Genomic DNA, 69,477 nt, shown 5'->3' with positions numbered 1-69,477 from the left:
ACAGAGGGCAGGAAATGGTAAATAAAATCCGGCCTTTCTGTTTCTAAGTCAGCTGCAACTTCGGTTAAGATGGAGAATTAACCATTCATTCATTCATTCGCTCACTCACTCACTCATTGAAAACGCATGTATATTTCCATTCTCTCTTTCCATAAGCCTCCTGAAAATAACACCAAGGGATAAAAAAAAACATATTCACTTGTAAGGGCAGGAAGGACGGGGTTGCAGATGTCAACAGGATTGCAGGGGATGGAAAGTAGGGGTGGGGTGGGGCATATGTGATTAGTTTAGGAAAGCAGAAGAGTCCAAGTGAGGTGCCTGCCAAGAGGGGTTGGGGGTCTCTCTACAGAACCTCACCAGGCTTAGCGTCTGGGGGCAGAAGTAACTGTGGGAGGTGAGGGTGAGGGTTGAGGCTGAAACTAAGGAGACTTATAAATCTGAATCGAGAGGATGACCCGTAAGTGGCTTCCCTTAACCCCCGTAGCCAGGTGACTGTTCCTCCCACCTTGAGAAGCTTCTAAGGAGAAATTAAAACTGGAGAGACTTAGGATATGAAGACTGTAGGCAGGGTGTGGACATGGGGATTATGTGAGGCTACACATTCTGAATTTCGGGGCACTCAGCACACTTCCCAACCTGCTCACAGACAGCCCCCTCCGGAGGGAAGTCAGAGAGAGAACTTGGACTTGCTACCATCAAGGTCCTCCAATGAAGAACCACATGTCATGCCCCACGGGCATCACCACCAGGCACAAGTCTTGCCCCGCGCAAAAAGTCCCAGTCCTCTCTCTTTTTGGTGCCTTGCTTTCAACTATTCGATTGGGTGGGCAGTGATCATTTGGGGAGCGGGATGAGAGGGACAGTTACTCTCTTTTTAAATTTAATTGTAATTCGGATCAAAGTAATACATGTACAAAGTTAGAAAGTCTGACTAGTCTGCAAGGCTCTGTAATGAAAAATACAACTGTCTCCTAACCCAGGCAGCCCCACCCTTGATTTCCATTTCCCAAAGGCTATTGTTTCCCATTCTTTAAGCTGGTTTTTTCCCCTCCATACTTATTAATAATGTGCTTATTATTTATAATTGTTAATTTCCTGATTTCTCCCTTCTGGATATTATCTATTGACTTCTCACTTTGGACATTTTGGATTTAGCTCTCTTCCCGACCGTCTTCGTAATCCCTCCCTCAACTGCTCAAAATAATGCCAAATAATGCCAAATAATGCCAAAATAATGACAATTTCATTGTCTTCATATTTGGTCAAAAATCTTCTTTTCAAAAATACAGGTCACACAGGCACATGATTTTTTTTTTCTGTGACTATGTAGACATAGTTATATTCTGAAAAAGAAAATTATTGTCCCAACTGAAAGTCAACTAAAACACAGCATCACTTTGAGCATAAGAGAGAATCCATGTGACTGGCTTTACGAGGCATGTTCTCCTGTAAGTGGCAAGAGACGAGGTGACTTTGACCGGGCATAGGAAATACAGTCCTAGCATACTCCTGGGCATCACAGTAATTCAGATTTACATGGTCATAATAATACAGACCCTGTCTATTCGCTTTCCACTCTTGAAATCAAATCGCCCACAAAGCAAGGAAGACTGGACCACAGTGACAGAGCTGATTGTAGAAGTTTCATTCTTGATGCACAAATAAAGGTGCAAATAACAGATAATGGGAAGTAGAGGAGAGAGACAGATAGAAGGGAACTATGTTTACATCCTCATAGTGGGCGGTCGAAACGTGCTGCCCTGATAGAATAAGAAAAAGAGGATTAAGTATGTCATACACCTGTCCAGAAGGAACCTATAGAACTGAATTATAAACCAGAGAGCTGGGAGCAAGGAAGTAGGAAGTTAAATCCTCATATTTAATGGAGGTGAGTCAAGAGACAATGTCCTAAACTGACCAAGAAATTGTTTTAAAAAACAATCTGAATATTTTTTAAGTAGTTTTTTAAAGAGGTGGGTGGAAGCCGTGGTCTCTGGAAAGTGGCATGTGTATGGGGTGAGCACGGTGGGTTTTCTCCCAAACAACTGGATTTTTTAAAGTTTTATTTTATATTTTTTTATTTATATTTATATTTTATATTACTTCAATTTTTCAAATGGAAAAGAGGGAAATGCACATGTTTTGAAAAGTCGAATTCAATGTGAATACAAGAGCCATATAGTACATGAGTCCATTTTGGAGTGGCAATCTGTATTATCATTCCTTCAAAAATTGCACATTTTCCATGCACTTCTTTAAATGGTAACGTAAGCTTAATGGGTCTCTTGTTGAGAGACTTACGAAGTTAGCATTGGATACCAGCAACATGAGAGCAGTAGATAATGTATTTTTATAGCTCTTAATGTTGGCTACGAGAAGTGAGCCGACCACTCAGATAATGAGGACAGTCTGCCCAGAAATGGGAAATATCTCTTTGTGATGGAACTGGTTTCTTGTACCAAACCCGGTTTATCATCTGGAATCTTCTTTTATTACCTAAGCAGTTCTCTCTTATTTGCTCTAGTCTCACCCATTTCTGCAAAGCTGGAATTCAATTCCATAAATTCAATTCAATAAAGGAGAGTCCATTCAGATAACTTTGGACCCCAGAGCTAGGTGCTTCACATTGTGCGTAGATAATACTTTTCCCTTCATCATCTCTCTTCTTGGTCAAAGTTTTCAGTCAGGAGGGAAAAGGAAAGGGTTCATCTTTGCCAAGAACGTGCCCCTGAGGAGGCTCTCAATTTGTTGAAAGAATGAAATTCATAGCGAGACATAAAAGCATCCACGATTTGACCTCAGCTAGCTTCTCTAGCCTCTTCTTCCCTTCCATGTCCTTGCATCAAGAGACATTCCTTTGTGTTCCCTTGCCTTTGTGTTCCTTTGTCTTTGCATATCCTGATTCCTCCACCTGGAATGCTTTTTTTCCATGGTCCTAAGGCAATGTCTTCAGGACCCGCCAATTTTGAAGGAGCCTCTCCCCGCAGCCTCCTCAAGCTCCTTAGCAGACAGGACCCCCCTCCCCCCGCCCCAGCATTTCCAGCAGACTGGAACTCAGTAGAGATCCATCCCGTTTGCTCAACTGACATTCCTTTACTCAACCATTGTCTCTAGGACCTTTATTGAGAGGAAAATCTAAAGTGATAGCTTGGTTTATACCTGCAGAAAAAAATATAATCCAGAAGCTCATCCAGCTGGTTGAGAAAGACATGAGATGTTGCAGCAAGGGCAGAGGTCAGGAAAATGTTGTCACTGACTTCTGAAGAAGCAAGCAGTCTCTACACTCTGATGGTGTGTGGATCTGTCGGGGAATGAAGGAGGAGCTCTTCATAGCCCTGCACTGGGTCCTTTGCATGCGTCCTCTCAGTGGGCTGGGCTTGGGTCTATTTGCCAACAATTTCCCCTGAATTTGTTAACCCTTGAGAGTCAAACATTTTGCGGTCACTTAAAACCTTCTAATTGTGGAAATTTTCAAACATTATGTATCAATTCTCATATACTCATAATCCAGTTTCAACAATGATGGCTATTTTGCCAATCTTATTTTATCTATCTTTCCCCACCCCTTTTTATAGCAGAAGGAGGTAGGAGTATTTTAAAGCAAAGCTCAGACATGTCAGGATATATCTGTAACAGGTACTTTTTAAAAAAATTATGGCAAAGTATACATAACCTAAAATGTACCATTTTCCCATTTCAAGTGTATAATTCGGTGGCATGAAGTATGTTCACATTGTCAGGCCACCATCACCGCCGGCCATCTCCAGAGCATCACCATCATCCTAAACTGAAACTCTATATCCATTAAACACTACATCTCCATTCTCCCTTCACCATGGTCCCTGGTAACTTCTATTCTATTGTTTGTCCCTATGGATGTACCTATTCTAGATACCTCACACAAAGTAGAATCATATAACGCTTGTCCTTCTATGTCTGGCTTATTTCACTTAGCGTACTGTCTTCAAGGTTCATCCAAGCTGTAACATGTATCAGAATTCCATTCCTTTTTAAGATTCATAAGGACTTTGTAAGTAATAATCACACCAATAATCCTATTACACCACAGCAAGAGAGGTCTCTGGTGTCTGGGGGTCCCACATGTAGGGCTATTAAGATAGATCGACGGGTTCAAGGGCTGTCCACCAGATCCACCCGCTGGGAATGCAGCATTTAAAAAAAATTTTTTTTTTAGATTTTTTTTTATTTATTTATTTGACAGAGAGAGATCACAAGTAGACAGAGAGGCAGGCAGAGAGAGAGAGAGAGGGAAGCAGGCTCCCTGCTGAGCAGAGAGCCCGATGCGGGACTCGATCCCAGGACCCTGAGATCATGACCTGAGCCGAAGGCAGCGGTTTAACCCACTGAGCCACCCAGGCGCCCCTAATGCGGCATTTTAAAATAAGTGTTCTTAAGTCCTTGTAAGTGATCTTAAGCATACATATGTGTCTGCGTCTCTCTGTGTATTTCTATCAGCTGCCATGCTCAGCCCAACTGTCTTCTGTTCATTCTGTAGATCCTCAAAACTCCCCGCTGTCCCTGCTCAATCTCTGATACTGAATAGCCACTCCTAGGATTCTGGAGCTGGCAGGTTTCATTCGATACAGCTCCCTATTTCCAGTTAACCCTTGAGTTGCCTACAAATGGGAACCCACCCAGAGCCACACAGATCCACCTAAAAGGAGCCCTCTCCCACCTGACATGAATGTTTGTTTTAAAGGCTAAGCTTCACAGAGAGTCAGCCCGCCTTCTGCACAGTCTGGGATGTGAATTCTGTTTCCTCTAAGTTCGGGGCTTAGTGGGGCTGAGGACTCCCTTGCAGACGGGCTCTGGGGAGATGATGCATGAGGCTAACACACATCCTAGATAGCCTACATGCTTCATGAACTTAACAAAGGATTGGCAAGGACTAGAATATGTTTTATTGTAACTTCCCAGCTTGGGTTTGTTATTTTCCTTTTAAGATTAAATACAGATAAGTTGTTTTTCAAAAGTCAATATTCAGAGAATATGAATTACAAAGGTCCTGACCATTTTCCAAAGTTCGGAATGGACATTTGCTTGTTTTGTGTCCATATAAATTAGCAGAGACCAACAGGTGCCAGACTTAAAAAGTCAGTCTACCTCTTCCACATTCTGCCTTATTAGGAGGGAAGGGTGGAGCAACAAGGAGGGAGAAGACAGAGCAGAAACAGTGGGGCAGGAGAGCCTGAGATGAGGGCGGCAGGAGGGAAGAGGAGAGCATGAGTCTATAGATAGAAACAGAGCACGAGCCAGGATGCTGGATGCTAGATCAGCTATCCAATGGAAATAAAATACGAGCCACAAATGCGAGCCGCGCATACAATTTTCAATTTTCTAGAGGCCGTATTAAAGAAAGTAAAATTAAACAAGTGATATTCATTGTAATACTATTTTATGCAACCCACTGTGTTCAAAATAGCATTTTAACATGTAATTACTGTGGAAATTATTAACGTGCTATTTTATTTTCATTTTTTGTGTATTAAGTCTTAGATCCAGTTGGTGTGTTATACTCACAACACATCTTGACTTGGATTAGCCACATTCAAGGCTCAATGGCCACTTGCAGTGGATACCTGTCGTCTTGGACATTGCCCTAGATCTTGACCCAATGGCTCAAGACTTTTCTCTCACCTTCTAGTCTGTAAAATGGAGATGAGTCTCCCTGTCCTGCTTCCTTTTGAGGGTTGTGTGAGATGCACGGAGCTAAGAGGTGTGAATGTGCTTTGTAGGCTAAAGCTGCTGGGCCCCTTGCAGGCTCCTGCCTCAGGAGGAAGAAGAGAGAGCGTTGCCAAAAGTAACCTGTGAATCTCTTGCCTGGTCCCTGGGACTTAGCACGTGTGGTACCAAAGAGAAGTGGGGCAGGAGCTCACAGACATCTCCATCTTACAGACCAGTTACATTTCACAACAAAAATCAGGATCATGCGGTCGAGGTTGTCACGTGTTGTTTTACCACCCACTGTCACATCCATTTTGTTTGTTTAAACAATGAAAGGATATTTTCATACCATCCCAAGCACCAGGGATGGCAAGATGAGAAAAAGAAGCTGTTTGCTCCCGATGAGGTCACAGAATAGTGGGAGGAACACACAGGCAAAAATGTGTATAGAATGTATCCCCTAAAGACTCTTGTTTGCAGGTATCAAAAAAACCTAGTTCAAAACGGCATAAGCTACAAGGAGGAAATTACTGGCTCGGGTAACTGAAGACTGCATGGTAAATGTGGCTGCAAGGCCCACCTTGACGCCTGTCGCCTCCTGGCTCAGACCTCTTATCTCGGGCTCCATGTGGCAACCTCAACAGTCCCTGGCTCACAGCCCCTCATTCAAGTCCAGCAGGAAAACCAGGGGGCCTCCATCTCCAGCAGCCCCAATGGAAAGAGATCCCAACAGCTCATTGGCTCTGATTGAGTCCTCCCCCCATTCTTGGGCCAATCAGGGTGGCCCCTGGCAGAGTTTGCTCTGCCTGCTCACCCAATGCGAGTGGACCAGGAACGCGATGGGAAAGGCTTTGCAGAGGCACCCCGGGAAACTGTTACTCGAACTGGGGTGGGAGATGCTGAAGGGCTAAGAAGCGACAAAGTAGACAGAAAATTATGGGAATGCGGAAAAGGTGTGACCAGGGCTGGCTGCATGAGCCTTTGGTCTGCGCGGTCCTTCTTTTAGAAGGTACCACACTTGGTTTAATGCTCCGCTGCCACCAGCTTGGAATTTTTAAGAATTTGGGAACAAGGGGATCCACACTGTCATTTAAATGACAATTTACGTGCTCGTCCTGGGTGCGACTAACGTTACATTACATACACGAAGAAGTGACTTTGAAACTGGATTTTCAAAAATGAAATAGCTATTTTCCAAGTGGGAAGGGCTAAGAGGTAGAAAGGGGCGGGAGGAAGTTCCAGGTGAGGGATTAGCAGAGGCAACCCTGTAGCGATGGGAAAGGTTCCTTGGGGGACTGAAACCACTAGCGTCTCAAGGAGTTGGGGCTCAACGTTCCGGAGGGGAGGGACCCCAGATGAGATGGAAAGATGGGGTCGGGGGTTGGGGGGTTGCAGAGAAGGACCCGGTGTGTCAAGCCAGGAAGCTGGCACTCAGTCACTATTTCTCGTATGAATTAATAAATAGAAGTCAAGTGAGTTCCACTAGAAAAGCTATTTCCTTTTCAAACCTGCATTATTCCAAACGGCCATTATAAAGGAACCGACCCCATTCTCCTCCTTGCTTTTCCAGGGCAGAGGAAGGCTAACTTATCGCCGTGCAATATTGGCGCCTACTGATCCTTATCAGCCGCATGTTAACAAGGTTTGCATGCCACCTCCGTGACTTCACCGCCCAAATATTTATGAATCAGAGAGTTGTTTCTAAGAACGTGTTTTCCGACTGTTTATAACAATCATAGTGCGCTGGAATTACAAAGATGACGTTTTTAAAACCTAAATAGAACAAGCCTCAGTTGTGTGGGAGGGAGTTCATTGCTTTGGTGATAAAAGAGAAACACAGACGGTGACTCAGGTGGAACACTGTTTCATTTTCATTTTGTGTTTCCTTTGGTTCTACATGTCAGGACATGTTGCAGAACCCAGGCAGAATGCGAAAGTTAGAATCAAGGCTTTACATGCGACAGGGAACACACAGCGTCCCCTTTTCAAGGCTAACATGAAAGGGAGGGATAACATCCCTCCGGCACATGGCTGGTCATGGCCAATATTTTGCTCCCAGATTATTTGGGGGGGGGGGCTAAAGAGGCAACAGAGGTTCTTCTGAATTGAGTTTTCCTTTTAGTTTCCACCATAGCCTTAGTTCAATTTCAATTTCGATGAATAATTAATGAAATTAATGTTCGGGTATTTGCTCAGTGCTGAGTGCGGAGCTTTTTTCTGCCTTGTTCATTCTTGTACTCCTAACACCTGAACAACACCTGGCATGTGGCAGGTGCCCAGTAACTAGGTGACAAACAAGTGGATAAATTTGTTCCTCACAGCAGTCCTAGGTGGCTGTGACAGCTTTCCAGATCGGAACCCAGAGACTGAGACTATGCGCTGGAAGTTGAGGGAAGGGGATGGTGTGTCCAGGCAGGTGTGTGTGAGGCTTCCTCCGTGACTCGCTTCTTTGTGACCAACTGTGGTTCTCTTCTGTAGAAGCCTTGCTCAATAGAGAATGACAACAGGAGTGAAGGGGCTCTTCAGCTGTAACATCTCCATCATGATCATCATCTTCCTCATCATTGCTGACTGTAGGCACAGAGCTTAAAATTATAGGATTGAAGAATTGTAAGGAATTTCAGAGTTTACCATATTAGAAGATAGGTAGTTGGATGGAAAGATAGATAAATAGATGATAGATAGATAGATAGATAGATAGATGATAGATAGATAGATAGATAGATAGATGATAAATAGATATGACCACCACCATCTCCTTATCAGCCCTTCAAGGTAAATCTTCCTATCTCCATTTTCAATGTCCCAGGTCAACAAGTATACAGGCTGGGGCTCTTATTGTCTCCCAGAGCCATCCTGTTAGCACAGATTCCTTGATTAACACAGAAGGAATCTGACCATCAGAAGATGCTGCAAGGTTATTCGGTTAGTACAGAACCAGGACCTGAACCCCAAATCGATGCCATTTCCACTTACCCGATGTTCTCAATTCAACATGAATACCCTTTGGATTTCTTCCTGTTTTGTTGATGTCAGTCAATGCCAGGGTTAGCAGGACAAAAACAATTGGAGTTTATTGAGAAGTGATAAGTCATTCCATTTCCCTCCTTAGAACTACTTTATTTTTTCCCTTATCTTATCTCAGTCCCTAGCACAGGGTAGGCATTTAGGAAGTGCCTGATAATTAAGGCAGGATTTGATGTGGAGGAATCTCAGTCCTTGGTATCTTTCAGTGGCAGGACTAGAAACAGTAGGAAAATATATATACCTTTTGAAAAACACAGGATGATAATAGCTTTTATCTTCATTATAATCTAAAATTGATGCTTTTTAAGAATTAATATGCTCCACTGTAAGAAAGTTAAGTAATTCAGACACACATATATATATGTCTAAAGTATTTAACTTTCTTACATATATATAAGAAAGTGTATATATTTGTATATATATGTATATGTGTGTATATATACACATATATATACACACTTTCTTACATATATATGTAAGAAAGTTAAATTATATATATAGAAATAATAAATATATATATATATATATATATATATATATGGAGAGAGAGAGAGAGAAGGGAAAAAAATTACCCATATATATATATAGAGAGAGAGAGAGAGAAGGGAAAAAAATTACCCACCTGTATTTACACCAACTCAAACAAAGCACTTGCAATATTTTATGGCAATTTATTCTTTTTTCTCTATTCATGTATTTTATTCTTTATAGTTTTTATTGAGTTGTGACTGTTCTGTATTTATAATATATGTGTCTTGCCTTTTTAAACTTACATTATCCTTTTAGCCTTCCCTAAGTTATAAGCTCTTCATAAGCATCTTTTTTTTTTTAATTTATTTATTTGACAGACAGAGATCACAAGTAGGCAGAAAGGCAGGCAGAAGGAGAAAGAGAGAGGAGGAAGCAGGCTCCCCATTAGCAGAGAGCCCGATGTGGGGCTCCATCCCAGGACCCTGAGATCATGACCTGAGCCGAAGGCAGAGGCTTTAACCCACTGAGCCACCCAGGCGCCCTGTAAGCATCTTTTTAAACAGGGGCATAGCATTGAAAAAAGTAGACTCTAACTGAAATCGGCATCTACTTTATCAATTCTCAGCTATGCCTGGCTAGGAAGCACTGACTTCTCCTGGTTCCTTTGCTAATTAACCACTCCATTGCTAATTAACCACTTTATCTGAAAGCTAGCTGGGGTCAACATTCCTGTTTTTGTGTGAAGACTTAAATTTTTTTTAGAGCGATTTTAGGTTCATTACAAAGTTGAGAGAAAGGTACACAGATTCCCCATATGCCCCTTGGCCTCACACATGCACAGCCCCCCCCCCATAGTCAACATTCCCCATCAGAGTGATATATTTGTTATAATGAGGAATTCACACTGACACATCGTAATCACCCAATGTCCGTAGTTTACATTAGGGTTCGCTCTTGGTGTCACACATTCTGTGGATTCGGGCACATGTGTAATGACATGGGTACTTTACCACAGTATGAGACGCAGCATGTCACTGCCCTAAAAATCCTCTTCCGGTCCATTCCCCGACTTCCTACACACACACACACACACACACACACACACACAAGGCTCACCGCCTCTAGCCACTACTTACCTGTTCACTGCCTCTGTAGTTTTGCCTCTTCTGGAATGTCATGTAGTTAGAATCATACAGCGTGTAGTTTCTTCAGATTGGCTTCCTTCTCTTAGTAATGTGTACGTAAGGTCATCCCTGGCTTTCCATGGCTTGATAGCTCATTTCGTTTTACTGCTGAATAATATTCCATTGTTGGTCATATCCCAGTGTATCACATTTCTTATCCATTCACCTACTGAGGAACAGCTTGGTCAGTTCCAACTGACCAAGTCCAATAGTTTGGACAACTATGAATATGCTATAAACATCCATGGGAGGAAATAAAACTATCCACAGGCAGGTTTTTGTGTTGACAGGTTTTCAGCTTATTTGGGTAAATACCTAGGAGTGGAATTGCGGGTAAGAGCATGTTTGGTTTTTTTTAGAAACCACCAAACTATCTTCCGAAGTGGCTGTAACATTTTGCTTTCCCACCAGCATTGAATGAGAAAGCCTGTTGACCCACATCTGCACCAGCATTTGGTGTTGCCAGTGCTCTGGGTTTTGGCCATTCTAATAGCTGTGTAATTATACCTCATTAATGATTTGATTTGCATTTCCCTGGTGATATATGACACAGAATATCTTTTCTTTTTTTAAATATTTTATTTATTTGACAGAGAGAAATCACAACTAGGCAGAGAGGCAGGCAGAGAAAGAGGAGGAAGCAGGCTCCCCACGGAGCAGAGAGCCCGATGTGGGGCTCAATCCCAGGACCCTGGGATCATGACCTGAGCCAGAGGCAGAGGCTTTAACCCACTGAGCCACCCAGGCAACCCCGGAATATCTTTTCATATACTTACTTACCATCTGCATATCTTCTTTGGTGAGGAGGCTGCTAGGGTCTTTCTCCCATTTTTTTAAATTGGGTTGTTTTTTCACTGTTGAGTTGGTGTCTGTATCATTGGCAAAAGCCTGAGGGAAAATAGAGGGAAGCTGTGGAACTAGTGGGGAAAGATTTGTGTGGTACTTGGCAATTAATAGTAAGTTGCCAATAATCTAGAACATTCTACTTTACACTCTACGTTAACCCCTACATTGAGCCCTAGGGCCAAGCCTGATTACCCTTCTTCCTTCTCTCCCCTAAGTTTCTGTCATTTTTATGTCCCCAACATGCTGGTGCCGGGGCCCTCCCTTCTTAGACATCCTCCTGCTAAAAACTGTCCCCAAATGATCCCACTAGGCTCTTCTTGGCCCCTAGGACCTACAATACCAATAAGCCCCCTTCTCAGCCCCTCCCAACTCTCTGCCCTTCTCTGCCTATCCTGACACCAAGCCGCTGCCAAAATCCAAAGTCAGCTCCCTGGAAGTTTCCCCAGATCGTCCTCTCCTGTTTACCTCACTGACCCCACTTCAGTTCAGGCATCACCGTTTCACGCCCAAGGCCTCCCAGGCACCTGCTCAGGACACTAGTCAAGTGGGCAGGGGCAGTCTTGCATTTTGCAATGAAAAGATCTGTTTTACTTTCAGCATTATGTTTTGTGAGTATTTGTTACTGTGAATGAACAAAATGTCGAGAGGGAGGACACCATCAACTTTTCAGCTCACGTGGCCTTTGATGGTGGCATCTGACCAGTGTTGCAGCTTCCTGACACCTCTCCCCACACCTCCTCCATCCCCCAGTCCACCCTCGACCCTGCACTGGTGCTCTTCCTAAATGTGTCCCTGTGTCCATCTACTGCCGGGGGACCCTGTGACCCAACCCTGCCCTTTGTCCCTAGACCACCACCCAAACTGATGATTATGACTTTCAAGACCTACGATAGTGGGTGCTCCCCTGCCTCCTCCCCAACTCCCCCCTCCTCCCACACATTCCTCCTGAGAGCTGCCTTGCCCTTCTCCAAACATGCTGCAGGTGTTCACAATTCTATATTTTCATACACTGCCTGCCCATTTATGGTGGGGCCAGCATGTGTCGGGACTGGTACGGGAAGCTAGGGATGAGCGTAGAGATGAGCAGGGCACAGCTCCCATCTTCCTGGCACCCAGAGCCTCTGCATAGGCTTCTCTTTATGCCTGGAATGCCTTCCTTCCTCTTCGGCCCAGAATATGCTCAGCCTTCAAGATCCAGCTCAAAAGTTACTTCATCCATCAGCCTTTGTCAGCTCTCCTGGGCGGAGCTCTCCTGTCCCACTTTTACGCTTATTATATCAGCCTCTAACTACCTGTTGTCAAAGTCTGTCTCCCCCTGAGCTGTGAGCACCTGCAGGGCAGGAAAGCTTCACCGTCTATCTATAGCTCCCAATACAGTACCTAGCACACATTAGGTGCTCATTAAATGCTTGCTGAATAATATACATATTCGTATAACATATACATGACACCTGCTATTGCTGGAGACTGTTTCGTGCATGTTAATTAGCCACCTAAACAAGATTTAAGACTCCTCAAGGACAAGGAATGCTCTTACATTGCCCTTTGTAATCCCAAGGTGTCTACACACAGTGCTGAGAGCAGGATCTGGCAACAGGACACATTTGAAGAATTGACAGATAGGTATTAACTCACCGGAGTGACTCACTCTGCCCTCAGCCACTCCAGTTTCAAGTACAAGTTCATCATCAGATGATTTCAGTTCATCGTATTTTGGGAAACGGAATAAAAGTCCAAAAAGCCCTACTCAGTTTACGCAGTCAATGGCAGGACTTATGTTTGTGGTTAAAGCAAATTACGGAATAATTGCAAATTTGGCAGACAGGATAGTAACATCGAGGGCGCAAGGATGTGGAATTTGTCAAGTGAGAATCTTCTGGGACTTGGGGTAAGGTCAACTCTGGAAGGTTCCATGCGTCCAACGAGACTTTGGTAAAGGAATGGTGCCCATTTTCAACAAGGGAAGCAAGGCTAAAGAAAAACAAGCAGGTGTAAAGCTCTCTAAGATGTGGAGGAGGATATAGCTTAATAGAAGTTTTCAAAGAAGCCGGTGTTTGAATCAAGAGCCTATGAGCAGTTTTCTCAACGTTTCTGACCTTTGGTTTCCTCATCTGTAAAACTGAAATCGTGATACCTACCTCAGGTTATTATAAGGAGGAAATAAGATACTAGGTATTTTTAAAAGTGCTTACCGTTGTATCTGGCATGTAGTATGTGCTCAGTAAATAGTAATTACTAAATATGACCTGGCTTCACACTGATTTTTTTTTTTAAGATTTTATTTATTTATTTGACAGAGATCACAAGTAGGCAGAGAGGCAGGCTCCCTGCTGAGCAGAGAACCCGATGTGGGGCTCGATCCCAGGACCCTGAGATCATGACCTGAGCCAAAGGCAGAGGCTTTAACCCACTGAGCCACCCAGGCGCCCCTGGAGTCCAGACGTTTTTAATCCATCAGAATTCTTTGTGACTTGTTAGCCTCCAGGGTAAGGTGGGAGAAAGGAAAAAAGTAACATTTATTGACTCTCTCCCACATGGAAAGCTTGCGGGCGTGCTGTTCTTTAATCCTTGGGTATCACTTTGTACAACTGATATTGTCCCATTTTACAGGAGAAACTGAGGTCTCAGGACCCACCCAAAGTCAAATAGGAGGTGCCAGTGGAGAGACGTGAAGCCAGCTGAGTGCCTGTCCAACGTTCTTTTCTGCCACCGCTGCCTCCTACCCTCTGTTGCCCACCTCTTCAGCTCTGGGAATGCTGCGCACAGCCACTCACGAGCACAGGGTGTCCCTGAAATGTTGTCTCTGGCTGTTACAATCAGCTTTCTTCACCTTGGCCCCAGTCATGGCCAGGAGAGCACCTCCCCGGACAGCAGGCGGAAAGGGGGCTCAGAAGTCTGGCTACTAAGGTTCCTTCCAGTGTAGGAATTGGTGATCCTGAGGCCACAGAGAGCCCCTCATCCTCTCGTAGCGCCATGTCCCCCAGTGTCGAGTGAAGACCCTGAACCACATCAGAGCTTCCCAAGATTTCCCATGAACACTTGCTGAGAGGCAGGATGTGTCCTGGGGAAGCACTTAGTTGGGCGCAATTACTTACACTCTCTGAGGCTCAGTGCCCTCATCTGTAAAATGGAGATGTTCACAGTACTTCCTTCCACCATAGGGCTGTTCGGAGGATTACTAGCAGTAAGTGTACCTGAAGGGCTTAGCTCACAGTCTGGAACACAGTGAGTGCTACATTACAGCATTTGCTGATATTATATTACACTTAAAGGCAGAAGAGAGGGCACTAATCCCACTCCCTACTGCTGGGTCCTAGGAATGTCACTTTCCATGGCCCATCCCACACCCAAAATGTTTGGATATCTTCTCCCTTTCCTTAAAAATTCTTGTGTGATTTACATTTAAACTCAACGTATCCACATTTGTTTATTTTTATTTTTTTAAAGATTTATTTATTTGACAGAGAGAGATCACAAGTAGGCAGAGAGGCAGACGGGGGTGGGGGGAAGCAGGCTCCCCACCAAGCAGAGAGCCCGATGCAGGGCTCGATCCCAGGACCCTGAGACCATGACCTGAACCGAAGGCAGAGGCTTAACCCACAGAGCCACACAACATATCGCCCCCTCAATGTATCCACATTTGTTTAATATAATAAAGTGCTTATTTTTCTAAGATTTATTTATTTTTATTTTAGAGAGAGAGAGAAGGTGGAGGCAAGACAGAGAATCTCAAGCAGACCCCTCGCTGGGCGACACGGGGCTTGATCTCATGACTCTAAGATCATGACCTAAGCTGAAACCGCTGCTAAGCTGACTGAGCCACCCAGGTGCCCCAAAATAATAAAGCACTCATTAACATACGCCCTCCAGCAAGACCTCTTCTGTTACCTCCTGGCTCTGGTGCACAAGGGTGTACCCATGTGCCGGCTCATGCCCAATTTGATGGAAGTAGATGACTTCCGGGGTCCCTTTGTCTCTGGGGTCTTATACTTTGGAGAATCAGCACTGCCAGACTCCAGGAACCTGCTGCAGTGGCCACCTACCTGGTATCACCCAGGCCACCGTTGCCGCTAAAGCCGGCACAGAGATCCCAGAGCTGAGGTGCTCCGTAAGCCCCAGTGGACAAATGGCCCGGAAGGCACAGGCAGAAGCACCGCTCAGCTGCTCCCCTTCCGTACTCCTCACCCACCCCTGCTGCACCCCGGATTTTCTGTTCGAAGGTGGACAAACAGAACCTAAGTGGGAAGGGGTAGGTAGAGAGCAGAATCATTAAAGCAGATGCTCCACAGGGAAAAGCACCTGTAGGACTCATTCGTTTGTTTGTTTGGGTGTCAGGAAGCAAGGAAAATGAGCAGATGGCTGCAATTACTGGGGGCCCTTCCAGCTTTCCCTATGGCCTCTGTGGTCCTTGAAGACAGAAATCAAGACCCCTTTCTGATCTCCATTTAAACAATGGGAGCAATGATGGAATCTCAGACCCCTTTCCCCAAAATAAAGATTTAAATTTGTAATAGCATTCTAGCAAAATATTGGGAACACCCTAAATGCTAAAAATGAGGAAATGACTAAGTAAATCATACTACATCCATGGCCCTGAAAAATTATGATAATGAAAGTGAGGCTAGGGGTTACCTCTGGGAGGTAGAGAGAGGCACAGAGAAACCAGAGTGGTCACATGGGCGCTTCTCAGTACATGTGTGGTAGGTTCATGGTGTTTGCTTTATTATTAAAAGGGGTATACAAGTTCTATATAATCATCTATATGTATGCTACATTTTAAAAAAGATTTTATTTATTTATTTGACAGAGATTACAAGTAGGCAGAGAGGCAGGCAGAGAGAAACGGGGAAGCAGGCTCCCCGCTGAGCAGAGAACCCAATGTGGGTTCCCAGGACCCTGGGATCATAACCTGTGCCGAAGGCAGAGGCTTTAACCCACTGAGCCACCCGGGTGCCCCTGTACGCTACATTTCACAATAAAACGAACAATTTATTTCTGAGAAGAAAAAATTATGGTAATAAAGACCACATACAATTCACAGTAATCACCAAAAAGGCAAATTTTACAGTTGCATATAATCTCCATCCCAACTACGCTCTTAAAAATCACATGCGTGGAGAAAAACTGGAGGGAGACACACCAAAATGCTAATAGGGTTGAGCCTATGGGCACTCTTTTCTCTTGCCCATTTCCCAAATATTATAATGGTTATATACATACATATAATGGTTTATAATTTTGATAGATAGACAGACGGAAGGAAGAAAGGAAGGGAGGGAGGGAGGAAGGAAGGAAAGCTTCCCCATTTAATTATTTTCAGGTCCATCTCACGTCTGTTATCTCATTGGTTCTTGCACACCCCTTTGGGGAAGTCAGTGTTGAATAGTTCTAGTTCATAGACTGGAACACAGGAGGTGTTTCTCACCTGCACTAAGTCACTCAGTTGGCTAGAAGGGAATCTCTGAGTAGGTCCCGGGTCTCCGAAGTCCTGCTATCACCCAGCGGCTGGGACTTCATCTTGGACACCCAAGGCTCTAGGGTCCCCACTCTTAAATGGGAATCGCTGTTACCTGGGCTTTGGCCACATGGTCCAAATGGAGGGTGCCTGTGGCAGCAGAAGACGGACTACATACAAGGATGTCCCCAAAGATGCCATCCCCACCGGAAGTCCTCTCCCACCTGCTCCTTTCTAGCAAGGCACCAAGTCCCCTGGTAAAACTCCTTGGAAATGTGGAGAAAGAGAGAGAGAAAGATCAGTTGTCAGGACCACAGGCTGTTTGAGAATCAGGTTGGACAACATTTCTCAACTCTAGTTTTTGGAGAGGAGAAGTGTGTACTGAAATAGGTCTGTCCTTGTGCTAACAATGTCTTCCTCTTGCCACTTCTTTCTCTCTCCAGCCCTCTGAGGAGCGGTTGCCAGGGGCTTGCTGGATGACTTCAGCAGGTGTCCATTCAAGACTCTCAAAGCTCAGCCCAGGATGGGGGGCTCACTTCAGAGAAGGTAGGGGCCTTAGAGAGAGGGAGTAGTTTTCCCAAGAATACCAAAGGCAGAAACAGACCAGAACCCAAAGCCCCTGCTCCCAGCCCACTGCACTTTGCACTGGATCAGTGGTACCTTGACGCACCACTGTGCGCTGAGGAGAAACGGGTGCGTACTAGAGTTGTGTGGGTTTTGTTTTCTGTATAGAGTCTTTTTTTTTTTTCTTCTTTTTTTTTTAATTTTTTTTTTCTTTTTTACAGATTGAGAGAGAGAGAGAGAGAGAGAGAGAGAGATTACAAGTAGGCAGAGCAGCAGCCAGAGAGGGGAGGAAGCAGGCTCCCTGCCAAGCAGAGAGCCCGATACGGGGCTCGATCCCAGAGATCATGACCTGAGCTGAAGGCAGAGGCTTAACCCACTGAGCCACCCAGGCGCCCCTCTGTATAGAGTCTTATCCCTGCTCCCGTGAAGGCGATCATTTCTGGCAACCACCACTGTCGCTACTGACTAAGGGGACAGAATGGAACATCTCTCTGGGAGAGATGCAGGGGTTTCTCCTAGAAAGCCTCTCTTGATTCATAATTAACGACACTGAGGAGTGGCTGTGTGCCCCTTCCTCAGGGAATCCTCCCAACAAGTTTCTGCGTTAGGTGCTGTTACTGGAGCCATTTTCCAGCTCAGCTGAGAGACAGAGAAATGACTCCTCCAGGGTAACACGGCTGCTGAGCGCTGAATGCTGCATCCGTGGTTCACCTCCCATGCTTCAGAATCCAGTATGGGACGCTTCCCTTGTTCCCAGGGATGCGCGTTTTGGAGACTCTTTGATGAGTGACCCCCACGTTCTAACTGACTTTACAGTAAGCGTGAGCTTCGGAAAGCAGAGTAGAGAAGAAAAGTTTCCTCTCCATTCCCTTTCTGTGGTGAAGAAGTGGGTGAAGCCACGACAAGGCTCGTGGCTCCTGGCTGTTTCCCTGATTCTGTTCTGAACTTACCTGTCCAGAGCTCTGTAAGCAAATACAATCTTGGGGTTTGGAAGAAGAATAATGTCATGGGGGACAGAGTGGGAAGGGACTGTTCCCTGGACTAAGAAACTGCCACAATCTTTAAATATCCCTTGCACTTTTTTTTTTTTTTTTTTGGCTCTCTGCAGTGTTTTGGTGTTTAGATTCCGTTGCCACCAGTGGGCTGTTTTTAGCTGCCTAGTTCCGTCCCCACTCCTTTTAACTTTTTTCCCTTCCTTTTGCACATGCCTCGGCATGAAGTTTCCAATTCTTATCTCAGCAAAACATACTAAGGCTGGTCTGAATGTGGATTCCCTCGGCGGCTCTCCAGCGTGGCACCTCAGCAATATTCAAATTTCTGCTTAACCCTCTTCTCCCGAGCAATACGCACCCTCCTCCCCGGATAATCCCAGCCCCTCGCCTCCGTCTCAGAGGAGGCGTGTTTTGCCTTTGCTTAGAGGAGCGTTTTGGTCTGGGGAACTTCTCTTGCCCCTCTTCTAGATGATACAGAGTGCGCACGCTAGACATCGGTGGCTTTAACTGAAGTCAGGGTGAAAGGAGGACACTCAGGACTGAGATATTGATCACTCCTCCCGCGGCGCAAACCTCGGGGCTCTTCCCCAGCGTGAATCCCTTCCAGTCTCGCTCCAGCTGGGCGGGCATTTCGCAGTCCTCCCGGGGGGCTGGGGGCAGGGAGGCAGGCAGCCCTAGTTTTTGTTTTCCTTGGATAAGAGTTTCATTCACAAGGGGTGGACTTACTTCTCTGTCAAGATTCTTACCACTTTTAGAGTTTCAGCGGGACTGGGAAGCAGAGAATGCGAGGCTCACACTTCTGTGAACAGCAGACAGCATTTTCTATCCGGGGGTGACTTGGAGATTCAAAACCAAGACTTAATTTGAATGAAACAAGACCAGTAAAAGGAAGAGGAGGCAAGATGATAATAAAAACAAACAACTAGGGGTTGTGGATTTCTCTATCGGAAATTACCCTTCTCTTGCATTGTTTTGTGGAGGCCGGTCTGGCTGTTTGTTTACCCTACGCCCTAAATTGAATTTCCCCACAATCACAGGACGCAACCACAAATCTGGCTTGGATGTATTAAAATGTAAACTGGTTAAAGATTTCTGTAGGCATTTCAGGGAGAGAAAAAAAAGAGGGGGGGGGGTATTTCACATGTTCTCCTCCATCTCCTTGTTTCAATGTACGGTGGTGCAATTTATTCCAGAACAATAGATAAGTAGATATAATAGATGCGTAGAAAATCCCAAATAATTTTCATTTAAATGTATAAACGTTATTCCTTCTGGTCTTGCAGCGTTCTAGGGGTTGTGCCGACACGCCCGGGGTTTACCTGCCCGCGCGTCTGCAGGAGGGTGGGGTGGGGGGTGTGGGGCTGGGTGCGAGGGGGTGTGGGCGTGGGGGTGGAGGGTGGGGCCAGGAGAGCCGTTACCTGGGCGAAAAGTAAAGCAAAAACAACCGCCCCACGCTTCCCGCGTGACGCAGCTGGAAAGCCGCTCAGGTGCAGGGCTACATCCTCGAGGACCCGGTGTGGAATCCCTGGGCTCCCAGACCGGCTGGGGGCGGGGGAGGGGGCTTCCGAGGCCGCCCTCCGAGTTGTCTGGGGCGGGAAGCTTGGCGAGGGGGTGTTCTGGATGAGGTTCGGGCTTGGGGGGCAGGAGCACGGGTGTGGGGGACCTGCAGTTTCACCTGCAGCTCTGAGGGTCTCTGCCCCCCAGGCGGCTGGGCAGTCGGAGGGGCTGGGGAAACGGACAGATATTCCCAGGTGTGTGTAAGTGGGGTTGGGGGAGTGGGGGAGGTGCGGGCGGCCCCTCCATCACCGCCGACTGTAGCGGATTAGGGGTGCAGGTGCCGGTGTGGGGCTGCCGGAGGGGGCCCGGGCTCCAGGACCCTTCTAGTTCTTACTTCAAATTACCAAACTATGACCTTCGATCGCCTCTCCCAAGAGCCAGGTGAAAGCAGGGGTTTTTGCCCCTAACCGTGCCCCCAATACCCCCACGGGCGCGCGCGGCACCCCCCCCCCCCCGCCGCCCCGGGCTGGTCCGAAACTTCGCGAGCCACACTCGCGTCCACGTATATTCGTCCTTGGGCAGTTGAGAAGGTCCCTGGTTCTGCCACTCTCGAAGCCGAGACAGCTGGGGTCGAGGAATCGGAACCCGGAAATCGTTTTTAAGGTTCAAATCCAGTTCTGTTTAAGCCCTAACGAGTATCTGGAGCCATAGGACCCAACCTTTCCCGACAGCCGGGCTGGAGGGGCGAAAGGATTTCTGCTACGGGGCGTCATTTCGGCTGCGGTGACTGCGTCCCTACTCCCCGCCCTCTTGTCCCAAACAATTCCTCTCTGGGAGCAGAAAAGCGCGTGAAAGGCGAAGATGGATTTTCCCTAAACGTAGCCTAAGAGGGTGGCGACCCCCCTCCGCCGGGCCCGCAGGGATCAAAGCACCTTCTCTTTCCTCCTCGTCCCGGCCGCTCGGTTTCAACCCCATTCTTAGCGCCCAAGTTGCCACTAATTTTCAGCTCCTCTCCTCTTTCATGTTCTGTTCGTTTCACTGAGAAACTTCCCGTCAATTTCAAACGCTTTGTGGTTGTTAAAAAATAATTCTGATCGGCACGGTCCTAGCACCTGCCCCGGCCTCGGGGACCCGGCTCCCCGCCCGCCCGGAGACGGTTCCGCGTAGGCGCTCCTGCGGGCTGTGCCGGGACCGCGGGCTAGGGCGCACGGTGCCGACCGAGCGCTGCCCTCCGCGATTGGGTTAACGCGCGGACTTCTGGCGGGCCAAGCCGCGGAGGTCAGCCCGGGCGGGTAACTGTGTGGGTTCACGCAGGGGTCTTTTGGGCACCTCTCCCACAGTGGGGGCTACCGCTTCTGACCCTACCCTGTCCCCCAGCTTGGGAAGGCGGCGTCTGGGGGGGGGGGGAAGGGGCCCCAGAAAATGACCACGCATTTTAGAGAAAGGTCGTGCCCGCTTCCCAGCCTCACCTAGTTTGGGTTGCGGCCAGACCCCGCCCCTCCATCTCCCCCCGTCCTCCAATCTAGCGGAGGGAGAGATGCCAGCACAGTGGAGTCATGCCGCTGGCTTGGGCACCATTGGCTCATGCCTGGAACACGCAGCGGCGAGTACGCACATCTGGCTGCCCGCCCGGACGGCTCCGGTCCTGATATGGAGAGAGAGGGCGGGCGGGTGTGTGTCCGAGAGCGAGAGGCCGGGAGAGCTGGTCGCGGCCGGCTCCTCCCCGAGCTTGCATCACCAGGCCCCCTCCTCCCTTCCCCCTTTGGCCCCTCCTCCATCCCTCCTCCCAGCCCAGCCTAGTTCGGCTGGTTCTCGGGGGAAGCTATTAATAGCATTACGTCAGCCTGGGACTCGTAACCCGGAGTAAGGCTGGCTCGCCGCCAGCCTGAGGGCTATAAAAGGGGTGATGCAACGCGCTCCGAGCCACAGTCGCACGCAGCGAGGCGCTCAGTACCCTGCGCTCTGCTGGCGCCGCCGCCGGAACCCGAGCACACCCGCCCGCCAGTCCGCGCGCGGGCCGTGCGTCCTCGGAGCTCGCCCCTCTGCCCCGCAGACAGCCTGCCCGACCCCGCCCCGACCCCGCCCGCCCTCTGGACCCTGGCCGCCCCGAGTGGAGACCGGAGGTGAGCGCTGGAACCGAGTGAGTGAGCGCGGCGAGGGTGGTCCGCTTTCATTCCCTTTGCGCCCCTCTAATAACCAGTCCCGCGACCCCTGGGCCCGTCCCCGATCCGCGCCCCCAGCCTCTGGCTGCGAAAGAACTCTGGCCGAACTTCTCCCAGGCAAGGCTGCTTCTCAGCGCTTCGGAAAGTTTCTCGCGAAGAACTTTCTCTTTTGACTTGGGGCGCGAAAGGTTCCCGATGACAGAGAGGGCGGGCCCCGGCTCCTCCGCGGGCTTCGGAGCCCGGGTCCTCTCCGCCCTCGGCTCTCGCTTATATCGCCCGGGGCTGGCGTGGGGATGTGGGTGCGCGGGGGTGGCCGAGGCTGTCCGGCTCACTGCCCCTCTCATCCTTCGCTTGGTGCCGGGCACCGCCGTTCCCGAGCCCAGCCTTCCCGGGCCCCGCGGAGAGGCACCGAGGCCGGGTGCCGGCGGAAGGGCTGCCCCAGGAGCGGGACCGAATGAATGGGAAAGGGACGGACGTGCCGGGGTCGGGGACGCGGCCGCTGGGGGTCGCCCTGGGCACCCTGGAGCGCTGGGCGGCGGGACCGCGCCGGAGCCTGGAGCGAAAGTTAGTTGGGATAAGTTTAGAGGCGGCGGGCGTTCGCGTTGCTGTCCTGGGGTGGAAGGCTGCGAGGCTTCCCGGCACAGGCTGGTGTCCAACCCCTGGGCGGGAGACTTCTTGTCCCAAGGCTCTCGCTCGCTTTGCTCTCGTACCTGTGACTCTTCCTCCGGCAGGTCCGCGGGTTTCTCTGCGTTTCGCACCTTGGAGGAAGCAAAGGGTGAGAAGCCCGCGCAGATAGCTGAGAGAATGCCTTCGTGGTCTAGTGGCCGGGACCCTGAGAGCTTACACTGCGCTTGGTGTCTTTGAGTCTCAGTTTCCCCAGCTGGGAGAAGTGGGCGCACAGGGCCCGGTGCTGGCTCCCTCCGCCTGTTCGGAAGCACCAAGTGGTGGTTGGACCGATGACCATGAATTTCCTCTCTGGCAGAAGTTTTTCAGATCCCAGGGCGATGTGACTGAAAGAAAGGGAACCCGTGAAGAGCCCTGAATGACTTGGGGGGGGGTGGTCTCTGTCTAATGTCACTGACCAGCTTTGGAGGCAGTGAGGGAAGAGGACTTCTCTATGGGGCATGTCTTCCCTTCCTAAGGTTTTTTCCATTGCATTGGTTCTCCTCTGATCCCCCACACCCCATTTTCATGTCATCTACTTACTTTCTTTCCTCCTAACCATTTTCTTTTCCCGAATTTTATTACCCAGGTCACATTTACCTCCTTGTAAATAAGGGTGTTGCTAAACCCTTGATAAAGGGGGATGAGTGATAGAAAATTCCGGTGGTCTCCCCCAATGCACCTATTTCAGTGTGAGTAACAGTCCCATTTGTTGCGCGGGCTCCCTATCTTTTTTTTTTTTTTTTTAAGTTTATTTATTTATTTGACAGACAGAGATCACAAGTAGGCAGAGAGAGAGGAGGAAGCAGGCTCCCTGCTGAGCAGAGAGACAGGTGGATGCAGGGCTGATCCCAGGACCCTGGGACCATGACTCGAGCTGAAGGCAGAGGCTTGAACCCACTGAGCCACCCAGGTGCCCCAGGGCTCCCCATCTTTGAATGAAGGAGAAGTTGTTATTACTGTCCTTCTTGTTTTGTATTTAGTATTTGGTATAGACTAATTTTACGACATATAGACTCTCGCCTTGAGGATATCCTGGACAAGGACTGGGGTGGCAGAGAGGTTTGTGGTTGTTACCATCTGGGTGGGTTCAGAGACAGTGTGACAGGCCACACTCCAGGCTGACGGTGTGGATAGGGTATAGCACCCAGCACCTGTGGCAGCTGTTGGAGCCTTCCCATCCTTTCTGTCCTTAACCCCCCACCCCCATCTCCCTCTTGGCTCTTTCTCTCTCTCCATTGTTCTCATTCTTCAGTACTCCCTCCCTGTCTCAGTGATGTCAAAGCCGCCTCTGTTGTGGGTACCAGGTTACTAAGACTGCTGACGTCTTGTCTCCCTGGCCAGTGGCTCTATCCTCCATTTGCCTTGTTGGTTGGTCCTGTCAGTGTTGGATCTCTGTTGGTGATGAAGCAAAAGGAGCTGTGGGTGGAGTGGTCAACAGCTTGGTGAGGGCTGGGCCACTCACCAGCTTTGTGGCCTCGGGCAAGTCACCACCTTCCTGGATCTCCTGTTAATTGCAAAATGAAGATCTGACCAACGTGCCTCTAATACCAGGCATTCCATCCCATTATGTAGAGCTCATGATTTCTTCTGTTTTCAGTTGGCTGGGCATGGAACAGGGTCAACGGTTGGAAGTGTCACCCAGCCTAGGGAGGAGGAAGTACATAGCCAGGACACCAGAGAAACTAGAAATGGTTTCATGTGTGAGAACTGGTTATTTCTCAAGTACGTGAGAGCGGTGGAAACAAGCTTTTACCAGCAAATAAATAGTGGGGTAGATTGGGAGCCTAGGGTCAACCAAATTGCAAAAGAAGAAAAAATGACCTGGATTTCATTAGCTTCCAGTTAATTCCTGATTAATGGTGCTAACTTGCATTGACAACAACATTTTGAGTTCCCCTGAAATGGGAAAAGTGGAATCACAGTAGTAATGGCCATCTAGTGTGTATATAAATCGACCTTTGTGACTCTTGTATGATCTTCTTGACCATCTCGTGAGGGAATGGGGGCAGGCAATATTGGCCTCATTTTACAGATGAGGAGACTGAGACCCAGAAAGTATGAGTGGCTTATCAGTGATAAGCCCAGTGATCAGGCACAGTGATGGGCCTATTCAATTTTTAGATAGGTTGGGAGAAAGACCAAGATAGGAAGTTAGTGAAAGACCAGTATCGGCTTCCCATACTGTGAGATGTTTTACGAGCAGCACTTAGTGTGAGGAGATGAAAATTAAAAGTGAAAATTCAACGTAGTTGTAGCTACTAGGAAATAAAATCTGGGAGTTGAATTTCCAGTTAAAGAAATACACGAGTAAAGTTTCACTTTCTTGAAAATGATGAAACTGCCAAAGATATGACATGGTTTCTGATTGAAGATAATGAAGCAAAAGTAAAATGGAGGTTCTTTGTAGCAAGTCTGGACAGTTTTAAGATCAATGTAGAAAGCCAACTCAGAAAATCCCCAAAGAGATTTTGTTTTTTGTTCTTCAACAAGGGGGAATGTTGGCAGGTCTCAACTTTCAGAAAAGTTGTCTGAAGCTTTAACTTCATTTTCCTCTTAGGGACACGGCCTGAGCCTGGGCTGAATCAGACCTTAAGAGAATGAGTCAAGGGGCGCCTGGGTGGCTCAGTGGGTTAAAGCCACTGCCTTTGACTCAGGTCGTGGTCCCAGGGTCCTGGGATCAAGCCCCACATCGGGCTCTCTGTTAAGCAGAGAGCCTGCTTCCCTTCCTCTCTCTCTGCCTGCCTCTCTGCCTACTTGTGATCTCTGTCTGTCAAATAAATAAATAAAAAATCTTAAAAAAAAAAAAGAGAGAATGAGTTAAGGGGTAACTAGAAAGTATCTCAAGAAATTAAGCTGTAGCAGAACGCAGAGAAAGCTCAGATCTCTACAAATGTAACTGCTTTCCTTTCTGAAAGGCTTTTTTAAAGCATTTTTACAATCTGTTTCCATCCTCCAAGTAAGCCCACCCATTGCTTTTCATGAAAACATTCCATACCACTGACATTCTTGTTACTTTCATCAGGATGGCTGACTTTAAACTGAAAAGGGAAAAAACCAGTCCCAAGCAGCAGACCCCAAGCCCCCCGAGCTCATTAATAAACTTAGCTGGGAAGTGAAACAGAACTACACTCAAATTCAAACTACCAAAGCGGCGGAGAGCCATCCAGTCATCCAAACAAAGGCCCCCTAGTGGTAGCTCTGAATTCCATCCCGGAATTGCTGGGCTTTTAATCAAGTTGGTTAAGGGAGGGAAAACGTGAATGCATGGGAGAATCCTAAGCCTCGGGCTTTAGGAGGCTGTTTCTCAGAGTTGATCACCGGCCAGAGAAGTATCCTCCCCACATCCTACGATGATACAATTAAACTGATAGAGGAACATGGGTTCCGACTCACGACACAGGGCTTTGGGAAGAGAATGACAGCTGTTTCCCAGATTTCTTTGAACAGTCAGTGGTGGCGCTGGTGGCCTGGCATTCTCGCCTCCATCAGTGTTTTTCAGATCCTAAGGGGGAGTCCGTTCAGAGGTCAGGGTGATCTCTTCCGAAGTGTTTGAGATCACAGAGAATGACCAGCCACCCTGCCAGGGGGACCCCACATAGCATCTGTCACAGAGCCAGCCCCTGGGCTGGAGGGATCCCGGGGAGGCCTCCCGGTTGTTTCATATTTTCCAAGGCATGTTCATGTATTACTTTCTCAACTCCTTGCACAACTCTGGAAAAATGGGGTGATTGGTCATTAGCCTTCTTTTATAGAGGAGAAAACAGGCACTGGGAGGTGTGATGATAAGTAAGTGGGCCTCAAATCTGTGATCATCTGACCCCAGTCTAAGGATTGTATGGAGAAAAGACCCACGTAGGGCTCTGGAAATGCAGCCAGAGTGTGCGGGCTGACACCGAAAGGTCGGCAGTCCGTCACACAGAGTGCACGTTCTCCCCCTGGCTCCCTGCTTCTGCTTGCTTCTCCTCTCCACCGCTCCGTAACAGGACCCCACCCGCCCCTGCCAGCCCTCACCCCGCCAGAAAGGTTTGCTTTGGCTTTTTTGTTTTTTTGCCATGTAAATAATGTTTTATATTCTATAAGTTCAGGGTGCGAGTTCTGGGGTCAGACCTAATCCAAGTCCTGATGCTGCCTCATACCTACTCTGTGACTTTGAACAAGGTGTTCAGCTGGTCTAAACCTCAGTTACCGCATCTGTGAAAGGGGGCTAGGACCTAATGCACGGGGTTCTCATGAGGGTTAAATGAGATCATGCAGGTAAGGTTTCTAGTGTCAAGGAGACACTCGTTAAATGTCAGTCACTCGCCAAAGGGCTTCCTGTCTACTAGACTGGGCCCATGACTGCACAGGGCCAGATTGAGAAGGACACTCCAGGGGAGAGTGTGCCTAGACTGTCCCCCCATACCTGGAGAACTGACTGCAGGGATGAGGGGACGCGGCCGCTGCTGGAGGGAGTACACGGCAGGCTGAGATTTGTGGGGGGCTCTTCGGATTGGAATGGTGGACCTCTTACGACTTCCGCCCTTCACTTTCCTTCCGTTGCGCCTTTGGGCTCCCTGGGCTATCGAGTGACAGGTAGATGAGAGCTCAGAGACTGGTTGATTTGACCCTGTCTTTCCCCCTTTCGTGTACTCAGCGGGGCAGTCTGTGGGGGACAGCAGACCTTGGGAGCAGCCGGTGCCAGGGGCTGGGCCAGCTCTGGGTACAGGAACGGTAGAGACACCCAGTCCCCATGCCACAGGCGCTCTCAGCCATGGGCCAGATGAAGACTGAGACTCCGTCTAGGTCACGCTGCCCCTCAGTGCTGGAGCCAGTCCCAGGTTCCCTTCGATCCCTAGCCCCAGCCTTTGCAGACACCATGGGGCTGAACAACACCCCCCGGAGAGGCCCAAATTCTTGGTTCCTTGCTTTGCTTCTCTCTGAGGTCTTTTGCTTCAGCGGTCTTAACCTTAAGAAGTGGCTACTGGGGGTGCCTGGGTGAAGGCAGTGGGTTAAGCCACTGCCTTCAGCTCTGGTCATGGTCTCAGGGTCCTGGGATCGAGCCGCATGTTGGGCTCTCTGCTTGGCGGAGAGCCTGCTTCCCCCTCTGTCTCTGCCTGCCTCTCTGCCTGCTTGTGATCTCTCTCTATCAGATAAATAAATAAAATCTTAAAAAAAAGAAGGGGCTGCTGGTCCCTTGTGACAAGACTCCCCTGCCCCAGCCCCAGCCCCTGCCAGACTGGGCTGAAGAAACACACGGGCTGGCTGCGGTCACTGTCCTCGTTCTCACGGACTTGGATCCAGATTGAGGGAGAAGCTTCAGAGATTTATTTGCTAAATCCAAGGGTCCCCAGGCCCTCTACTTCCATTCATGGACAGATACATTCGGCTTCGCTTCAGATACCTTCCAAGTTTCTTTTCGAAACAGAGACTGAAAGTGAGGTTACATAAGAGTCTCACTGTTGGTTTTTTTTTTTTTTCTTTAAATGCTCTTCCTCTTTCAGGACTGTTTGAGGCTACATTTGCGTATATGTGCACCAGCCAAAACTAACACCTTCTTGAACTCAGAGTAGCCTGAAATGCCACCCTTTATACATTTCAAGGAGGCATTTTATGCACATCACGGGGCTGTGTGTTTTAAGAACCTGTTTTCCTCAGGAGGAGAGCGGCATAAAATGAAAACAACACAGAAGCCCAAGGGGAGTGCGGCTCTGGTGTTGGCGGCCGCGGATATGGGGAGACTTGATCCCACGCCCCAAATCCCTGAAGTAGTTTGGGTCTCCATATTTCTTTCAGCAAAATGATGCTTCAACACCCAGGCCAGGTCTCTGCCTCGGAAGTCAGTGCGTCTGCCATCGTCCCCTGCCTGTCCCCTCCTGGGTCACTGGTGTTTGAGGATTTTGCTAACCTGACACCCTTTGTCAAGGAAGAGCTGAGGTTCGCCATCCAGAACAAGCACCTCTGTCACCGGATGTCCTCGGCGCTGGAGTCGGTCACGGTCAGCGGCAGACCCCTCGAGATGGCAGTCACGAAAACCGAGGTAGGTTCCCCGCGTTCTCTCCAGATCTTTCTGGGTTTTTCCACCGTACACCCTCCCAGGCCAGGTGTGCTCCAGGCAGGGGGCTGCTCAGAGAGTGTTGTGATAGTGTTCATCACAGTGAGGACCCCAGCAGCCAGCCTGGGGAGCCAGGACCAGCCAGCCGTGCTCACAGCCCCGGTAACAGCTTCTGCTCCGAGGGCACCCCTGTCTCCATCACTTGCACACTTCCCCGTCGGGCGCTCTTCCGTGAGACACCCAGAGTATCAGGCGTGGTGAGAAGTCTGAGAGCTGGTTGCTGGCCGCGCGGCGGTGGGCTCGAGGACCTCAGAGGGGAGGTCTTTGTGGGCTACTTTGTGGGCCTTTCCCTCGCGGATAAAAGACGGGAGTGTATCAGGGTTACTCATCTGCCATGACCACTGTCTTTGGTCAAGGGGTAGCAGAACTGGCCAAGAAAGAACTGAGTTTAAAAGGAAGTTGGTTCTGCATCTTTATGATTCTGTAAAAGGGTGTGGTGGTAATAGTGAGTCCTGCATAGGATTGAGCTAAGGCTTCAACGACATGGCGTTTGCTGGGGGTCTCGCTGATGGTCAGCACTCAGGGACTGGCCACGGGGCTCCACACGAGGCGGTATCCATAAGCCGTCATTAGAGGCATCGCCTGTGCTCTGTTAACCTCAGGATGTTATCATCGCCTCGTCTGCTACTGGACAGTGCAAGGTGGGCCATGGGACACACACGGAATTTTTTAAAAATTCTCTAAATACCTTGAGATAACGGGATGTAATGGGAAGTAGTAGGCTCCCCAGAGAAGAAAGAAAAGCATTTTGCAAGGGTATTTGTAGAGTTCTTCAGAGAAAGAAGCAGATGTCCAGTGCAGAGGACAGCCAGTGACAGAATATCTCCTGCTCTGTGGCCGTACCCCTTAAAGCCACCCAGCTCATCTGCTGACTGTTTACTAAATGACCTTCTGATTTTAGCTCAGTATAACAAGTAGGTTCTTCTGCTGGGAAGAGAAGGCACCAACTAAATCGTTGAAAATTCAGGTCCGCTTGTTGACTTTAATTCTCACCTGTGAAACCGATGGGCATGCGTGTGTTTGGGCAGCAGGACCCTTTTCCGCCAGGTCCCAGTCACCTCTGGGAAGGCAACAAGGTAGAATGAGGCAGTGCATCCCGGAGAGGACACAGGACAGGGAGCCAAAAGTCTGGGTTTACACCCGAGCTTTGTAGCCTGCTGGTTTAGTGACCGTGAACTAGCGATCCGTGGGTCTCCCCGAATGCACTGCTGCTGGTCCCTCTGTCCCCCGTTTCCATGTAGGACCGTCAGGAGATTGAACCGAACAGTTCTTTAAAGCCTTTTCTATCTCAGACAGTGTACGATTCTGAGATTTGCTCTACTTTCAAATACTTCCTCATATGAGAAAACCCTGAGTCCTCTCCCACCTACCCAAAAACACCTGTAGGGTTGTGTAGAGAGCACCACCATTGCTGAGTTCTTGATGAGGAACAGTGAGGTTAATATGACAGTAACTAAGGCTTACATAGCACTGAGTCTAAGCTAAGCCCTGCGCCAAGCATTTGAATTTTATATATATATTCCTCCCAACACCATTAGCTTGATAAGATTATTGATCGTATTTTACAAGTGAGGAAAACGGAGGTTCAGAGGAGGATGGTGAGTTGCCCAGGGTGTCACAGCTAATAAGTGGTGAAGCTGGGATTCAGAGCCAGTTTAGTTTAAACTCAGATGTCTGCCTGTGTGGTCCTGGGGTCCGGGATGTAAAAGATAAAACTGCCTCTTGCCCTGCTTTCCCCGTGGGCTTTATTTCTCTAAATCATGAGGCCTTCCATCTCCGTGCAAGCTAAGTCAGTGTCGTCAAAGCCAAAGAACTAGTAATAAGATGGAGCTGAGGGGACTACAGTGCCCCAGGATTTCTCTGATTTGAGGTGTGGCTCCCTGGGGAGCCCTTTCCTGCTGTCTGGGGCAGCGACGACAGGTGACGACACCACAAGGTCTGACGTTAGCAGCCCAGACCAGCACCCACTCACGCCCACCGTGAGTACTTCATCCCTCGCGGTCTCAGGCTTCGTCTTCTTCTTTTTTTTTTCTTTAAAGATTTTATTTATTTATTTGACAGAGAGAGATCACAAGTAGGCAGAGAGAGAGAAGCAGGCTCCCCGCCGAGCAGAGAGCCCAATGCGGGGCTCGATCCCAGGACCCTGAGATCATGACCCGAGACGAAGGCAGAGGCTTAACCCACTGAGCCACCCAGGTGCCCCCGGTCTCAGGCTTCTAAGTCAAGCCCCGCAGCTGAACTTTGTGGGTTCCCCATCAGTCAGGATCAGAGCCAACCTCCAGAGAGGACCAGATCCTAAAGTGGGACAGGGTTTTGTTCTCTGGACCCCCACGGCTGCCTCAGGGTGGGGCGCAGAGGAAGAGGTTGGTCGGTCTTTGCTGGCTGAGTCACTGGTTGGATCCTGGTCACCGCCCACAGGCGGCACCAAGCCCCAGGCCCATAATGCAACTTTGTTTGGGGAATGTGCTTGGGTTCCTCTTCTCTGGGAGCTTCATGGGCTTCTCTGGAATTCATGAAGGAGGTGCTCTCATGTTCTGAGTGAAGACAGAGGTGAACGGGTGCCCTGGGTCTCAAATCAAAGAAGAGGCAGGAGAGAAAAGGTGGCCGGCTAGCCAATGTTCCTGACGTCATTCCTAGATAGAGGGGAAAGGAAATGAAACAGAATCTTTTTCCTGCTCCAAGGGATTACAGTTGTTACTTATAGTTTTCAATTTGAATATCCCACTCATTTCAGAATCCAAATGTATTTTTCAGATAAGCTGAATTTTAACTGACTAGTATTGTCAATGTAATTTTTTAAAACTATTTTATTTATTTGACAGACAGAGATCACAAGTAGGCAGAGAAGCAGGCAGAGAGAAACAGGGAAGCAGGCTCCCCGCTGAGCAGAGAGCCCGATGGGGGGGCTCGATCCCAGGACTCTGAGATCATGACCCGAGCCGAAGGCAGAGGCCTTAACCCACGGGGCCACCCAGGCACCCCAGTATTGTCAATGTAATTTTAACCAGCGGTTCTTCGATTTGCATCCTTCCTTTGCGAGTACATGTGGGGAGGTTTCATGCAAGATGCTAGGACTTGACTTCTTCAGCCCTCCTCAGGCGGAGGCTGTCCTGGTTTGCCGTTTTTGCTGCAATGAAAGGCGGTGTATTTAAGATGGGTTGCATTTTCCGCCTCCCATGAAGCGTGCGGTCTCTTGAATTTTATAGGTAGCTCCTGAAGAAGATGAAAGGAAAAAGAGGCGTCGGGAAAGAAACAAGATTGCAGCTGCCAAGTGCCGCAACAAGAAGAAGGAGAAGACAGAGTGCCTGCAGAAAGTGAGTCCTCCCTGCAGCGCGGGAGGGGGGGGAGGGGGGGTGGGGGGGGGAGGGGGGTGGGGGGGGGAGGGGTCGAGGCAGGCGGTTGGTCGGTTGGTCTGGGATCGAGCCCCAAGGCGGCTGTGCGGCTGTGCCCTGAGCGGGGAGTCTGCTTGAGGATTCTCTCCCTCTGCCCCTCCCCCTACTTCCTCTCTCTCTCTAAAATAAACAAGTAAATCTTTAAGAAAGAAGCAGAGAGAGAGAGTCGTGCCCCCCTCCCCCCCTCCTGCTCATGCCTGCCCCCACCAACCTCATGTTGCCGTCGCAAGGGGAGTCAGGCCCCGCCCAGAAGGATGTGCCGCTGGCAGTGAGAAGGCCAGCTGTTGCAAGAGAGGGGACAACGCTGTCAGCTCCTCCAAGGGGATTCTGGGTGAAGAAGAAGCAGGTGTGTGAATTAAAAACCACAGCTTGTCTGCTGCCCAGATTCCCAGCAGGCTTGGCCCGTCCACACACCTCCGGCAGCTTCCAGGCTGCAGCATCTGTCCGCCCAGTCAAAGCCTCCCCCACCCGTTTTACCGAGAGAAGGAAGCTGCCAGCTCTCATTGGCTCAGTATGAAAAGCCTTTAATTAATCTCTTCAAACAAGTTATTTCCTTAATCTGCAAGCAGTGGTTACACTTTTTTTCCCCCTGGGTGCTTCTGTGTTCTTAACTCCCTCCCTTCTCAGCTCACCCGTGGTCCGAGCTCCCCGCTGCGTCCTGCCGGCTCCCCTTCTGCAGGGAGAAGCGCAGGCAGGAAGAGCATCTCTCCGCAGGTGGGGTGGGCCCTGGCACAGCCCTTCCCGTGCCTGTGTCTCCTCCCCCAAGTGTGGACAGGCCAGGGCAGAGTGTCCGCCAGGGGGTCTGCGGGTCCCCAGGGGTTCTGGTGATGGCTTCAGGGAGGCAGTGAAAATGGAGACATTTTGTGTGCTGCCTTGTACATTTCTTTCGGGGAGATGAACTTCTCACTGAAATTAGCGACTCAGGAAAGACTAAGCACCATGAGTGTGCACTTCTTCCCAACGCTCGGGGCCCTCGTGGGTCCAGGAGGGCTGCGCATGGGCCCTTGGACTGACACAAAGGAGTTATCTGAGCCATTGGTTCATTGCCATGAGAGTCACAACCCGCACTCAACTGTGAGTGGAAACTCGAGGGCATCTCTGAAGAAGCCTCCAAGTTCAAAGGCTTCCCCAGCAACTGGATTCTTCCAGACCTAATGCCGCTGTCCCAGCTTTGTGGCGACACTGTCCCCGCGGAGCCCACCGCACTCCCTCCCTGAGGGCCGTTCCCAGCCTGATGAACCCTGACGGCGGTGACCTCCAGCACCCCGAGGCCAGCCTCTCTGTACTGGAACCTTGGCTCCATCCCTAACACTTCTGTTGCTTATACCCCAGGAGTCGGAGAAGCTGGAGTGTGTGAACGCCGAACTGAAGGCCCAGATCGAAGAGCTCAAGAACGAGAAGCAGCATCTGATATACATGCTCAACCTTCACCGGCCCACGTGCATTGTCCGGGCTCAGAACGGGCGGACTCCAGAAGATGAGAGAAACCTTTTTATCCAACAGATAAAAGAAGGAACATTGCAAAGCTAAGCCATCGTGGTATGGGGGCAACTGGGGAGTCCTCATTGAAACCTTCTACATCCTGAACCCTGAAGCCATTGGAGATCTGACTTCCTGTGCCCCTCTCGCATCCCAGCCATGAAGAACCATCGAGGCGGAAGAGCCCTGGGTAACTCAGCTGGGCCTTTCCTCTCTGCACCAGGTGGACATTGGACCAGGATGAGGGCATCTTTTTGTCTCAGTGCCAGGATTTAGGCCTTAACGTGCTGGCTATTCTTGGATGCTGCAGAGGGCCCTGGTCAGGGTCCTGCCCATCTTCTGCCTGGATTCTACCGAGACCAGGACTCTCACCATTAGGACTCATGCTGAAGAAGTGTCTGGACCTTGGATGGATGGAGTGGGGCCACGTCCTGCGCTGCCACTGCCATGGCCACGCACAGGGGACACGGAGTGAGAATGGCATTTAGCAACGTTGTACAATGGCCAGGGATGTGTTTTCTAGCAAACCTGCTATCAGGCACCGGAATTACTGTGTGCGAGGCATCGCTGTGTCCAAGCTAGGCATTGTGCTCTCCTGGTATTTGTTGCGCACAACACCAGTGTGATTTTCCTCAGATCTGGTTTCTGAGAGCTTGGGGGGCGAGCACCACAAGGCAGTGTCTTACAGAATGTCGATGTGGCCAGAAGAGCTTGTCCACCCCGGGAGAAGAGAATTCTGCTGGCGAGCTGGGCAGCTTCACATCACTAGAGAAAGCCCCCTTTCCCTCAGCACCCAGGCATTGACACAAAACTCATGGGCGTGACTGCAGGTCCTCTGTCGAAAACTCAGTTCTAATGTCACAGGAAGAAAGCAGGAAGTCCGACTTCCAAAGGGCTAGGTCTCTCCACTCGGCGACTTAGGTCACGAGTTGTTTCTAGGCCAGAACAGCAAAAGAATATGCCATTTTCCTTCTCTCGCAGTTGACAACCACATTCAGTGGAGACACGTTTGAAACCGGTGATGCCCAGCCTTTAGCATTGTTGGATGTTAGTGGCATTATTGTCATGAGGATGTTTGTAGAAATCTGGCCCAGAGCATTGAGAGCTGTGAGAGGTCATTCACACTGGCCATGGGACTCTGGCTACTGTCTGTTTAAATTCTGATGTTTCTGTGAAATCCGCAGAGTGTTTAATCCTACTCAATAGTACATTACAATTTTCTGTAAGAGAAAATATTACTTATTTATCCTAGTATTCCTAACCTGTTGATATAATAAATATTGGAACAAAGACATGGTAAACTTAAGTGTCGTGCTGGTTTCTGTTCTTGTTCAATGGGTTTGTGGGTGAACTTGAGTCATTTCCCCAACTCCAACTCCTCCATTGTAGGCAGAGGGGCGATTTGCTTAAAAATTCTCCCAGGAGGGGCACCTGGGTGGCTCACTGGGTTAAAGCCTCTGCCTTCAGCTCAGGTCATGATCTCAGGGTCCTGGGATCCAGCCCTGCATCGGGCTCTCTGCTTAGCAGGGACCCTGCTTCCTCCTCTCTCTCTCTCTCTCTGCCTAATTGTGAGCTCTGTCTGTCAAATAAATAAATAAAATCTTAAAAAAAAAAATTCTCCCAGGAGTCATCCTTTGCTCTTTGGGGAGCCTCAGGGTGAAATAGTTGACTTTAAATTATGTTCCTCAGTCTGTGGCATCTCATGCCCAGATTCTCACTGACAAGCCCCGGAACATGGCACCAACCAAGTATATCCCTTCGACCAACTGTTTGGTATTAGCATAGAGTTTTGATATAACATCTGAATTACCAAATACCACAACAGAGTTCCTCTGCATGTACAGATGCCTAAAGCGTAGACCCGTTGTTCAGCTCAACACCGTACCTTCTGCCACAGGACATTACTGAAAGTAGTCACTCTAGTACACCCATTTGTCAAAATATGTGTCTGACTGTTGTATGTGTTTCAAGCACAAGCTAAGAATGGAGGAAGACAGGGAGAGAATCATTTAGATGGCATAGGTATGCTAATTCAAAGAAAGGTACTCTGCTACGTTTTCTGGAACCTCCAGGATAGGATTCTATAGATCTGGAACAGAACCAGGCGCCCTTGCTCTATGCCTGCACACAAAGGTATCCCTAAGAGGCGAGAAATAAAAGCGGGCTGGTCTGCCACGAACGTCTTTCTGGAGACAGAGAGTAGCTTCATTCCAGGTTCAGACTCCTGTGCACAGGAATGGGAAGCTTGCTCCTCTGAACTCCTGCGCGGTTCAAGTTAACCCCTGCGACACCAGTGTCCCGATGGGGCTGCTTTGCTTGCACACCAGGGACACTTGCCAATCTCTAAAGATCCAGTGGGTGCTAGCGCCTGTTCGCCCCCGCTTGCAGGAGATAATCTGGTTTCTCTAAGGGGTGGGGGAGCATTTCTCGCATTTACCCTCCGGTTGTACGTGTAGGTGCCACCAATCAGCTGTTACGAAAACTCAAGACCGTTTTTTTTTCAGCTGCCATGGACAATGAATTGGAGAGGAAGGAAGTGGGTGGTGGCTATGGCCAAAAACATTGATCCGAAAAGTAACACCGGTTATTGTTAGGGCCCGTGATCAAAGGAACGAGACTGACACAAAGCGAAAATCAAGCAAAGCTTTATTTCGCGCCATGCCACAGAAACCAAACTGACCGGTAGGTGCCCGGGCCTTGCTGGGGGCCGCCGCCCTCTTGCCCTGGGGTCCCTCCTGGAGGCTCCCTGCCTCACCCTCACTGTACCACAGGCCGCTCGCTCCCCAGTGCGAGGCCGCTCCCGACCAGGCGGCGCTGCAGGTTCCTGACCAGGCTGCTCAGGGCGGCGAGGCTCCCAGCAATGTCGTTCCTGATGCTCCCGACGAGGAAAAGGGCGCTGTCACTCTCCACAAGCCCGACACTACCACTCCTACCACTCCCCTAAGGGCTCCCAAAGGCTCCCCTAATGCCTACTCTAAGGGCTCCCTCTACCCACGCCCCTCCCGCAGCCTCACAGACCAGCCTTTAGAGAGGTGGGGGAGCCCGGCCCACACACAGGTGGCCAATGGGATTGCAACTCACCTCAGTAAATATATGCATGCCCCGCTGATTGGCCGTCTCCGTCTAGCTGGCCTGGCCCCGCCTACAGCTATGCTTAGGGGAAAGGAAAGCTCCTTTTATCAAGGGCACTAAAGGCGGCTTACTTTTCTGTCGCCGAGTTTGTGTTTCGAAACTTGAATAAAAAAAGATGAATATGTACTTACCATCAAGTTGTTTAGTTCCTCTTGTACCACAGTCCCCGGAGAGGGAAGGTTGGGAGGATCTGCGAGAATTAACGGGATGGGGGCCTCCGCCAGAATCAGACAGCAGGTTTGCCAGTGTCTTTCCCTGCGGCTGCCTCCTGCTGGGGTGGTGACGTCACACTGCAGGGCGTGGAGAGTCCACCCCCTCTCCTGACCTCATCCTTGTCCCCTTGCCTTTCCCTGACATCTGGCCAGACACCTCTTTCAGAATTGAGAGTTCTACAGGATTCTGGCCCCAGGGCATTCTGGAATGAAAACTTGCACTTTCTGCCAAGAGCTAAAATGCTATTTTCCATCTTCATCCCACGTTCTCCCCATGGGCTTTGAACAAACCCTGGAAACCCAAACCCATATGAAGCCTTTCCTCTCCGTGCATCCCATACTCTGGTTGTGGTCAGTTTCTCTGTGTTTTCATGGATCTGCCTGAAGCCGGGACTCAGAAGAAGCCAGTTTGGCCCATAGAGCATCCTTCGGTGTTCTCATACTAGCTCTAACCCCAGAAGCTTCTCAGTTTGTCTTCTCAAAAACTGCTCTCAGGAAGGAATCTGCACCGACGCTTAAAGGGTCCGCTGAGGATGAATGATTACGACAGCTACAATTTACTGAGTTCCACGATAACGCTCAACACTTCACGTGCATTATCGCGTTGAATGCTCACAGCAACTCTTACCCCATTTTACAGCTGGGGACATGGAAAGCTCAGTCACACCACTGACCTTTCTAAAGGGCTCCAAGCAGGAATGTATATGTGCACTGTGTAAGAGAGAGAGAAACTACAACATAACGTTTACCGTCGTACCCACTCTCGAGAGAGTGAAACTCAGTACATTCACAGTGCGGTGAGACCATCCCCACTATCTAGTTCCAGACTTTTCATGCCCACCAAGTAAATCCTGTTCCTGTTCATTAAGCAGTCGCTCCCTACACTCCCCTCCCTCCAGCCCTAGTCAACCTCAAATCTAACATCTATCTATGGATTTGCCTCTTCTGGAACATTTCGTCGAAATGAAATCGTTCAGCATGTGGCTTTTTGCATCCGGCTTCTTGTACTTAGCATCCTACTTTCAGGATTCATCCCTGTTGGAGCACGTAGCACTTCCTCATTTCTTTTTGCAGCCGAATGACATCCCACTGTAGGGATAGACCACCTCGAATTTGTCCTTTCCCCTGTTGATGCACTCGTGTGTGCATTTGAACAGAAAGGCCTTTATTTTCAAGGAATGAATCCCAAATGTCGGATTTCGGGCATAACATCAAACCGGGAGATACGAGAGTTGGGAGCAGATAATCTTTCTAGAACTTTCAAGCAACAGTTCAGAAATCACTCACTCTGGGGCTAGCTGTGTGGGAGGGGCAGGAAGGCAGGACGTACGTACAAGGGCACATGCTCCCCACAGGCGTTGCTGCTTCCAAAGCACACCTGTTGCCCCAGGAGGCTGCTTGGCAAACTCTTGGAATCCCAGATGACCTCTCAGCACCCCCTTCCCAAGCCCCGCTTCATTGCACTGGAGGAGAAGGGACGAAAACCTGGGTGGGGCGCTCTTGAGAGAGAATAACCAGGTTTCCACAGATGGGCTGCTCGTGGAAGCACAAGCGAGGGGAGGAACCAAGATGCCCCCCCCTGTAAAATTTAATTCCCAATTCAGCCCAGCCGCTGTCTGAAGTAGTGGCCTAGGTTCTCTCCACAACATCCATACACACAGGGAGTCGTGCAACTTCCCACAGTGCCTCAGAAAGGTCTTAAATCAGTCTGGTTGAAAACCTGTGGCTGGGCCAAGCTGTGGGGAGCCAAGTACTATGGTGGTTCCGAACGAGGCTTTAGAAGCCGGTAGACCTGCCCGGAAACGTGGCCTCTACCACCATTAGTTCCGTGAAGTTGGGCTGATGATGTCACCTCCCTCTCCTCATAAAACGGGCCAGTGGGAACACTGCCAAACCTGATGGACTCTCATCGTCGTGTGTGGAGAACAGGGCCGGGTGCCTAGGGGAGGCCGTTTTTCTTGTCATCCTTCAGGGCTGTTAATGGCTGTTAGCAGCCACGTCTACTGCCATCTTAGGACGGAACAGGTTAAGCATCAAGACTGCCAGTTCTGGGTTCTTGGATAAGATGAAACCAAGAGCTCAAACGGTTCAAACGTATCCCATCGCCTTATAGTCATTCCTAGAGATTGTGTCCAGGCGCTGAATCTTCCGAATTTGGGGGAGGGAAAAAAAATTCCCCGCACAAAATTGTTCCATTTGAAGCCCTTTTTATTTGGATACCCGCCTGGGTCCCTGGCAGGGTGGGCCTGTCCTCTGTGGGGGCAGGGGGGCACTTGGGGGGAGGATGACGGCCCTGCCCTGAGGGGGTGTCTGCGGGATGACAACAAAGGGGTATGTGCCGGTGACAGGTCACAAAGGGCAGCAGAGGATAAATAGGGCTGCGCAGGGTGCGGGCTGAGACAGAGGTTAGTCTCACCAGGACTGCAGTTCCCAGTTCGCAGTTGGCAGCCTATCAGGAAGATTAAAAAGTGAGGGACAGAGGTGAGGTGGGGGAGCCGCCGTCCAGCTCTATACCCTTGCAGAGCTTCAGTCTGAGGTCCAGGCACCCACCAGCGTCCCCGCGGTCACCCTCAGGGCCCCCCACCCTGACCCCTGTCTCCGGGAGGTTCTGAGCCAAAGCGGGGCCTGTGGCCTGTGGCCTGAGGGGCGCGGTGGGTTTGGGACCCCGCCACAGAGCCAGCCCAGTGCCGCAGGAGCGGGGCTGCACCCTCTGCCAACACAACCAGGCGGAGGAGGACAAGCTCCAGGGACCAGCCCCCAGATCAAGCCCACCCCCTGCCTGGCCCATGTCTCCATCCACTCGGCCACCCCATCACAGGGTGCACAGCGCCTCCGGGGTGGGCATGTTCGACACCGCCATGGGGAAACTCCAGCGACAGCTGCGCAGGGGAGAATACTATCTCTTAAAAAACACACCCCTGTTTGAAAGTGACTTTATTGAAATAACAAAGAAAGGGGAAGTCGTCGACGTGCACCACCGAGTCGGAATGGTGACCGTGGGCATCGCATCCACCAGCCCCGGCCTCCCGAGCCCAGATGTCATGCTGCTGGCCCGCCCGGACACCGGCTGTGAAGAGGACTCCGACCGGGGCCAGACCACCAAGGGAAAAGGCCGCAAGGCTTGGGGGACCCTGGAGCTCACCAGGCTCCTTCCCTTGAAGTTTGTGCGGATCTCCATTCATGACCGCGAGAAACAACAGCTGCGCCTCAAGTTCGCCACCGGCCGCTCCTGCTACCTGCAGCTGAGCCCCCCTCTGGATGCACGCGAAGACCTCTTCCCCTACTGGGAAAAGCTCGTTCACCTCCTGCGGCCGCCAGTGGACAGTCACAGCAGTACCTACGCCATTCCAGCGGAGGACAAGCTGGGCATGCCCCTGTGTGAACAACAGGACGGGTGGTACCCAGCAGGGGCAGATTTCCAAGGAGAAGGGCATCAGGACCAGGTCAGCGTCAGGAGCCTCCACGTGGACTCTGAGGTGGCCGGGGCCACCTCTGCAGCTTTCGCTGGCGGGGAGGAGATCTTTCAGGACCCCCCCACACCCAACAGCCTGTCGACTCTAGCTGCCCCAACAACAAAAGCTACCGGGCTCTACAGGGAGTCGGCAGCAGGGGCCAGGACCGAGGCGGGGGCCGCCGGGGAGGCCGCGGTGGCCGCGGCAGTGGCGGCCGCAGGGACAGCGGCAGAGCTCGCAGCGGGGGAGGCCCGCCTACGCCTGCCGTTCGCCGGGACCGGAGCTGCCGGCAAGCCTGCGGGAGACGCCGCTGCGGACGGGTCGGAAGGCCAGCTCCTCTCGGACGCGTCGAGCTCGGCGGGCAGTGGGGAGCCGGCGGGAAGGCCGCTCCGCAGGGAGCGGAGGGAGCGCAAGGAGCGCCGGGAGGAGCGAGCCTCCCGCAGTTCCGGCCACCGCAGGGCCGCCGAGAGCCGTCACAAGGCCCCGGGGAACAACATCACCCCGAAGGCCTCCAGCCGCTCCTTAGGCGGCCACACAGCCGCGCCGGAAGACAAGAAGGACGAGGGCCTCCGCAGCCCCGCGCGCCGCAGGCGCGCCCCCGACGACGCCGTCAGCCCCGCCCCCGACGACGCCACCAGCCACGCCCCCATCGCCGAGGAGGCCGGGACCTCCCACAAGTCGGGGCGGAGCCTCCCCGCTGGCAGCTGGGCCTCAGGCACCAAGACGCTTGGCAGGATCCGCGGGTTCCTGAGGAACCTGAGAGCCAGGCTCACTGCCTGAAGCCGGGCCTCCCCACGCGGCAGAGGCGCGTACACGTCGAAGACAGCGGAAAAGAGCGGCATGGAGGCCCTCGCCGACGCGGCGGAGAGCCGCCACGGCTGGGAGAGCGCGGGGAGCGGGACGTCTGAGCTCATGCAGACATTGACTCGAAGCCCATGAGTAAGACCCAGAGATCTCCGCAGCTGGGGACGTATCCGCGGAGACCCCATTCTAGCTCCCCTCACTGGAATATTTCATTTTTTTTTTAAAAAACGTTAGTGAATAAAAATATACCAATCTGACAATGGCCTGCTGCGTTCTGTTTGAATTTCTAGGTCCTGCAGCCCAGTAGTGACCTCACAGCGGGGCCGCCACCTAAGACCCAAGGGTCCAGTCGAGGACCGCCCCCACCTCACAGCCATGCTCAGAGCCAAAGCATCCTGCCTCAAGGCCTGTCTGGCTTGTTTCCTGGGGCCACAGCTGAAAGTCAAAGTATGGCCCAGAAAGCTCACCTCCCCCATTTCTTTCGGTTTACAAATGTTCCTAAGCCCTGAAGGTCCGTAGACGGGACAAAGAAAGAACGGGGGGACTCCCCATGTCTACAGGCTATTCAGTGGAGGGAAGAGGGGAGCAGCAGCCTCTGCTGGCAATAGACTGAGAACCTGTAAATACCCAGGGTATATACCCAGGAAAGAACTTGCCAAGGCAGCGAGAACACTTAGAGCAAAAAGGAGCCCAACACCGCAAGCAGCCCAAACTACCATCAACACAGCTGACAACAGAGTGCGATGTGAGAGAGAGAAAACGTGCAACAGTGCGCAGCGGCGTACCCTGGCCTACGATAACAACCTATTCTGTGCTACGAGGACGTGGAGATGCAACATGGCGGGTTAGGGGAGTAGGAGAAGACTACATGAACCGAGATGGGATTGGGAGAGAGACAAACCATAAGTGACTCTTAATCTCACAAAACAAACTGAGGGTTGCTGGGAGGAGGGGGGTGGGGAGAGGGGGAGGGGGGTTATGGACATTGGGGAGGGTATGTGCTATGGTGACTGCTGTGACGTGTGTAAACGTGGCGATTCACAGACCTGTACCCCTGGGGATAAAAACACATTATATGTTTATAAAAAAAATAAGAAAAAAATGTAACCTATTCCACCTATAGAATAATTCAAAAACAAGATCGAAAGTACATGTGGTACAAAAAATAAAATTAAATTAAATTAAAATTAAACTTTTAAAAGTACGCGTGGGACAAAAACAAGGGAACAGTGCACACAAAATTCAGGACAGTGTGGAAAAAGCAAGACAGGATCGCGAGGCGAAGACCGGGCTTTCAGCGCTGTTGGAAATGTTCTGTTCGGCCATCAGATCTCTGCAGTCTGAATGGTCCGAGAAACGCCGGGGCAGTTGTGATGAAATTACTGCTCCAGACATACCCAGGCCTTCCCTTACGTTTTCACTCTTATGTATGCGCAGAAGTGTTTGTCTTATGTCCGGAAGGTCTGGTCTCTTTAAACTGGGTTCTGGGTTCTTGTAATAATTTACCTACGGTAAATGTAATCTCTGTCTTACAGATAGGAGCACTGAGGCTCAGAAAAGTGAACTTGTTCCTATGGCACAGTGGAACCTTTGCAGAACAGTGACCCACTCCTTTAGGCAAAGCGTTTCCACCACTGTGTTCCCAAACTCTGCACCGAATGTACCAGATTAAGGGGAGGGAGGGATGGGAGCTGGGGGACTCCTGGTAGTGAGCCACTGCGAGCTGGCTTTTGAATTTCAGTGAGTTCACAGCCGTCAGCTGGTCTTATCTCAAGAGTGTCCAGACCACCCTGGAGCGGTGTCTGGCCCCCAGACTTCTATCCCCAGCCTCTGTGTGACCTGCCCTGCAGCCATAAACAGCCTGGGATTCCAGGGACCAGTCGGGAATCTCCCTACAATCCATTCCTCCCACCGCCACTAATTACACTTTGGTACGGAGAAACAATTGCAAGGGGTTTCTCCTTACCAAGTCTCCCCTTCAGAGTTCAGAAAACAAATCCTTAAACTTCACGTGAGGGAGAGTAGTCGTTAGGTCCCAGCATATGTGCTTGGCCCTTCCGTGTGATGAAGAGGGGAGTCTCTTCTCTTTGTAAAGGGAAGGGTGCTGGTGGCCATGGGGCGGGGGCACGGATGAGGAAGGAAAGGAGCCAGGGACCCCCACACAGTCACCGTTTCCTCGGGCCAAACCAGGTTCACAACCCCAGAATGGAGAATTATTGGAGTGAGTCAAGTTATTCTTAAAGGATAGAACAAGAACACGCCAAAGATTAGAAACGGTTTGGCCCTGTGAGGAAAACAACCTCGGGATCATTAACCCAGAGCTTCAGAGAAGACTCGTTGCTGCGGGGAGACAGAATTAATAGTTGACTCGTAACCAGCTTTTCCCTGGACTCAAGGCAGCGAGGTTACAAAAAGATCACATCCCATTCCTTTGACCCTCTGATTCCCACACGGGCAAGTGTAGGTAAACGCCAGTCTGGAATAAAGACAATCTGCTTAGCATTTGGCTGTTGAACAGCACTTAGCCGGTTAAAGTTCTTTTTTTTTTTTTTTTTTTTTAAGATTTTATTTGACAGAGAGAGATCACAAATAGGCAGAGAGGCAGGCAGAGAAAGAGGGGGGAAGCAGGCTCCCCGCTGAGGAGAGAGCCCCATGTGGGGCTCCATCCCAGGACCCTGGGATTATGTCCTGAGCCTAAGGCAGAGGCTTAACCCACTGTGCCACCCGGGTGCCCCAAAAGTTCTTTAATGATTTCAAGTTGTTCTGATATTCCCAGGTCTCCGTTTGGCAGGTCAGCAAAGTGGAGTTCAGAGCATTTAAAGGACTTGCTCAAGGTGGAGGCGATGGTTCAGAGAGGGGTGAGGCAAGACCTTCCATGTATCACCGCCTGAGTGCTAGCTCGGCCTCCCGCAGGGAGCTGTGGAGGGGATGGGGAAAACAGGACAGGCTTGAGCACTCATCCCAACTCTAAATGACAGACACAAGGAGAGACGTGTGTTCAGGGCCCACGATCCATTCCGAGGAGGAGTTCCGGGGCATGGGAAGGAGTCTGAGGTCGGGGACGGGTTCACAGAGGAATCAGCAGCTTTAAGGGTGACTAGGGCTCTGCCAGGCGGAGGAAGTATGGGGAGCTCAGGGCACAGCATGGAGAGGTGCAGGTCGCAGACAAGAATGTGTGCAAAGGACAAAAACCTGAAACATCACGATGTGTTGAGCAATTACAGGCATTTCAGTACTGCCGGTTGGAGCCCAAGGGGACGTGAGGCTGGAGAATCAGGCAGCTGGATCTTGGGGCACCTGGGGTGCTGTGTGAACGTCTGGGCCCAGGGGAGCCATTGAAAGCCAGGGTGGACAGCTGGCGGCCGGGGGTCTGTCTGGAGACCGGCGATGCTCCAGGAAGCCGGGATTGTATTAATCCTGGCCAGAGAGGAAGAAACCTAATCCTGGGTGGCGTTGGGGAAACAGAAGGGGGCAGAGTCAGGACATGTTGAGAAGATGGCACAGGACAATTTTCCATCCCACATCCTGGAGGGACACGGAGCTCATGGCATAGGCTCAGCACTCATCTAAAGGAGGGAAAACAGACCAAAGGGGAAGTGCCCTTCCCCGCGGTGACTGTTGGTGGAAAGGGGATAGCAAGAAGAGAGGCTCCTGGAAGCAAGGAGGAATGTCTGAAGATATAAAACAGCTTCTCGGTGGCTAGGGGGTAAAACATCAGGATAAGGCAGCCAAAGGGAACCGGACAGGAGACGAGAGCTCCTTGAGCTGCCCCTTGTGCATCCGGGCAAGATGGATTCACACAAACCCTCCTCCACTGTACAGGTAAGTGTCGCCCAGTAGAGTCCCTTGTGGCCACATCCTGGTGCTACGGGCTATTGCTTGAATGATGGGAGCCGGGACTGACGCTAAGGGACAGTCACCCCTTCCCTTTGTCACACCACAATTGGCCTAATGCTAATCCCAGAGTTGTGAGCTGGGGTGGAGGTGGGGGGCGGGGAGTGGGTAATATCTCCCCTGCAGGCTGCATGGCTCCCAAGGCAGGGGAATGGCAGAGTGTGGAGTAGCCTTAAGACGGGGACCCTAGGAACTTGGGGGTTCCAACTCAAGGGGACAATGAGTGACCATCCAGAATAGGGGTAGGGTGGGATTAGTGTCGCGGTCTCTCTGCAGCCTGGAAGTCATTCGAGAAACAACTGTTGAGCACCTCCTCTGGGCAAGATCATTCATGTATACACACACATACCAGGAGCGCACATCAGGGCGTGGTGGCGGCCTTGGGTAGTGTATAGGAGGAGGCGTCAGAGAAGGGAAGGTCTGAGCAGAGAGATGATGGAGAACGAGGACGACCTGGGAGCTTGGGGGTCTTGGGCGATGTTTCTAGATGACAGGCAAGAACAGCGCGCCCAAGATATCATGTGTTTAGGGGATAGGGTGGGGGAGGGCAGTGGGAAGGGGGTGAGGGTGTGTTGGGAAATGAGGCTGGAAGCGGAAATGAGACCACGGCATGAAGGAGAGACCGGGAATGCTCCATAAAGCCCTGGACCCCATGATCTTCATTGCTGCAAATGGGACCTGTAATCCAGAAAGGAAGGGCACATAGAGCTGGATTTTCCTGGAGCAGAAGAGCAGGAGAACTTACAATGCGTTATGGAGGTTCATGTTTCCCACCCTCTGTAAGTGGGCGTTTTCCCACAAGTGTGCGGAGGAAATGGTACCACTCATCTTGGGGGCACCCGGACGACCCAGCCAGTTGGCTGTGGCGGCCGGGAGCCCCATGTGACACCCCAGTATGCCTTTCCCATGTTGCCGTTTGCTACATGTGCCGGGACCTGCAGAAGTCTGGGAAAGATCTTTCTAGAAATGCGCTTGCGTGCACGCAATACAGTTGGCAGCACGGAGCCTCGGAGAAGCACCTTCCTTCGAGGGCTGGCCTCTTTCCCCCAGTTTCAGTTGCTGCTGACCACGTCGCCCCTGTTTCTTTCTCCCACGGACATCGCCATAAACCCAGCACCTTGCCATTCGCAATTTACGTGAGATTAAAGAAGGAGAAATTCAAAGTCTCCTTTTCATTAAATTTAAGTTTAGAAATTGATTAAATTTAAAGTTGTTCATAATTAAATTGAATTAATTGAATTAAAATGAATTCAATTAATGGATTAATTTAAAAGTTTTTCGTAAAACTTTTTAGAAAGTTTGAAGCAAATCCTTTGCTTCGAGAGCATGTCCTTCCTCCTGTTTTTAACATTTGCGTTTGAGAGATAACATACATACGAGAAGCCCCCCTCGTGTTCTCTACCACCCCGGGGTAACCATTGTCCTAACCTCTGACCTCGGAGACTCATTTTGCTTCTTTTTGCACTTTAGGTAAATGGAATCACATTGTATGTATTCTTTGACTCTGGTTTCTTTCCCTCAACATCATAGTCATGAGAGTGGTCCATGACTTTTGTGGCAATTATTCCTTCTCCCAGCTATATTTCATTACAGACACATACTACAATTTATTGATTCATGAAGCCATTGGTGGGTGTTGCAGTTACTTCCAGTTTGGGGCCCCTAAGAATAGCGCTGCTATGAACATTGATACGCAGATCTTTGGGTAAAAATATGCATACGTTTCTGTCAGACATATACTTCGAAATGGAACTGAATATACACAAACGTTCAGTCCTACATGCTAATTCCACGGGGACCGTGCCATTCCGCGCTCCCACCAGGAGTGCGTGGGAGCTCTGCTGTTTCCACATCCTGGCCAACATGGGCTGTTGCTCATCTCTTTCCTTCTAACCAACCCGCTGGGATGGGTGCCTTTTCTCCCTTTCCCATGAAAATATACTTCTTAAACACATAATATGGTGACCTATAGGAAATGGTAACTTTGTCGTAATGCCCTGGATAGGCAAAGTTAGATGTTGGCTTCCCAATTGGTTTTGAAATCTCACACATCGCTGAGCTCTTAAAAGTCTTGTTCATCCATGTTTAAGGGTTTCTCGTGTTAAGGAAGCTCCTATTTTTATAAGCCTCTCCTACCATCCTTTTGCTTTATAACAAACTCCCCCCAAACTTTGTGACCTATAAAATGGTATCTCGTAGATTCTTCTACATCAAGATTTTGGGCAGGGCTCCACGGGGAGCGGTTTCCTCTGCTCCTCATGGTATGGAGTGAGGTGAATCAGAAGTCCGGGCTGGAGACTCAAAGAAATCCTCACTCACGTGTCTGGTGCCTTGCGGGAGATGGCTCTAAGCTGGGATTCTCCGCAGGAATGCCTACACGTGGCCTTCCTGGTGGTGGTCACGGGTGGTCAGATTGGCTTCCCTCAGAGCAAATATCTCAAGATAGCCAAGTGGAAGCTGCTGCTCCCTGAGCCTCAGAAGGCCCCCCACGGAACTGCTCCCTCATTCCACCGGCTACAAGTGAGTCCGAAGGGCAACCCAGGTTTTAAGGGAGAGAAATTGAACTTTTCCTTCTTCACAGGGCAACGACAAGACCACATTGCAAAAGGACGCGGGGGCGGCCATGGTAGTGTGGCCTTCTTGGGAAAACAAGATTTGCCACTCCCTCACCCCCCACTGTAACAAAGTCAGCCGGGCCGGCTGGACCTGAGGGGCCTGGGGTCACCGCGCCACCGCCGGGTCTCCTCCTTTCCCTCTCCTCAGCTCCCCTCTTACGTGCTTCCGTCTTCTTGATTTTCTTACCCCTTTCCTGTCCTCCCCCTTTCAGTTACTTGAACTCACAAGAACCCGCACTGGACATCTCTTGGTCCCCTTCTCCCTATCGCTCGCCACATGCCTTCAGGCTCATTGACCCCCGGGAAACAGAGAGAGTCCTGGGACACCTAGAACCCCACAGCCTGTCAGACCCAGAAGGATCTTGACTAATCCCAGATGTACTTGACATACGAGGAAGCTGAGGCCTAGAGAGGAGAGGGGCTTTCCCAAGGTCAGCGGCAGAGTTCCGGCCGGCACAGCCAAAACCTAGGCCATAGTGGGTCTCAAAGCATATCTACAACCTTTCCTTCCATTTCTGAGTTCCTGGAACTAAAGCCATCTGTTTCTGTTTCACGTCCACTCCCTCAACTTTCCGGTGTCATTGCGGCCTCTTGGCCGAGGGGCAAAATCAGAGAGGCCCCTCCCAGCCCTGGCCGGGGACCCAGCCTTCAGTGATGGACAGGGGGTCTTGTGGACGGACCAAGTCAGGCTTAGGGCAACCGGGCCCCCTCCAACCGACCGACCGGACCCAGACACAAGGGCTCCTTTCTGATGCTGAAATCCAAGAATCCTCTAAACTTGACCGGCAAGTAACAACCAGTTCAGCCAAGGCGCCCTTGCTCTATGCCTGCACACAAAGGTATCCCTAAGAGGCGAGAAATAAAAGCGGGCTGGTCTGCCACGAACGTCTTTCTGGAGACAGAGAGTAGCTTCATTCCAGGTTCAGACTCCTGTGCACAGGAATGGGAAGCTTGCTCCTCTGAACTCCTGCGCGGTTCAAGTTAACCCCTGCGACACCAGTGTCCCGATGGGGCTGCTTTGCTTGCACACCAGGGACACTTGCCAATCTCTAAAGATCCAGTGGGTGCTAGCGCCTGTTCGCCCCCGCTTGCAGGAGATAATCTGGTTTCTCTAAGGGGTGGGGGAGCATTTCTCGCATTTACCCTCCGGTTGTACGTGTAGGTGCCACCAATCAGCTGTTACGAAAACTCAAGACCGTTTTTTTTCAGCTGCCATGGACAATGAATTGGAGAGGAAGGAAGTGGGTGGTGGCTATGGCCAAAAACATTGATCCGAAAAGTAACACCGGTTATTGTTAGGGCCCGGGATCAAAGGAACGAGACTGACACAAAGCGAAAAGCAAGCAAAGCTTTATTTCGCGCCATGCCACAGAAACCAAACTGACCGGTAGGTGCCCGGGCCTTGCTGGGGGCCGCCGCCCTCTTGCCCTGGGGTCCCTCCTGGAGGCTCCCTGCCTCACCCTCACTGTACCACAGGCCGCTCGCTCCCCAGTGCGAGGCCGCTCCCGACCAGGCGGCGCTGCCGGCTCCTGACCAGGCTGCTCAGGGCGGCGAGGCTCCCAGCAATGTCGTTCCTGATGCTCCCGACGAGGAAAAGGGCGCTGTCACTCTCCACAAGCCCGACACTACCACTCCTACCACTCCCCTAAGGGCTCCCAAAGGCTCCCCTAATGCCTACTCTAAGGGCTCCCTCTACCCACGCCCCTCCCGCAGCCTCACAGACCAGCCTTTAGAGAGGTGGGGGAGCCCGGCCCACACACAGGTGGCCAATGGGATTGCAACTCACCTCAGTAAATATATGCATGCCCCGCTGATTGGCCGTCTCCGTCTAGCTGGCCTGGCCCCGCCTACAGCTATGCTTAGGGGAAAGGAAAGCTCCTTTTATCAAGGGCACTAAAGGCGGCTTACTTTTCTGTCGCCGAGTTTGTGTTTCGAAACTTGAATAAAAAAAGATGAATATGTACTTACCATCAAGTTGTTTAGTTCCTCTTGTACCACAGTCCCCGGAGAGGGAAGGTTGGGAGGATCTGCGAGAATTAACGGGATGGGGGCCTCCGCCAGAATCAGACAGCAGGTTTGCCAGTGTCTTTCCCTGCGGCTGCCTCCTGCTGGGGTGGTGACGTCACACTGCAGGGCGTGGAGAGTCCACCCCCTCTCCTGACCTCATCCTTGTCCCCTTGCCTTTCCCTGACATCTGGCCAGACACCTCTTTCAGAATTGAGAGTTCTACAGGATTCTGGCCCCAGGGCATTCTGGAATGAAAACTTGCACTTTCTGCCAAGAGCTAAAATGCTATTTTCCATCTTCATCCCACGTTCTCCCCATGGGCTTTGAACAAACCCTGGAAACCCAAACCCATATGAAGCCTTTCCTCTCCGTGCATCCCATACTCTGGTTGTGGTCAGTTTCTCTGTGTTTTCATGGATCTGCCTGAAGCCGGGACTCAGAAGAAGCCAGTTTGGCCCATAGAGCATCCTTCGGTGTTCTCATACTAGCTCTAACCCCAGAAGCTTCTCAGTTTGTCTTCTCAAAAACTGCTCTCAGGAAGGAATCTGCACCGACGCTTAAAGGGTCCGCTGAGGATGAATGATTACGACAGCTACAATTTACTGAGTTCCACGATAACGCTCAACACTTCACGTGCATTACCGCGTTGAATGCTCACAGCAACTCTTACCCCATTTTACAGCTGGGGACATGGAAAGCTCAGTCACACCACTGACCTTTCTAAAGGGCTCCAAGCAGGAATGTATATGTGCACTGTGTAAGAGAGAGAGAAACTACAACATAACGTTTACCGTCGTACCCACTCTCGAGAGAGTGAAACTCAGTACATTCACAGTGCGGTGAGACCATCCCCACTATCTAGTTCCAGACTTTTCATGCCCACCAAGTAAATCCTGTTCCTGTTCATTAAGCAGTCGCTCCCTACACTCCCCTCCCTCCAGCCCTAGTCAACCTCAAATCTAACATCTATCTATGGATTTGCCTCTTCTGGAACATTTCGTCGAAATGAAATCGTTCAGCATGTGGCTTTTTGCATCCGGCTTCTTGTACTTAGCATCCTACTTTCAGGATTCATCCCTGTTGGAGCACGTAGCACTTCCTCATTTCTTTTTGCAGCCGAATGACATCCCACTGTAGGGATAGACCACCTCGAATTTGTCCTTTCCCCTGTTGATGCACTCGTGTGTGCATTTGAACAGAAAGGCCTTTATTTTCAAGGAATGAATCCCAAATGTCGGATTTCGGGCATAACATCAAACCGGGAGATACGAGAGTTGGGAGCAGATAATCTTTCTAGAACTTTCAAGCAACAGTTCAGAAATCACTCACTCTGGGGCTAGCTGTGTGGGAGGGGCAGGAAGGCAGGACGTACGTACAAGGGCACATGCTCCCCACAGGCGTTGCTGCTTCCAAAGCACACCTGTTGCCCCAGGAGGCTGCTTGGCAAACTCTTGGAATCCCAGATGACCTCTCAGCACCCCCTTCCCAAGCCCCGCTTCATTGCACTGGAGGAGAAGGGACGAAAACCTGGGTGGGGCGCTCTTGAGAGAGAATAACCAGGTTTCCACAGATGGGCTGCTCGTGGAAGCACAAGCGAGGGGAGGAACCAAGATGCCCCCCCTGTAAAATTTAATTCCCAATTCAGCCCAGCCGCTGTCTGAAGTAGTGGCCTAGGTTCTCTCCACAACATCCATACACACAGGGAGTCGTGCAACTTCCCACAGTGCCTCAGAAAGGTCTTAAATCAGTCTGGTTGAAAACCTGTGGCTGGGCCAAGCTGTGGGGAGCCAAGTACTATGGTGGTTCCGAACGAGGCTTTAGAAGCCGGTAGACCTGCCCGGAAACGTGGCCTCTACCACCATTAGTTCCGTGAAGTTGGGCTGATGATGTCACCTCCCTCTCCTCATAAAACGGGCCAGTGGGAACACTGCCAAACCTGATGGACTCTCATCGTCGTGTGTGGAGAACAGGGCCGGGTGCCTAGGGGAGGCCGTTTTTCTTGTCATCCTTCAGGGCTGTTAATGGCTGTTAGCAGCCACGTCTACTGCCATCTTAGGACGGAACAGGTTAAGCATCAAGACTGCCAGTTCTGGGTTCTTGGATAAGATGAAACCAAGAGCTCAAACGGTTCAAACGTATCCCATCGCCTTATAGTCATTCCTAGAGATTGTGTCCAGGCGCTGAATCTTCCGAATTTGGGGGAGGGAAAAAAAATTCCCCGCACAAAATTGTTCCATTTGAAGCCCTTTTTATTTGGATACCCGCCTGGGTCCCTGGCAGGGTGGGCCTGTCCTCTGTGGGGGCAGGGGGGCACTTGGGGGGAGGATGACGGCCCTGCCCTGAGGGGGTGTCTGCGGGATGACAACAAAGGGGTATGTGCCGGTGACAGGTCACAAAGGGCAGCAGAGGATAAATAGGGCTGCGCAGGGTGCGGGCTGAGACAGAGGTTAGTCTCACCAGGACTGCAGTTCCCAGTTCGCAGTTGGCAGCCTATCAGGAAGATTAAAAAGTGAGGGACAGAGGTGAGGTGGGGGAGCCGCCGTCCAGCTCTATACCCTTGCAGAGCTTCAGTCTGAGGTCCAGGCACCCACCAGCGTCCCCGCGGTCACCCTCAGGGCCCCCCACCCTGACCCCTGTCTCCGGGAGGTTCTGAGCCAAAGCGGGGCCTGTGGCCTGTGGCCTGAGGGGCGCGGTGGGTTTGGGACCCCGCCACAGAGCCAGCCCAGTGCCGCAGGAGCGGGGCTGCACCCTCTGCCAACACAACCAGGCGGAGGAGGACAAGCTCCAGGGACCAGCCCCCAGATCAAGCCCACCCCCTGCCTGGCCCATGTCTCCATCCACTCGGCCACCCCATCACAGGGTGCACAGCGCCTCCGGGGTGGGCATGTTCGACACCGCCATGGGGAAACTCCAGCGACAGCTGCGCAGGGGAGAATACTATCTCTTAAAAAACACACCCCTGTTTGAAAGTGACTTTATTGAAATAACAAAGAAAGGGGAAGTCGTCGACGTGCACCACCGAGTCGGAATGGTGACCGTGGGCATCGCATCCACCAGCCCCGGCCTCCCGAGCCCAGATGTCATGCTGCTGGCCCGCCCGGACACCGGCTGTGAAGAGGACTCCGACCGGGGCCAGACCACCAAGGGAAAAGGCCGCAAGGCTTGGGGGACCCTGGAGCTCACCAGGCTCCTTCCCTTGAAGTTTGTGCGGATCTCCATTCATGACCGCGAGAAACAACAGCTGCGCCTCAAGTTCGCCACCGGCCGCTCCTGCTACCTGCAGCTGAGCCCCCCTCTGGATGCACGCGAAGACCTCTTCCCCTACTGGGAAAAGCTCGTTCACCTCCTGCGGCCGCCAGTGGACAGTCACAGCAGTACCTACGCCATTCCAGCGGAGGACAAGCTGGGCATGCCCCTGTGTGAACAACAGGACGGGTGGTACCCAGCAGGGGCAGATTTCCAAGGAGAAGGGCATCAGGACCAGGTCAGCGTCAGGAGCCTCCACGTGGACTCTGAGGTGGCCGGGGCCACCTCTGCAGCTTTCGCTGGCGGGGAGGAGATCTTTCAGGACCCCCCCACACCCAACAGCCTGTCGACTCTAGCTGCCCCAACAACAAAAGCTACCGGGCTCTACAGGGAGTCGGCAGCAGGGGCCAGGACCGAGGCGGGGGCCGCCGGGGAGGCCGCGGTGGCCGCGGCAGTGGCGGCCGCAGGGACAGCGGCAGAGCTCGCAGCGGGGGAGGCCCGCCTACGCCTGCCGTTCGCCGGGACCGGAGCTGCCGGCAAGCCTGCGGGAGACGCCGCTGCGGACGGGTCGGAAGGCCAGCTCCTCTCGGACGCGTCGAGCTCGGCGGGCAGTGGGGAGCCGGCGGGAAGGCCGCTCCGCAGGGAGCGGAGGGAGCGCAAGGAGCGCCGGGAGGAGCGAGCCTCCCGCAGTTCCGGCCACCGCAGGGCCGCCGAGAGCCGTCACAAGGCCCCGGGGAACAACATCACCCCGAAGGCCTCCAGCCGCTCCTTAGGCGGCCACACAGCCGCGCCGGAAGACAAGAAGGACGAGGGCCTCCGCAGCCCCGCGCGCCGCAGGCGCGCCCCCGACGACGCCGTCAGCCCCGCCCCCGACGACGCCACCAGCCACGCCCCCATCGCCGAGGAGGCCGGGACCTCCCACAAGTCGGGGCGGAGCCTCCCCGCTGGCAGCTGGGCCTCAGGCACCAAGACGCTTGGCAGGATCCGCGGGTTCCTGAGGAACCTGAGAGCCAGGCTCACTGCCTGAAGCCGGGCCTCCCCACGCGGCAGAGGCGCGTACACGTCGAAGACAGCGGAAAAGAGCGGCATGGAGGCCCTCGCCGACGCGGCGGAGAGCCGCCACGGCTGGGAGAGCGCGGGGAGCGGGACGTCTGAGCTCATGCAGACATTGACTCGAAGCCCATGAGTAAGACCCAGAGATCTCCGCAGCTGGGGACGTATCCCCGGAGACCCCATTCTAGCTCCCCTCACTGGAATATTTCATTTTTTTTTTAAAAAACGTTAGTGAATAAAAATATACCAATCTGACAATGGCCTGCTGCGTTCTGTTTGAATTTCTAGGTCCTGCAGCCCAGTAGTGACCTCACAGCGGGGCCGCCACCTAAGACCCAAGGGTCCAGTCGAGGACCGCCCCCACCTCACAGCCATGCTCAGAGCCAAAGCATCCTGCCTCAAGGCCTGTCTGGCTTGTTTCCTGGGGCCACAGCTGAAAGTCAAAGTATGGCCCAGAAAGCTCACCTCCCCCATTTCGTTCGGTTTACAAATGTTCCTAAGCCCTGAAGGTCCGTAGACGGGACAAAGAAAGAACGGGGGGACTCCCCATGTCTACAGGCTATTCAGTGGAGGGAAGAGGGGAGCAGCAGCCTCTGCTGGCAATAGACTGAGAACCTGTAAATACCCAGGGTATATACCCAGGAAAGAACTTGCCAAGGCAGCGAGAACACTTAGAGCAAAAAGGAGCCCAACACCGCAAGCAGCCCAAACTACCATCAACACAGCTGACAACAGAGTGCGATGTGAGAGAGAGAAAACGTGCAACAGTGCGCAGCGGCGTACCCTGGCCTACGATAACAACCTATTCTGTGCTACGAGGACGTGGAGATGCAACATGGCGGGTTAGGGGAGTAGGAGAAGACTACATGAACCGAGATGGGATTGGGAGAGAGACAAACCATAAGTGACTCTTAATCTCACAAAACAAACTGAGGGTTGCTGGGAGGAGGGGGGTGGGGAGAGGGGGAGGGGGGTTATGGACATTGGGGAGGGTATGTGCTATGGTGACTGCTGTGACGTGTGTAAACGTGGCGATTCACAGACCTGTACCCCTGGGGATAAAAACACATTATATGTTTATAAAAAAAATAAGAAAAAAAAAAACCTATTCTGAGGCTGTAACCTATTCCACCTATAGAATAATTCAAAAACAAGATCGAAAGTACATGTGGTACAAAAAATAAAATTAAATTAAATTAAAATTAAACTTTTAAAAGTACGCGTGGGACAAAAACAAGGGAACAGTGCACACAAAATTCAGGACAGTGTGGAAAAAGCAAGACAGGATCGCGAGGCGAAGACCGGGCTTTCAGCGCTGTTGGAAATGTTCTGTTCGGCCATCAGATCTCTGCAGTCTGAATGGTCCGAGAAACGCCGGGGCAGTTGTGATGAAATTACTGCTCCAGACATACCCAGGCCTTCCCTTACGTTTTCACTCTTATGTATGCGCAGAAGTGTTTGTCTTATGTCCGGAAGGTCTGGTCTCTTTAAACTGGGTTCTGGGTTCTTGTAATAATTTACCTACGGTAAATGTAATCTCTGTCTTACAGATAGGAGCACTGAGGCTCAGAAAAGTGAACTTGTTCCTATGGCACAGTGGAACCTTTGCAGAACAGTGACCCACTCCTTTAGGCAAAGCGTTTCCACCACTGTGTTCCCAAACTCTGCACCGAATGTACCAGATTAAGGGGAGGGAGGGATGGGAGCTGGGGGACTCCTGGTAGTGAGCCACTGCGAGCTGGCTTTTGAATTTCAGTGAGTTCACAGCCGTCAGCTGGTCTTATCTCAAGAGTGTCCAGACCACCCTGGAGCGGTGTCTGGCCCCCAGACTTCTATCCCCAGCCTCTGTGTGACCTGCCCTGCAGCCATAAACAGCCTGGGATTCCAGGGACCAGTCGGGAATCTCCCTACAATCCATTCCTCCCACCGCCACTAATTACACTTTGGTACGGAGAAACAATTGCAAGGGGTTTCTCCTTACCAAGTCTCCCCTTCAGAGTTCAGAAAACAAATCCTTAAACTTCACGTGAGGGAGAGTAGTCGTTAGGTCCCAGCATATGTGCTTGGCCCTTCCGTGTGATGAAGAGGGGAGTCTCTTCTCTTTGTAAAGGGAAGGGTGCTGGTGGCCATGGGGCGGGGGCACGGATGAGGAAGGAAAGGAGCCAGGGACCCCCACACAGTCACCGTTTCCTCGGGCCAAACCAGGTTCACAACCCCAGAATGGAGAATTATTGGAGTGAGTCAAGTTATTCTTAAAGGATAGAACAAGAACACGCCAAAGATTAGAAACGGTTTGGCCCTGTGAGGAAAACAACCTCGGGATCATTAACCCAGAGCTTCAGAGAAGACTCGTTGCTGCGGGGAGACAGAATTAATAGTTGACTCGTAACCAGCTTTTCCCTGGACTCAAGGCAGCGAGGTTACAAAAAGATCACATCCCATTCCTTTGACCCTCTGATTCCCACACGGGCAAGTGTAGGTAAACGCCAGTCTGGAATAAAGACAATCTGCTTAGCATTTGGCTGTTGAACAGCACTTAGCCGGTTAAAGTTCTTTTTTTTTTTTTTTTTTTTTAAGATTTTATTTGACAGAGAGAGATCACAAATAGGCAGAGAGGCAGGCAGAGAAAGAGGGGGGAAGCAGGCTCCCCGCTGAGGAGAGAGCCCCATGTGGGGCTCCATCCCAGGACCCTGGGATTATGTCCTGAGCCTAAGGCAGAGGCTTAACCCACTGTGCCACCCGGGTGCCCCAAAAGTTCTTTAATGATTTCAAGTTGTTCTGATATTCCCAGGTCTCCATTTGGCAGGTCAGCAAAGTGGAGTTCAGAGCATTTAAAGGACTTGCTCAAGGTGGAGGCGATGGTTCAGAGAGGGGTGAGGCAAGACCTTCCATGTATCACCGCCTGAGTGCTAGCTCGGCCTCCCGCAGGGAGCTGTGGAGGGGATGGGGAAAACAGGACAGGCTTGAGCACTCATCCCAACTCTAAATGACAGACACAAGGAGAGACGTGTGTTCAGGGCCCACGATCCATTCCGAGGAGGAGTTCCGGGGCATGGGAAGGAGTCTGAGGTCGGGGACGGGTTCACAGAGGAATCAGCAGCTTTAAGGGTGACTAGGGCTCTGCCAGGCGGAGGAAGTATGGGGAGCTCAGGGCACAGCATGGAGAGGTGCAGGTCGCAGACAAGAATGTGTGCAAAGGACAAAAACCTGAAACATCACGATGTGTTGAGCAATTACAGGCATTTCAGTACTGCCGGTTGGAGCCCAAGGGGACGTGAGGCTGGAGAATCAGGCAGCTGGATCTTGGGGCACCTGGGGTGCTGTGTGAACGTCTGGGCCCAGGGGAGCCATTGAAAGCCAGGGTGGACAGCTGGCGGCCGGGGGTCTGTCTGGAGACCGGCGATGCTCCAGGAAGCCGGGATTGTATTAATCCTGGCCAGAGAGGAAGAAACCTAATCCTGGGTGGCGTTGGGGAAACAGAAGGGGGCAGAGTCAGGACATGTTGAGAAGATGGCACAGGACAATTTTCCATCCCACATCCTGGAGGGACACGGAGCTCATGGCATAGGCTCAGCACTCATCTAAAGGAGGGAAAACAGACCAAAGGGGAAGTGCCCTTCCCCGCGGTGACTGTTGGTGGAAAGGGGATAGCAAGAAGAGAGGCTCCTGGAAGCAAGGAGGAATGTCTGAAGATATAAAACAGCTTCTCGGTGGCTAGGGGGTAAAACATCAGGATAAGGCAGCCAAAGGGAACCGGACAGGAGACGAGAGCTCCTTGAGCTGCCCCTTGTGCATCCGGGCAAGATGGATTCACACAAACCCTCCTCCACTGTACAGGTAAGTGTCGCCCAGTAGAGTCCCTTGTGGCCACATCCTGGTGCTACGGGCTATTGCTTGAATGATGGGAGCCGGGACTGACGCTAAGGGACAGTCACCCCTTCCCTTTGTCACACCACAATTGGCCTAATGCTAATCCCAGAGTTGTGAGCTGGGGTGGAGGTGGGGGGCGGGGAGTGGGTAATATCTCCCCTGCAGGCTGCATGGCTCCCAAGGCAGGGGAATGGCAGAGTGTGGAGTAGCCTTAAGACGGGGACCCTAGGAACTTGGGGGTTCCAACTCAAGGGGACAATGAGTGACCATCCAGAATAGGGGTAGGGTGGGATTAGTGTCGCGGTCTCTCTGCAGCCTGGAAGTCATTCGAGAAACAACTGTTGAGCACCTCCTCTGGGCAAGATCATTCATGTATACACACACATACCAGGAGCGCACATCAGGGCGTGGTGGCGGCCTTGGGCAGTGTATAGGAGGAGGCGTCAGAGAAGGGAAGGTCTGAGCAGAGAGATGATGGAGAACGAGGACGACCTGGGAGCTTGGGGGTCTTGGGCGATGTTTCTAGATGACAGGCAAGAACAGCGCGCCCAAGATATCATGTGTTTAGGGGATAGGGTGGGGGAGGGCAGTGGGAAGGGGGTGAGGGTGTGTTGGGAAATGAGGCTGGAAGAGGAAATGAGACCACGGCATGAAGGAGAGACCGGGAATGCTCCATAAAGCCCTGGACCCCATGATCTTCATTGCTGCAAATGGGACCTGTAATCCAGAAAGGAAGGGCACATAGAGCTGGATTTTCCTGGAGCAGAAGAGCAGGAGAACTTACAATGCGTTATGGAGGTTCATGTTTCCCACCCTCTGTAAGTGGGCGTTTTCCCACAAGTGTGCGGAGGAAATGGTACCACTCATCTTGGGGGCACCCGGACGACCCAGCCAGTTGGCTGTGGCGGCCGGGAGCCCCATGTGACACCCCAGTATGCCTTTCCCATGTTGCCGTTTGCTACATGTGCCGGGACCTGCAGAAGTCTGGGAAAGATCTTTCTAGAAATGCGCTTGCGTGCAAGCAATACAGTTGGCAGCAAGGAGCCTCGGAGAAGCACCTTCCTTCGAGGGCTGGCCTCTTTCCCCCAGTTTCAGTTGCTGCTGACCACGTCGCCCCTGTTTCTTTCTCCCACGGACATCGCCATAAACCCAGCACCTTGCCATTCGCAATTTACGTGAGATTAAAGAAGGAGAAATTCAAAGTCTCCTTTTCATTAAATTTAATTTAAGTTTAGAAATTGATTAAATTTAAAGTTGTTCATAATTAAATTGAATTAATTGAATTAAAATGAATTCAATTAATGGATTAATTTAAAAGTTTTTCGTAAAACTTTTTAGAAAGTTTGAAGCAAATCCTTTGCTTCGAGAGCATGTCCTTCCTCCTGTTTTTAACATTTGCGTTTGAGAGATAACATACATACGAGAAGCCCCCCTCGTGTTCTCTACCACCCCGGGGTAACCATTGTCCTAACCTCTGACCTCGGAGACTCATTTTGCTTCTTTTTGCACTTTAGGTAAATGGAATCACATTGTATGTATTCTTTGACTCTGGTTTCTTTCCCTCAACATCATAGTCATGAGAGTGGTCCATGACTTTTGTGGCAATTATTCCTTCTCCCAGCTATATTTCATTACAGACACATACTACAATTTATTGATTCATGAAGCCATTGGTGGGTGTTGCAGTTACTTCCAGTTTGGGGCCCCTAAGAATAGCGCTGCTATGAACATTGATACGCAGATCTTTGGGTAAAAATATGCATACGTTTCTGTCAGACATATACTTCGAAATGGAACTGAATATACACAAACGTTCAGTCCTACATGCTAATTCCACGGGGACCGTGCCATTCCGCGCTCCCACCAGGAGTGCGTGGGAGCTCTGCTGTTTCCACATCCTGGCCAACATGGGCTGTTGCTCATCTCTTTCCTTCTAACCAACCCGCTGGGATGGGTGCCTTTTCTCCCTTTCCCATGAAAATATACTTCTTAAACACATAATATGGTGACCTATAGGAAATGGTAACTTTGTCGTAATGCCCTGGATAGGCAAAGTTAGATGTTGGCTTCCCAATTGGTTTTGAAATCTCACACATCGCTGAGCTCTTAAAAGTCTTGTTCATCCATGTTTAAGGGTTTCTCGTGTTAAGGAAGCTCCTATTTTTATAAGCCTCTCCTACCATCCTTTTGCTTTATAACAAACTCCCCCCAAACTTTGTGACCTATAAAATGGTATCTCGTAGATTCTTCTACATCAAGATTTTGGGCAGGGCTCCACGGGGAGCGGTTTCCTCTGCTCCTCATGGTATGGAGTGAGGTGAATCAGAAGTCCGGGCTGGAGACTCAAAGAAATCCTCACTCACGTGTCTGGTGCCTTGCGGGAGATGGCTCTAAGCTGGGATTCTCCGCAGGAATGCCTACACGTGGCCTTCCTGGTGGTGGTCACGGGTGGTCAGATTGGCTTCCCTCAGAGCAAATATCTCAAGATAGCCAAGTGGAAGCTGCTGCTCCCTGAGCCTCAGAAGGCCCCCCACGGAACTGCTCCCTCATTCCACCGGCTACAAGTGAGTCCGAAGGGCAACCCAGGTTTTAAGGGAGAGAAATTGAACTTTTCCTTCTTCACAGGGCAACGACAAGACCACATTGCAAAAGGACGCGGGGGCGGCCATGGTAGTGTGGCCTTCTTGGGAAAACAAGATTTGCCACTCCCTCACCCCCCACTGTAACAAAGTCAGCCGGGCCGGCTGGACCTGAGGGGCCTGGGGTCACCGCGCCACCGCCGGGTCTCCTCCTTTCCCTCTCCTCAGCTCCCCTCTTACGTGCTTCCGTCTTCTTGATTTTCTTACCCCTTTCCTGTCCTCCCCCTTTCAGTTACTTGAACTCACAAGAACCCGCACTGGACATCTCTTGGTCCCCTTCTCCCTATCGCTCGCCACATGCCTTCAGGCTCATTGACCCCCGGGAAACAGAGAGAGTCCTGGGACACCTAGAACCCCACAGCCTGTCAGACCCAGAAGGATCTTGACTAATCCCAGATGTACTTGACATACGAGGAAGCTGAGGCCTAGAGAGGAGAGGGGCTTTCCCAAGGTCAGCGGCAGAGTTCCGGCCGGCACAGCCAAAACCTAGGCCATAGTGGGTCTCAAAGCATATCTACAACCTTTCCTTCCATTTCTGAGTTCCTGGAACTAAAGCCATCTGTTTCTGTTTCACGTCCACTCCCTCAACTTTCCGGTGTCATTGCGGCCTCTTGGCCGAGGGGCAAAATCAGAGAGGCCCCTCCCAGCCCTGGCCGGGGACCCAGCCTTCAGTGATGGACAGGGGGTCTTGTGGACGGACCAAGTCAGGCTTAGGGCAACCGGGCCCCCTCCAACCGACCGACCGGACCCAGACACAAGGGCTCCTTTCTGATGCTGAAATCCAAGAATCCTCTAAACTTGACCGGCAAGTAACAACCAGTTCAGCCAAGGCGCCCTTGCTCTATGCCTGCACACAAAGGTATCCCTAAGAGGCGAGAAATAAAAGCGGGCTGGTCTGCCACGAACGTCTTTCTGGAGACAGAGAGTAGCTTCATTCCAGGTTCAGACTCCTGTGCACAGGAATGGGAAGCTTGCTCCTCTGAACTCCTGCGCGGTTCAAGTTAACCCCTGCGACACCAGTGTCCCGATGGGGCTGCTTTGCTTGCACACCAGGGACACTTGCCAATCTCTAAAGATCCAGTGGGTGCTAGCGCCTGTTCGCCCCCGCTTGCAGGAGATAATCTGGTTTCTCTAAGGGGTGGGGGAGCATTTCTCGCATTTACCCTCCGGTTGTACGTGTAGGTGCCACCAATCAGCTGTTACGAAAACTCAAGACCGTTTTTTTTCAGCTGCCATGGACAATGAATTGGAGAGGAAGGAAGTGGGTGGTGGCTATGGCCAAAAACATTGATCCGAAAAGTAACACCGGTTATTGTTAGGGCCCGGGATCAAAGGAACGAGACTGACACAAAGCGAAAAGCAAGCAAAGCTTTATTTCGCGCCATGCCACAGAAACCAAACTGACCGGTAGGTGCCCGGGCCTTGCTGGGGGCCGCCGCCCTCTTGCCCTGGGGTCCCTCCTGGAGGCTCCCTGCCTCACCCTCACTGTACCACAGGCCGCTCGCTCCCCAGTGCGAGGCCGCTCCCGACCAGGCGGCGCTGCCGGCTCCTGACCAGGCTGCTCAGGGCGGCGAGGCTCCCAGCAATGTCGTTCCTGATGCTCCCGACGAGGAAAAGGGCGCTGTCACTCTCCACAAGCCCGACACTACCACTCCTACCACTCCCCTAAGGGCTCCCAAAGGCTCCCCTAATGCCTACTCTAAGGGCTCCCTCTACCCACGCCCCTCCCGCAGCCTCACAGACCAGCCTTTAGAGAGGTGGGGGAGCCCGGCCCACACACAGGTGGCCAATGGGATTGCAACTCACCTCAGTAAATATATGCATGCCCCGCTGATTGGCCGTCTCCGTCTAGCTGGCCTGGCCCCGCCTACAGCTATGCTTAGGGGAAAGGAAAGCTCCTTTTATCAAGGGCACTAAAGGCGGCTTACTTTTCTGTCGCCGAGTTTGTGTTTCGAAACTTGAATAAAAAAAGATGAATATGTACTTACCATCAAGTTGTTTAGTTCCTCTTGTACCACAGTCCCCGGAGAGGGAAGGTTGGGAGGATCTGCGAGAATTAACGGGATGGGGGCCTCCGCCAGAATCAGACAGCAGGTTTGCCAGTGTCTTTCCCTGCGGCTGCCTCCTGCTGGGGTGGTGACGTCACACTGCAGGGCGTGGAGAGTCCACCCCCTCTCCTGACCTCATCCTTGTCCCCTTGCCTTTCCCTGACATCTGGCCAGACACCTCTTTCAGAATTGAGAGTTCTACAGGATTCTGGCCCCAGGGCATTCTGGAATGAAAACTTGCACTTTCTGCCAAGAGCTAAAATGCTATTTTCCATCTTCATCCCACGTTCTCCCCATGGGCTTTGAACAAACCCTGGAAACCCAAACCCATATGAAGCCTTTCCTCTCCGTGCATCCCATACTCTGGTTGTGGTCAGTTTCTCTGTGTTTTCATGGATCTGCCTGAAGCCGGGACTCAGAAGAAGCCAGTTTGGCCCATAGAGCATCCTTCGGTGTTCTCATACTAGCTCTAACCCCAGAAGCTTCTCAGTTTGTCTTCTCAAAAACTGCTCTCAGGAAGGAATCTGCACCGACGCTTAAAGGGTCCGCTGAGGATGAATGATTACGACAGCTACAATTTACTGAGTTCCACGATAACGCTCAACACTTCACGTGCATTACCGCGTTGAATGCTCACAGCAACTCTTACCCCATTTTACAGCTGGGGACATGGAAAGCTCAGTCACACCACTGACCTTTCTAAAGGGCTCCAAGCAGGAATGTATATGTGCACTGTGTAAGAGAGAGAGAAACTACAACATAACGTTTACCGTCGTACCCACTCTCGAGAGAGTGAAACTCAGTACATTCACAGTGCGGTGAGACCATCCCCACTATCTAGTTCCAGACTTTTCATGCCCACCAAGTAAATCCTGTTCCTGTTCATTAAGCAGTCGCTCCCTACACTCCCCTCCCTCCAGCCCTAGTCAACCTCAAATCTAACATCTATCTATGGATTTGCCTCTTCTGGAACATTTCGTCGAAATGAAATCGTTCAGCATGTGGCTTTTTGCATCCGGCTTCTTGTACTTAGCATCCTACTTTCAGGATTCATCCCTGTTGGAGCACGTAGCACTTCCTCATTTCTTTTTGCAGCCGAATGACATCCCACTGTAGGGATAGACCACCTCGAATTTGTCCTTTCCCCTGTTGATGCACTCGTGTGTGCATTTGAACAGAAAGGCCTTTATTTTCAAGGAATGAATCCCAAATGTCGGATTTCGGGCATAACATCAAACCGGGAGATACGAGAGTTGGGAGCAGATAATCTTTCTAGAACTTTCAAGCAACAGTTCAGAAATCACTCACTCTGGGGCTAGCTGTGTGGGAGGGGCAGGAAGGCAGGACGTACGTACAAGGGCACATGCTCCCCACAGGCGTTGCTGCTTCCAAAGCACACCTGTTGCCCCAGGAGGCTGCTTGGCAAACTCTTGGAATCCCAGATGACCTCTCAGCACCCCCTTCCCAAGCCCCGCTTCATTGCACTGGAGGAGAAGGGACGAAAACCTGGGTGGGGCGCTCTTGAGAGAGAATAACCAGGTTTCCACAGATGGGCTGCTCGTGGAAGCACAAGCGAGGGGAGGAACCAAGATGCCCCCCCTGTAAAATTTAATTCCCAATTCAGCCCAGCCGCTGTCTGAAGTAGTGGCCTAGGTTCTCTCCACAACATCCATACACACAGGGAGTCGTGCAACTTCCCACAGTGCCTCAGAAAGGTCTTAAATCAGTCTGGTTGAAAACCTGTGGCTGGGCCAAGCTGTGGGGAGCCAAGTACTATGGTGGTTCCGAACGAGGCTTTAGAAGCCGGTAGACCTGCCCGGAAACGTGGCCTCTACCACCATTAGTTCCGTGAAGTTGGGCTGATGATGTCACCTCCCTCTCCTCATAAAACGGGCCAGTGGGAACACTGCCAAACCTGATGGACTCTCATCGTCGTGTGTGGAGAACAGGGCCGGGTGCCTAGGGGAGGCCGTTTTTCTTGTCATCCTTCAGGGCTGTTAATGGCTGTTAGCAGCCACGTCTACTGCCATCTTAGGACGGAACAGGTTAAGCATCAAGACTGCCAGTTCTGGGTTCTTGGATAAGATGAAACCAAGAGCTCAAACGGTTCAAACGTATCCCATCGCCTTATAGTCATTCCTAGAGATTGTGTCCAGGCGCTGAATCTTCCGAATTTGGGGGAGGGAAAAAAAATTCCCCGCACAAAATTGTTCCATTTGAAGCCCTTTTTATTTGGATACCCGCCTGGGTCCCTGGCAGGGTGGGCCTGTCCTCTGTGGGGGCAGGGGGGCACTTGGGGGGAGGATGACGGCCCTGCCCTGAGGGGGTGTCTGCGGGATGACAACAAAGGGGTATGTGCCGGTGACAGGTCACAAAGGGCAGCAGAGGATAAATAGGGCTGCGCAGGGTGCGGGCTGAGACAGAGGTTAGTCTCACCAGGACTGCAGTTCCCAGTTCGCAGTTGGCAGCCTATCAGGAAGATTAAAAAGTGAGGGACAGAGGTGAGGTGGGGGAGCCGCCGTCCAGCTCTATACCCTTGCAGAGCTTCAGTCTGAGGTCCAGGCACCCACCAGCGTCCCCGCGGTCACCCTCAGGGCCCCCCACCCTGACCCCTGTCTCCGGGAGGTTCTGAGCCAAAGCGGGGCCTGTGGCCTGTGGCCTGAGGGGCGCGGTGGGTTTGGGACCCCGCCACAGAGCCAGCCCAGTGCCGCAGGAGCGGGGCTGCACCCTCTGCCAACACAACCAGGCGGAGGAGGACAAGCTCCAGGGACCAGCCCCCAGATCAAGCCCACCCCCTGCCTGGCCCATGTCTCCATCCACTCGGCCACCCCATCACAGGGTGCACAGCGCCTCCGGGGTGGGCATGTTCGACACCGCCATGGGGAAACTCCAGCGACAGCTGCGCAGGGGAGAATACTATCTCTTAAAAAACACACCCCTGTTTGAAAGTGACTTTATTGAAATAACAAAGAAAGGGGAAGTCGTCGACGTGCACCACCGAGTCGGAATGGTGACCGTGGGCATCGCATCCACCAGCCCCGGCCTCCCGCGCCCAGATGTCATGCTGCTGGCCCGCCCGGACACCGGCTGTGAAGAGGACTCCGACCGGGGCCAGACCACCAAGGGAAAAGGCCGCAAGGCTTGGGGGACCCTGGAGCTCACCAGGCTCCTTCCCTTGAAGTTTGTGCGGATCTCCATTCATGACCGCGAGAAACAACAGCTGCGCCTCAAGTTCGCCACCGGCCGCTCCTGCTACCTGCAGCTGAGCCCCCCTCTGGATGCACGCGAAGACCTCTTCCCCTACTGGGAAAAGCTCGTTCACCTCCTGCGGCCGCCAGTGGACAGTCACAGCAGTACCTACGCCATTCCAGCGGAGGACAAGCTGGGCATGCCCCTGTGTGAACAACAGGACGGGTGGTACCCAGCAGGGGCAGATTTCCAAGGAGAAGGGCATCAGGACCAGGTCAGCGTCAGGAGCCTCCACGTGGACTCTGAGGTGGCCGGGGCCACCTCTGCAGCTTTCGCTGGCGGGGAGGAGATCTTTCAGGACCCCCCCACACCCAACAGCCTGTCGACTCTAGCTGCCCCAACAACAAAAGCTACCGGGCTCTACAGGGAGTCGGCAGCAGGGGCCAGGACCGAGGCGGGGGCCGCCGGGGAGGCCGCGGTGGCCGCGGCAGTGGCGGCCGCAGGGACAGCGGCAGAGCTCGCAGCGGGGGAGGCCCGCCTACGCCTGCCGTTCGCCGGGACCGGAGCTGCCGGCAAGCCTGCGGGAGACGCCGCTGCGGACGGGTCGGAAGGCCAGCTCCTCTCGGACGCGTCGAGCTCGGCGGGCAGTGGGGAGCCGGCGGGAAGGCCGCTCCGCAGGGAGCGGAGGGAGCGCAAGGAGCGCCGGGAGGAGCGAGCCTCCCGCAGTTCCGGCCACCGCAGGGCCGCCGAGAGCCGTCACAAGGCCCCGGGGAACAACATCACCCCGAAGGCCTCCAGCCGCTCCTTAGGCGGCCACACAGCCGCGCCGGAAGACAAGAAGGACGAGGGCCTCCGCAGCCCCGCGCGCCGCCGGCGCGCCCCCGACGACGCCGTCAGCCCCGCCCCCGACGACGCCACCAGCCACGCCCCCATCGCCGAGGAGGCCGGGACCTCCCACAAGTCGGGGCGGAGCCTCCCCGCTGGCAGCTGGGCCTCAGGCACCAAGACGCTTGGCAGGATCCGCGGGTTCCTGAGGAACCTGAGAGCCAGGCTCACTGCCTGAAGCCGGGCCTCCCCACGCGGCAGAGGCGCGTACACGTCGAAGACAGCGGAAAAGAGCGGCATGGAGGCCCTCGCCGACGCGGCGGAGAGCCGCCACGGCTGGGAGAGCGCGGGGAGCGGGACGTCTGAGCTCATGCAGACATTGACTCGAAGCCCATGAGTAAGACCCAGAGATCTCCGCAGCTGGGGACGTATCCGCGGAGACCCCATTCTAGCTCCCCTCACTGGAATATTTCATTTTTTTTTTAAAAAACGTTAGTGAATAAAAATATACCAATCTGACAATGGCCTGCTGCGTTCTGTTTGAATTTCTAGGTCCTGCAGCCCAGTAGTGACCTCACAGCGGGGCCGCCACCTAAGACCCAAGGGTCCAGTCGAGGACCGCCCCCACCTCACAGCCATGCTCAGAGCCAAAGCATCCTGCCTCAAGGCCTGTCTGGCTTGTTTCCTGGGGCCACAGCTGAAAGTCAAAGTATGGCCCAGAAAGCTCACCTCCCCCATTTCGTTCGGTTTACAAATGTTCCTAAGCCCTGAAGGTCCGTAGACGGGACAAAGAAAGAACGGGGGGACTCCCCATGTCTACAGGCTATTCAGTGGAGGGAAGAGGGGAGCAGCAGCCTCTGCTGGCAATAGACTGAGAACCTGTAAATACCCAGGGTATATACCCAGGAAAGAACTTGCCAAGGCAGCGAGAACACTTAGAGCAAAAAGGAGCCCAACACCGCAAGCAGCCCAAACTACCATCAACACAGCTGACAACAGAGTGCGATGTGAGAGAGAGAAAACGTGCAACAGTGCGCAGCGGCGTACCCTGGCCTACGATAACAACCTATTCTGTGCTACGAGGACGTGGAGATGCAACATGGCGGGTTAGGGGAGTAGGAGAAGACTACATGAACCGAGATGGGATTGGGAGAGAGACAAACCATAAGTGACTCTTAATCTCACAAAACAAACTGAGGGTTGCTGGGAGGAGGGGGGTGGGGAGAGGGGGAGGGGGGTTATGGACATTGGGGAGGGTATGTGCTATGGTGACTGCTGTGACGTGTGTAAACGTGGCGATTCACAGACCTGTACCCCTGGGGATAAAAACACATTATATGTTTATAAAAAAAATAAGAAAAAAAAAAACCTATTCTGAGGCTGTAACCTATTCCACCTATAGAATAATTCAAAAACAAGATCGAAAGTACATGTGGTACAAAAAATAAAATTAAATTAAATTAAAATTAAACTTTTAAAAGTACGCGTGGGACAAAAACAAGGGAACAGTGCACACAAAATTCAGGACAGTGTGGAAAAAGCAAGACAGGATCGCGAGGCGAAGACCGGGCTTTCAGCGCTGTTGGAAATGTTCTGTTCGGCCATCAGATCTCTGCAGTCTGAATGGTCCGAGAAACGCCGGGGCAGTTGTGATGAAATTACTGCTCCAGACATACCCAGGCCTTCCCTTACGTTTTCACTCTTATGTATGCGCAGAAGTGTTTGTCTTATGTCCGGAAGGTCTGGTCTCTTTAAACTGGGTTCTGGGTTCTTGTAATAATTTACCTACGGTAAATGTAATCTCTGTCTTACAGATAGGAGCACTGAGGCTCAGAAAAGTGAACTTGTTCCTATGGCACAGTGGAACCTTTGCAGAACAGTGACCCACTCCTTTAGGCAAAGCGTTTCCACCACTGTGTTCCCAAACTCTGCACCGAATGTACCAGATTAAGGGGAGGGAGGGATGGGAGCTGGGGGACTCCTGGTAGTGAGCCACTGCGAGCTGGCTTTTGAATTTCAGTGAGTTCACAGCCGTCAGCTGGTCTTATCTCAAGAGTGTCCAGACCACCCTGGAGCGGTGTCTGGCCCCCAGACTTCTATCCCCAGCCTCTGTGTGACCTGCCCTGCAGCCATAAACAGCCTGGGATTCCAGGGACCAGTCGGGAATCTCCCTACAATCCATTCCTCCCACCGCCACTAATTACACTTTGGTACGGAGAAACAATTGCAAGGGGTTTCTCCTTACCAAGTCTCCCCTTCAGAGTTCAGAAAACAAATCCTTAAACTTCACGTGAGGGAGAGTAGTCGTTAGGTCCCAGCATATGTGCTTGGCCCTTCCGTGTGATGAAGAGGGGAGTCTCTTCTCTTTGTAAAGGGAAGGGTGCTGGTGGCCATGGGGCGGGGGCACGGATGAGGAAGGAAAGGAGCCAGGGACCCCCACACAGTCACCGTTTCCTCGGGCCAAACCAGGTTCACAACCCCAGAATGGAGAATTATTGGAGTGAGTCAAGTTATTCTTAAAGGATAGAACAAGAACACGCCAAAGATTAGAAACGGTTTGGCCCTGTGAGGAAAACAACCTCGGGATCATTAACCCAGAGCTTCAGAGAAGACTCGTTGCTGCGGGGAGACAGAATTAATAGTTGACTCGTAACCAGCTTTTCCCTGGACTCAAGGCAGCGAGGTTACAAAAAGATCACATCCCATTCCTTTGACCCTCTGATTCCCACACGGGCAAGTGTAGGTAAACGCCAGTCTGGAATAAAGACAATCTGCTTAGCATTTGGCTGTTGAACAGCACTTAGCCGGTTAAAGTTCTTTTTTTTTTTTTTTTTTTTTAAGATTTTATTTGACAGAGAGAGATCACAAATAGGCAGAGAGGCAGGCAGAGAAAGAGGGGGGAAGCAGGCTCCCCGCTGAGGAGAGAGCCCCATGTGGGGCTCCATCCCAGGACCCTGGGATTATGTCCTGAGCCTAAGGC

General features: G+C 51.5%; 4 protein-coding genes and 1 long non-coding RNA gene across 7 annotated transcripts; 4 read left to right on the top strand and 1 right to left on the bottom strand.

The window, feature by feature from the left end:
* The first annotated feature begins 21,643 nt into the window (after positions 1–21,643).
* Positions 21,644–34,817, top strand: ATF3 (activating transcription factor 3). 2 transcript variants are annotated; one of them, XM_045983460.1, is made up of 4 exons: positions 21,644–21,844; positions 28,322–28,565; positions 31,847–31,954; positions 33,365–34,817. In XM_045983460.1, exons 2-4 carry the CDS (start codon positions 28,326–28,328, stop codon positions 33,560–33,562), a joined length of 546 nt encoding a protein of 181 aa, XP_045839416.1. In that variant the 5' UTR covers positions 21,644–21,844; positions 28,322–28,325; the 3' UTR covers positions 33,563–34,817. The 2 variants fall into 2 exon arrangements, with proteins under 2 accessions (XP_045839416.1, XP_045839417.1); XM_045983461.1 differs by having other exon boundaries at positions 21,644–21,861.
* On the bottom strand, positions 31,524–36,889 carry LOC123928343. The gene is made up of 3 exons (XR_006815671.1): positions 36,775–36,889; positions 32,244–32,359; positions 31,524–31,853 (listed from the first exon to the last, which is right to left on the bottom strand). It is a non-coding gene; the product is annotated as an uncharacterized LOC123928343 (long non-coding RNA).
* A 2,584-nt stretch (positions 36,890–39,473) lies between these two features.
* Positions 39,474–41,614, top strand: LOC123927997 (protein FAM71A-like). Its single transcript, XM_045982998.1, has 2 exons — positions 39,474–41,246; positions 41,402–41,614. The coding sequence occupies exon 1, from the start codon at positions 39,642–39,644 to the stop codon at positions 41,085–41,087; it is 1,446 nt and encodes a 481-aa protein (XP_045838954.1). The 5' UTR covers positions 39,474–39,641; the 3' UTR covers positions 41,088–41,246; positions 41,402–41,614.
* A 10,672-nt stretch (positions 41,615–52,286) lies between these two features.
* On the top strand, positions 52,287–54,257 carry LOC123927999 (protein FAM71A-like). Of its 2 annotated transcripts, XR_006815581.1 has the most exons (2): positions 52,287–54,059; positions 54,215–54,257. XR_006815581.1 is itself a non-coding variant. In XM_045983000.1 (1 exon), the coding sequence occupies exon 1, from the start codon at positions 52,455–52,457 to the stop codon at positions 53,898–53,900; it is 1,446 nt and encodes a 481-aa protein (XP_045838956.1). In that variant the 5' UTR covers positions 52,287–52,454; the 3' UTR covers positions 53,901–54,143. The 2 variants fall into 2 exon arrangements, 1 of the variants encoding a protein (XP_045838956.1); XM_045983000.1 differs by lacking the exon at positions 54,215–54,257 and having other exon boundaries at positions 52,287–54,143.
* A 10,864-nt stretch (positions 54,258–65,121) lies between these two features.
* On the top strand, positions 65,122–67,099 carry LOC123928022 (protein FAM71A-like). The gene is made up of 2 exons (XM_045983050.1): positions 65,122–66,894; positions 67,050–67,099. Exon 1 carries the CDS (start codon positions 65,290–65,292, stop codon positions 66,733–66,735), a length of 1,446 nt encoding a protein of 481 aa, XP_045839006.1. The 5' UTR covers positions 65,122–65,289; the 3' UTR covers positions 66,736–66,894; positions 67,050–67,099.
* The last annotated feature ends 2,378 nt before the right edge of the window (positions 67,100–69,477 follow it).

The sequence above is a fragment of the Meles meles genome, chromosome 17 (genome assembly GCF_922984935.1).
Source record: "Meles meles chromosome 17, mMelMel3.1 paternal haplotype, whole genome shotgun sequence".
Lineage (NCBI taxonomy): Eukaryota > Metazoa > Chordata > Mammalia > Carnivora > Mustelidae > Meles > Meles meles.
This window is presented reverse-complemented; position numbering and strand designations above follow the sequence as displayed.

What these genes read in the sequence shown, in the direction of transcription:
- LOC123927997 (XM_045982998.1), top strand. Translation starts at nt 39,642, where the DNA reads ATGTCTCCATCCACTCGGCCACCCCATCACAGGGTGCACAGCGCCTCC.
- LOC123927999 (XM_045983000.1), top strand. Translation starts at nt 52,455, where the DNA reads ATGTCTCCATCCACTCGGCCACCCCATCACAGGGTGCACAGCGCCTCC.
- ATF3 (XM_045983460.1), top strand. Translation starts at nt 28,326, where the DNA reads ATGATGCTTCAACACCCAGGCCAGGTCTCTGCCTCGGAAGTCAGTGCG. An exon ending in TGGCAGTCACGAAAACCGAG is followed by an intron (nt 28,566 to 31,846) that starts GTAGGTTCCCCG and finishes TGAATTTTATAG; the next exon opens with GTAGCTCCTGAAGAAGATGA. An exon ending in AGACAGAGTGCCTGCAGAAA is followed by an intron (nt 31,955 to 33,364) that starts GTGAGTCCTCCC and finishes CTTATACCCCAG; the next exon opens with GAGTCGGAGAAGCTGGAGTG.
- LOC123928022 (XM_045983050.1), top strand. Translation starts at nt 65,290, where the DNA reads ATGTCTCCATCCACTCGGCCACCCCATCACAGGGTGCACAGCGCCTCC.